Raw genomic sequence first — 71,706 nt, 5'->3', positions numbered from 1 at the left:
ACCAAGTGAAGGTATTTTTTGTAAGTGAAAAAAGAAAATACCTCATTTTCAAATACTCATTGTTTAAATTGAAGTCCTTTAATTATTCTAGTTTTTTCCATTTTATAGACAGCAGAAATGAACTGCAGAATGCCTATCTTTTTCACACGATCTAACTTCCGCATTTTTCTCAGGCTATGCCTTACTTTGACCATGAAGAATCTTGACTCCTAAGTTTGACATTCCACATCTTCTCTTATCTTGGTCTCTAAACCCCACGTTCGCTCTTCAGCTTGCTCTTCAAATTTTGTATCCATGTTCTCAACTCAGTTTGAAGATCGAGTAAGAAGTCTTGATGTTCAATAAAAAACAATAACTGCTTTTCAACCTGTTTTCTATGTGTTGAAAATCTTCGACTTCGGCGCTCTTGCATCATTTCTCTTCGACTTCAATTTATTCGTATCTGCATCTGTTGCTAATTCTAACTAATTCTTCAAATCGACACAATCTGTAGTGGAAACACCTTTCTAGTTGAGAAATTCTAATTTTTTATACTAACACAAATAACAATGAAAAAATATATTTCAACGCAATTTTGGAAAAATTATTCTTTTTTTGGTATAGAATTTTTTTTGGTTTAAATATATCTGACATGTGATAATTTTATTTTTATTTTTTATGGTATCCTTCAATCTGATAAATCAAAGACTAATTTGTCGCGGATAATTCTTCAACCAACCCAACTTGGTATTCACATTTCTCAATTATTGCAAATTTTGTTTTCTGCTGATTTTTTGTTGAATTTGATGAGAAAAAAGTTTTTGTTGAAAGTCAAAAAAGGAGTCATGATATGGGCCGGCCAATGGCAATAACAAGAGGAAGAAATTTCAAGTAATCCAAACCACATATTTATCACGACTTACATCCCATTATCACAAGTCTTGTTTTCTCACGTATATACAAAGAAAGAATAAGAAAGTTTTGCATTATTGACACCAAAAAAAAAAAAGCAAAATAGAAAAAGTATAGGTAACTAAAAGTTAGTATTACAGTAATGAGTTTCAAAGTCTATAATAAAAAAATAATGTGATATAAACTCATCCATTTCTATTGGAACCTTAAATTGTTAAACCAGCATCACCATTTTTTGAGTGTCTTTGTATATTTTAAGTGAAAATAAAAACAAAACAAAAAAGTCAAACTGGCCATCTATGTCCGATTGACTTAAACTTGTTTAACTTGCGAATTATCGAAATTAACTTAAATTAACCTACTTCTAAATGAACTATGTTTTTATTTATTCGATCTATCCGGTTAACTAAATTGAGTAGTAGAGTTGTGACTCGTATTGGTAGCCCTAAAATGTAAATCTACGGAATTTTATTTTTATATTTTGATATTTAAATGATTTTTTTTAACTTAATAAATATTATTTAAAATTTAATTTTAATAAATTATCCATATAAAAATAAAGATTAATTACTTTTTTTTGTCTTTAAGGTTAAAATCAAAATTGTCTTTAATCTATTTTTCTATTAAAATCATTCTTAACATTATAAAATTGTTCTTTTCTATTTTAATTTTATTTATTTTATCAAATTATTCTTAATAATTAATATAAATAATAAAAATAATATTAAAAAATAAAAACAAAACTCTCCCCCACCTGCACTCTCACTCCCGTACCTCATACCCCCCACCCCATCCCCTCCCCTTCCTCATAACCCCCCATCCCCTTCAAATTTTTTTTCCTTACAACTACCCATCCCCTTCAATTAAAAAAAAAATTACCTCACAATCAATCTTTTATGAAGTATTTTATTTTATTCTGATTCTGATGAATCATGTTAGGTATGCCAAATAAGTGTTTATGGGGATGGACAATAATCGTCACTGCACGTGGATGTCCATGTCTTTATCCATCTCCCAAACATTACCACCAGCTAGTTCATACTTCAACCTTACAACAAAACCCATATAATGTATCTGTGCATAGCATTACAAACAAAACACGTCAATTTACATTCTCTATTTGAGAATTCTCTCTGCAAATTTAGGCACAAAAAACTCGTGAAACAGTAAGTTGTCATATATATATGGTAACTACTAACTACCACTAATTAGTGTTTGAGTCAAATTGGGAAGAAAGGAAAGAATGTTACTGTGTTTGAGTTTGAAAGGGAAGAGGCGGGAGGGGGTATGAGGAAGGGGATGGGGAGAGAAAAAAAAAAGGAAGAAATACGGGAGTGGGGTGCAGGGGGAAGGGTTTTGGTTTTATTTTTTAATATTGTTTTTATTATTTATATTAATTATTAAGGATAATTTAGTAAAAAAAATAAAATTAAAGTAGAAAAGGACAAAACGTTGAGGATAGGGGTGGCAACGGGGCGGGTAGGGGCGGATTTTTGCTCTACCCAATTTCGTCCCGCCGTACAACAACTCACATAGAACCTGCCCCGCTTTTACCTGTGGGTAGTAAAACGTCGAATCCTAATCTGCTCCTGCAGGTACTCGCTCCGCTCCTATAATTATTAAAATTCAATAAATAAAATTAAATTTTAAAATTTATATAACTATCATCACATATATAATATAAATTAAAGTAAAAATTTAAATATAATACAATATTATTAATCATTTACTAATTATGTTACATATATTATACATATTATATATTAAAATTATATATATTATATATATAGCGGGGCGGGTATCACCTAAACCCGACCCCGTCCCGCCCCTCCCAAGAACCCGCCTCGCTAAAAATCCGTCCCGGTGCGGGGCGGGTAATACTCGCTCCGAGCGGATAGGGGCAGAGTGAGTACCCGCGGGTTTGGGTGGTATTGCCATCCCTAGTTGAGGATGCTTTTAATAACAAAAAACATCGGGACAATTTTGATTTCGGCCTCAAACCTTAGGGACGAAAAAAATACTTAACCCTAAAAATAATTATTATTTATATTGATTGTATAAATAATTATTTTAAAAAATGGACGTAATTGAGTGACTGTGAAAAATATTTACACTATTAATACATCAAAATTAAACTCTATGACTTAACTTTTACAAATTATATTTAATATATATATATATATACTCGTATTCAAGACTTGTGCTTAAATAATTTAAGTTATAATTATTTATCAATTTATCAATTAAAATGAAGAAAGCAATTATACTTGTCGAGATTACATCATTATACGTGTGCCCATGTTTCCTTGATGTCTTCAAAATCTAACTAACGTGATCTCCGCTACACCTAATTATCTCAAAGTTCATTTCATTTTCTTCAATCATTGGTGTGTTCTCTTAATTTTCTTTGATTATTCTAATTGTGGTGCATTCCCTCAGAATTATTCCTCCATACGTGTGTAATCTATTAAAGAATTAATGTTAACATTGTCAACTCTTGTTCATCAATCCAAAACCTTCATGATTCCCACGTTCATACAGAACTGGCCCCCCAACTAAGAAAATCGCGCATAAACAAACAAATAAATCATTAAATGTCCCTTTGAGAGGTTGAATCGTGACCAAAAAACAAATAAATAAATAAATATCAAAGTCAAGTGTCACATTGAATATTGAAGCTGGCATTGTTCAATTATGTTCTCAAATGAACACACTATATATTAGCTCATACTATATAGTATGTCACAGTTCCATTGTTCATAACTTCATATTGATTCCTTACAATTTGAAAAAAAAAAAATGGGGCTAGGAAGAAGCAGGCCACGACTGAGGTTGCGAGGTTTGTGCTTTGGTAACGCGACCCCTCACGTAAGAGCTTCTTCTGCTTCAAGAGCAGAGTTTTCGAGCAACGAGGTGCATGAATCTTGTAGAGACAAGGCTGATGAAAGTGGTGTTGAAACTGGTGGTAACAACCGGGTTATGGTGGTTGTGGATTCTAGCTTTGAAGCTAAGGGTGCTCTAGATTGGGCACTCTCTCACACTATTCAGAGACAAGACAATGTTATTCTTGTTCATGTAGCCAAACCCACTAATAGAGAAGGTGAGAATCACAAATGTTATTATTTACAAAGATTCCATTGTGTGTTATTGTGGATTATGAGTTTTCTTAAGTATGAAGTAATAAATGAAGGACACTTTGGATTGATTTTTAAGAGAAAAAAAAAATTTTAACAGACAAAAACTATTTTATATTTAGATAAGTTTTTTGAAAAGATTTTTTAAATATTAAAAACGTCTTTTGTTTCTTTTTTTTTTAAGCAATGTATGATTAGTTTTAAAAAAAATATATATTTTATAATAAAAGTACTTTTTTTAAAAAAGATGTATTCAAATAGATTTTAATTTGAATAAAAGTACTTTATTTTTTAAGAAAAATACTTTTTTAACTCAAAAAAATCAATTCAAACTAGCACTTATATCTATATTAATAATATAGCTAATTTTAACGTCCTGCAAACAACACTAACTAGATTTTATTTATTTATTTACAAATAATCAAATATTTAATTCAATAAAAAATACAACAATCCAAAATTATCCAATTATTTCAGCAATATTAAAGAATGTAAAATAAGATCATTTTAATATTTTTGAATTAATTTTTTATTTTCTTTTAAATATTTTTTTATTTAGTTATATGTTATCATATCAATAAAAATATTTGACCCAATCATCTAATATAATGAAATATTAAATTAATCTCTTATCTTAGACATACTTAAGATAATGAGTTTTCTTAAGTAGTTACAAGTAATAGATTTATAGCCATGCGAATATATAATATTATTACACTTTTTTGTTCACTTTTATTGATTTGGTGATTTGATAGACAGATTCTAATGAAAGAAAGTTCAATTTAAAGGCTTATCAACTTCTGCTTGAAATGAAAAACACATGCGAAACAAAGAAACCCGGAGTAAGTTTCAAATTAAGAAGTATTTCATTGATTTCTAGGAAATGGAACATTGTTCAGCTTATGTACCATGTTGTATTCCTCTGTTTCTTGAGGTGCAAGTAAGTGTAGTAATGCTTGAAGCAGATGAAAAGGGTGCTGCCATAGTGCAAGAAGCGAAGCAACAAAGCGTGTCGTTGTTGGTCGTTGGACAAAGGAAGCGATCACTAGTGCGGCGGCTGATAGCGAAGAGGTGGCCGCGGATGAGGACGAGATCTGAGGTTGTTGAGTATTGCATACAGAATTCACCTTGTATGACCATTGCTGTGAGAAGGAAGAATAAAAAGCTTGGAGGCTATTTAATTTCTACCAAACGCCATAAAAACTTTTGGCTTTTGGCTTAAATAAAATAGAATTTTTAATTTTGATGTACATTTAATTACATAATGTTATATAGTAATAATAATTACTTTTTATATTAACTATGTGAATATTTGAATGATCATTAAAAATACAGATGTAATTATATGACTGTATAAAATATTTTATATTGTCAGTGTAATAAAATTAAATCTAATAAAATAATATATATAGTTAATAAAATAGTTAATTAATGTGATCATTAATGAAACATGATACTTACTAACGAATTATAATTTAAATGACATAATCTCTCTATATTTATCTAAAAGTTACGAATTCGAGTCTCCCTATCTTTAAAGAAAAAAAAAAAGAAACATGTTACTTGATCTGTAAAGTTCAGGCATTAAATAAATGAAAAGGTGCCAGGGGAATTAACTTGGTATGCAAGTGAAAAACAGTTTTCACTTTTCAGTATTATTTGTGCTTTGTTTTATAAAATGGTGGGAAGGTTTTCACATGTACCACGGTATTTTTTTGGTACACTGCTATTTCATTCTTTTTTAGCATTAAGATATATAATAAAATAATTAGAAGGATAAGATTAAATAGAAATACATTGAGTGATTTTGCTTTTTTGGAGAACACCATGAAATAGAGACAAGTTGTTTCCTTAACCCATGGAAAGAATGAAGAAATTACTATCTTGCACTTGTGTTCATATGTTGTGTACTTGTGTTAGTTTTCTTTTAATACACCTTTTACTTTTCTTTTTTTTTAACCAATTTTTATTGATCATTTTATCTCTCTATTAGTTTTTCTTCCTTTTTTTCGTTTTTCTAAAATAGATGACTTCCTTTGGCACGATATACTTTATTTGTCTATTTAATTTACAGAAATATTATTATTATTATATAAAATAATACTATTTTATAATTTAGTTTTGTTTTTCTTGTACATATATAGTACTTACTTAATTCAATTTTTTTATTATATTAAATACATGTTATTTTACTAAATGCATATTATTTTCTAAAATTTTAAATATTAATTTTTTTAAATATTAATCTATTTTTATTAGGTTATTTAAAAAAGAGATAAAATTAAAAAATAATAAAAAAGGGTAAAAAGACCATTTTAATATTAGTATAAGTTAAATTTAATTGCTCAAGTAAGTATTACTATAATAATATTAATAAAAATTTGTGCAAGAATAATATTACTTATATTTTAATTTTATCAACTAAACTCATTTAATTTTAAAGTATAAGTATTAAATTTATTGTGCTAAATTTTTTAGGATAATATAGAATTTCACAATAAATTAATTTTATTTGATATTCGTCAATTAAAGAAATAAATTTATTAAAATATTTTTTAATTAATTAATTAATGATAAGTCTTAGGAAAAAAAACTAATCTCATCATTCTTGTTAATTAAATTATGATATAAGATAGTGGTATGGATAGTCTTATAGGTAGGACTTGTCAAGAAATAACTTAAAAATTGACAATAAATAAGTAATAAGAAATTGATAGAAAAATAAATAATAAATTTTGTGCATCATTAATACTATTGGTGAAAAATATTTATTAAAAAATTAAAATATTAAGTCATAAATGAACATCTTTAGGTGAAAGATATCTATAGTCAAATTAAAAAAAAGTTAGAATTATAGGCTCGTGAATTTTGTCAAGCTATAATAAATTAATTTTTTTTGTATATAAGAAACTATTTAATAAAAAAAATTTAAAATTAATATTAAATCTATTTTTGTTAAATTATATTAACTAATTGCTTACACTTGTAAGTTAAGGATATCTACTTATAATCAAGTATAACCAAGTTAGTTTAACATAACAAAAATCAGTTATAGCTAATATATTCTAAGTCTTATAATTTAATTTGGTTAGACTTGGTTCATAAAAAGATTTGAATATGTAGTATTACTCAAAAAAGTATTTATTTGGATTAGATTTTTTTGGGTGAAAAAACACTTTTTAAAATAATAAAATATATTAAATTTTAAACATATTTAGATGTATTTAAAAGAAAAAAATTCACTAAAAAATTAAATTATTTGATTTTTTAAAATATCAATAATACTTTGATTTTAAAAAAGTAGAAGTAAAATAAGTTTTAATTAATTTTTTTACTAGGCATATCATTGATCATAATTAATAATTACAATTTATACCTTTAAAAATAAAAAATAAATTACTCAAATTGAATAATTTTATTTTAGCAATGAAAAAGTAAATTATAGCAACATAATATTATTATATTTACAAATATTAAATTTAATAATTTGTCATGTATTATGTACAAGATAAGATTAAAGTTTATGATTTTTTTTTCAATTAAAATTAATGTGCCAATTCTATAAATCATAACTTCTTAAATTAAGAAATAATATATAAAATAAATACATAATTATTTAATCAATATAAAATAACATGATATATATAATTTTTGAAATATAAAAAAGTGTTATTTCTTTTAATAAATTGATTATTTTTATAAATTTACCTCACATTATTGCAAATAATTTTATTTTTAAACATTTTCTAAACAAAATTCTCTTTTTTTATGAGACTTCACCGACAATATAATTTATAATAAATAAAGAAATAAAATTTCTGTACATTATTTTAGTGTGTAGCAGTGCACTTATGTTTTTTCAAGCTAAATGTGTTATCTTTTGTTTTTTTATGATTGAAGGGTTATTTTTGTCTTTTTATAAATAACTACAAGACAAAAAATTAACTTACAACCTAATCATACATGAAACATTGAAGTTCTAATAAAGTAAATGGAACACTTGAAAACTTTTCAAAATGGTAAAATAAGAGGAATTTGTTTGTCAAAATAGGAGCTACACGCCTACACCAAAATCTAATATTCATAAACTAAATATTAATATAGTATAATAAATTAAATGTTCAAAAATTATTTTTTGTAATATAAGTTTGATGAAGATGTTATTCTGTTTGGCAGAAAATTAACTGTAATTGAGTTTGTGGTGTTTATTTTCTCTTTACTTTTATTTTATATAAAAATTATAAAGTAGTTTGTTAAGTTTAGTGAATTAAATTATGATTAAAATCATGATAAAATATTATTGAGTTAATTATTAATTATTTGTATAATGTTATTTAGTTTAATGTGCAGAAATTAAACTAAGTTGAAATCAAGAAGCATGAAGTTAAGTTCAAACTGAATTTAGCCTAAATATACATACATTTAAGGTCTAATATTTATTTACCTCCACTTCAAATGTTTCTCATCTAAAACAAAAATGAACCCTTAGTTAAAAAAAAATGAAAATACATGGGCTGAAACTAAGTTTAATCGGTGGCCTTACCTAAATCCACACACTCAACTTAGTTGTTAACTAAGTAATGAGATTCTATTTCATTTGAAATACACGTTCTTCACCTACTGAACTAAATTTTTTTTCTCTCTCTTCTCTTTCTTTAATATCACATCATCTCTGGAGCAAGAAGAAAGAAAAGAAAAATTTTGGAGTTAGAATACGGTCAAAAACAAAAATGTTATTTTTATTCTCAAGCAAGAAAAGAAAGAAAAAAGGTTACAACAAGAAGAAAGATCTCAACTGATCAGAGAATTATAAAAAGAAAAATTTTTTTTATTTGTGCTTCATCAAGGAACGTTGAAGAAATCAATTGGGCTACAAGCACCGAACCAAAAACTATGAAAAATTAAAGTTAATGGTGCTCTACTACTTATCAACGGTCAAGAAACAAACTTGAGGCTAAAGTAAAATGAATGACCCAAATTCAATATTCTTAAAGAAAAAGGATGAGAGAACGGTATGGTTGCATGTTATTGTTTTTACTCTCTTTTATTTTGTAATTCTTTTTCTCAATTTAGTCTATTTTAAATTTTATTGGAAAAAAGACAAATATGGTGAAATTTGGAAAAAAAGTCAATGTGAAGAAAAAGACAGAGAGCTAAGTTTGGGAAAAAAGTTTAAGTTATTTCAGTTATTCTTTGAATGTATTTCTATTTTATAGTCATGATTATGAGGAAATTTTTTTACAACTTAGGTTAGCACTTTGTAGTTGAAAGCTAGGGTGAGTTGTAGTCAAGTTCAGGTTAGGTTAGAATATGGATTTGTCCCAAATAGGATTGGGATAAATTCTAAGGAGAATTAGTGATTGTAATCTGTTGAAAAAATAGTGAAATTCTATCATTGTTGTGATGGAGACTGGATATAGGCTATATTGCATTGGGTAGCTGAACTAGAATACATCTGTATGTCATTCTCTACTCTCTTCTCTGATACTAATTCTGCAATATAAGAGACAAAAATAAAATATCTCCTGATTTTTCTATTAAGCAACATTTCACTATAATAATTTTTATAAATAACTCTGTTATGCTTTCTATCGTATAAAGAGATAAAATCAAAATATCTCCTGTATTTTTTTTACAGAAAGCATAGTTACAAACAAAGTTAAAAAGAAATCCAAGATTCAACCCCTTTCTCTTAACCACTTATAATCATCATAATTCATTTTTAAATACTCTTTATTAAATAAATAAAATATTTTTCATTAAATAAAAAAATGGGCAAAACACTAAAATAAGCCAATGGGAAGAAATTTTTACGTAAATCCGCCAAATCAAAATTTAGTTCATGAATCAACCAATGCATGTTTATATGTAGTTCGAATCAATTAGATTCGAACTCAATCTACACATAATTCGAATCATATTGATTCGAATTATACACAAAACTCACACACACACTAATTCGAATCAACTTGATTCGAATTACACACATACAATAATTCGAATCAAGTTGATTCGAATTACACCATGATTTATTAAAAAAATTAATAATTTATTAAAAAATAATAATTTAAAATTAAAAAAATATATATTTTATTTCATGCATTAAAAAAAATCTAACAAAATATTTAATTACGAGACTTTTTTTAAATATTAATGAGCTATCAATTCAAATTTCATAAAATACTCTTTTGTCCATTTTTAATAGCTCATGAATATTTTTTAATAAATTTTTTTAAATTATATGGTGAGATATTACATGATTCGAATTACGCATGGGAAGTTCAATCACTCTGATTCGGTGAGCAATTCGAATTCTATACAATACTCTTCTGCCCATTCTTGATAGCTCATGAATATTTTTTAATAAATTTATTTTAATTATATAAACCACAAAAAATAATACAAAATAATTTAAAAAATGACTTAAAAAATATTAGGAATACTATAAAAATTTGTAATGTTCTAATGATTTAGGTAAATACATGCATGTACACAAATTTTAAATAAAATACTCTAGATAGTCAATAATAATTTAAAAATTAAAGAAAATATTTTATTCCATCCAAAATAATTAAAAAATATATTTTATTCTATACAAAATAATTTAAAAAAATGGCTTAAAAATGTTACGAGTACTATAAAAGTTTGTAATATTCTAGTGATATAGGTAAATACATGATAAAAATATATTTTCTTTAATTTCTAAATTATTAATGTCCTAAGTCATTGCAAATTTTTATAGTACTCCTAACATCTTTTAAGCCATTTTTAAATTATTTTGCATAGAATAAAATATTTTTTGTGGTATAATTAAAATAAATTTATTAAAAAGTATTCATGAGCTATCAAGAATGGACAGAAGAGTATTGTATAGAATTCGAATTGCTCACCATATAATTCGAATCAGAGTGATTGAACTTTCCATGCGTAATTCGAATAATGTAATATCTCACCATATAATTTAAAAAAATTTATTAAAAAATATTCATGAGCTATTAAAAATGGACAAAAGAGTATTGTATGGAATTTGAATTGATAGCTCATTAATATTTAAAAAAAAGTCTCAAAATTAAATATTTTGTTAGATTTTTTTTAATACATGAAATAAAATATATATTTTTTTAATTTTAAATTATTATTTTTTAACAAATTTTTTAATAAATTATTAATTTTTTTAATAAATCAGGGTGTAATTCGAATCAACTTGATTCGAATTATTGTATGTGTGTAATTCGAATCAAGTTGATTCGAATTAGTGTGTGTGTGAGTTTTGTGTATAATTCGAATCAATATGATTCGAATTATGTGTAGATTGAGTTCGAATCTAATTGATTCGAACTACATATAAACATGCATTGGTTGATTCATGAAATAAATTTTGGTTTGGCGGATTTACGTAAAAATTTCTTCCCCTTGGTTTATTTTAGTGTTTTGCCCTAAAAAAATTATATTTTTATTAATTTATTTATTATCTTTAATAAAAAATAATATAACATTTATTAGAAAACACTACCTTCTTATTTTATCTTAAACATATTAGTATATACTATTATAAAATACTAGATAAATATTTAAATACTCTAATCTCCAACTGCATGAATAGATAGAATGCTAATGATTATGAGTTTTAATTTTTTCTAATTATTCTCTTAATTTAAATAATTAAAAATGTAATTTTTATGTTACTTTCTTAAAAATATTAAAAAGAAAAAAATTCAAAATTTTTTTAATTTAAAAATTAGAAGAATGAGTTTAAAAAAATATTGTACACGTCATTCAATTAAAATTTATTTTTTGATAATGATTTAAATAATTAAAATAAAAGATAATTTTTTTATTAACATAATATTTTGTAATTGAATTTTTTGTATAAATATATTTTACACTCATAATGTGTTAAAATTAAATTCTAAAGAAATAATTAAAAAAATGAATTAAGATTGTCAATTATTTTTTTAATTTACATTTTTAAAATTTTAAGTGAATAAAAATTGAAATATACATTTATATTTTATTAAACATAAATAAAATAAAAAATTTAAAATTTTCTTTATTAGAAAATCGAAACATAATTAAAATATGAGTTAACACTAAAATAATTATTTTTTATTTGTATTCTTATATCGAATAGATTGCATGTACTATAATACACTTTTCAGTTAAAAAAAAAAAATAAACAAAAAATTATTATCTAAATCAATCTCAAAAAATTTTTGTATTAGATATTTTAGTCAATCAAATTTTAAACCTAATTCGTAAATGAAATCCCAGGCATTGGCTCTCGGCCGGAAGTAAATTTCGGAATAAAAATTCCTCCATAAAGACGGAACCTGTATAATCAACGGGGCGGGTGCAAGGAATAAAGGATAGAGGTTCCGCCCCGTGAGAACTCATAATAATCCCCATTATTAGAAACCGGTGAACCGATTGGATTAAAAATCGGACCGGTTCGTTGCAAATTTTTTTGCCCCTCTCCCCAATGAAATGGCACGTTTTTGGCTTTCTGAAAGGGAAAAAAATGAAACCCTAAAAGCAACCCTCTCCCTGTTCGAGCAGCAGCAGCCCCCATCCCCCCTAACTCTCTCAGTCTCACTTAAGGAGTAGAGCCTCTGACTCTCACACTCCCAAAAAAGCACCGCCCACCGCCACCGCCACCGCCGGGTTATTCTGCTTCGTCTCGCGACTCTCGCGTCGACCCCTGTGCATCTCCTTCCTGGCTCGTCGCCTCCTCTGCGTGACTGCGTCTCGCGTTGTCGTCATTGTCATCGTCGTCGCGTCCTCGTCCGGCGTGGCTCACCGTCGCTGCTGCCTTCCCCTTGCCCGTCTCTGCTTCGCCGTGCTTGGTCTCCCTCTTCTCAGGTATGTTTTTTAATTTTTTTATTTATTCAGTTATTGACTTATTGCCTTATTGGGTTATAATTTTATTAACTGAGGAACTGTTTAATGATGTTGATTAACTGAATCTGTTGATTGATGCTTTTGTTTTTCTGATTAACTGAGGGACTTATGTAGGTTTAATGGTTGATTGATGCTTTTGTTTTTCTGATTGTTAGTGTTTAGGGTTGATTTGTTGCTGTTTTTATATCATTATGGTGAATTGAGAGGCTGTTTTTATATTGTTATGTGAATTTATATTGTTGGATAGTGGATAGATTTTGTGAATTGAGCTGATTTGTTTTTATTGTTTTGGATAGTAGATAGATTCTGTTAATTTATATTGTTCTGCTCATGTTTATTCTGTTGCATAATCTTTGATGGCTTGGTTTTGTTTGCAAGAGTTTAAACTAGGAAGTATTTGGCACTTCTCAGGTTCTAAGTTTTTACTGTAAAGGTTCAAATTTTGAAACTTTATTGCTTTCTTCTATCCCCTTTATCTGCAGCAGACGTCTTTGACAAATAATGATTTGGCAGAATTAGTTATTTTTAGAAATTGAGATGATTGTTGTTAAATGTTAGTGACAAACTGGCAATATGTATTTCAAATTTTAATTTTAAGTTTTTTACTATTTTATGTTTTTTTATTTATGTGAGACCGAGTCAACCCGTGATCCACCGATTGACCCAGTGATCTAGTAACCTGACCGGTTTGATCACCGGTTCGGTTCTGACAACTATGCTCTTTTCTCTTCAGACTTCAAGACCACTACACCCACCTTTCTTCTTCAATTTCTCACTACTGGCCGCTGCCCCCCCAAAACCCCCTCACCGTCGCACTCCCCCTAAACACTCTCACAGTCGCAGATTACCTTCCCAAAACAAATATTATCTCATAACTTAAAAGGAAGTCTGAGATGTATGGATATATTCATTTCATGTCAAAAAAACAGATGTTTTACTATATTTCTTTTTTTAATTAGAAACTAGAATTAATATTCTCAAAATTAGCATTCTATTTGTGTTAATATACAACTAACAAAAATCGAATTTCCAATTTCAGATCCCCAAAATCTCTAAATCTAATATCTCTTTTCTATATTGTATTCTATGAGAATAGTTCTAATATATATAAGAAAATTTGGAAATATTCGAAACAGAATTTCTATATTCATTCAATAATTTGAAATTTTCACATATTCAAAAATATTAATATATAATCAATATTACTATAAAATCATATCATATATAATAGAGAATATTATATAGTTTCTAAGTTTTCATGTAAAAAAAAGTTTGAATTTCAATATCTATATCTTTTTTTATTTTTTTTATTTGCGCACCCAGTCCTTTATAATTCAAAGCCCTCTCTTGTGGCTTTTGTGGAAATATTTATCCTTATCCTTATCTTTGTTTATGTCTTGGATTGGAACAAATTACTATAATTCTACCTCGTCTACAGATCGATCTACATATTTCACAAATTTTACGAACAGAGGCTCCTATTTTCATATTTATAATTCCTTCAACTTAATCTCGGATCCATTTTAATGGAAGAAAATAAGGTTTCCTTCAATTTTGAACTTCTATTCTAATCGTGCCCCTCAAAACCAATAATATTGAATTTAAATAAAAGTCTAAGTAAAGAATTTGTACTTGCATTTTTTATTTCTCTGTAGTAGAAATATATATAGAGTATGTCGAATGGAGCATCGCGCAGTCGCCGTCTTCCTGCGTCGTCGCCGTCTTCCCGTGTCAGTGAGGTCGCGCTGTTGCCATCTTCGTCACAGAAGTGAGAGTTCTCTCAACGCCATCTTCGTCGCAGCACTGCAGAAGGGAGGGTTCTCTCAACGCCATCTTCGTCGCAGCAGGGAGGGTTGCCGTCGCCGTCGCCGTCGCCATCTTCGTCACAGCAGTGAGGGTCGCTGTCAGCTGTCTTCGTCGTTCTTCATCGTCATCGTCAGCCTCCACCATTGGCTCCTCTTCCTTCCGTTAAGCCGGCTTCTGTAGTTTTCATTTACGTTGAAGCATTTGTTAATTTTTATCCTTTGTGCATTTCGGACACGGCACTCACCGACACTCGTTTGACACTTGTGTTTGCTGTGTCCAATCGTGTCTTAATAAAAAATAAAAAATTTTTCTCTGGACACATTTGGACACACTTAAATATCATTACCTGTCAGCGTGTCCAGTCTTATTCTTGAAATAAATTTAGATATAGTATATATTGTTATTTATTAAAACAAAAAATATTTTAAATACTTGATATAATTAAAAAAATTAATTTATATGTTATTATCGATAAAATATCAAAATATCATTATGATTTATCTAAAAAATACTTTATATTTTATATGTATGCGTGTCCTCGTATCTTATAAGATTAAAATTCATGTGTCGGCGTGTCCCGTGTCCGTGCATCATAGGGGACAGATAATTGGGGGGGGGGGGGGTTGGGCTCGCCTCCACCCCCATGGAGACCCGTTGCCATTCCTATTCTCCTTTGTCCGGTCTCCTCTGCCTCTTCTCCGGCCATCTTGTTCTTTGCTGTCGCTGTCTCCGTCGCCTTCCCGTGTTCCCGAGGTAGGTCCTCTACTCCTCTTTGATCCTTTGCTGTGTTGTGGGTGCTGAGTTGTTGGATTTTTTAATTTATTTGCTATGTTCATATTGCTCGTGTTATAATTTAAGATTTTGGCACAATGATATGTTACTACTTACTTTTAGCTAGAAATGCTACTAAATAATTGTTGCTGTGCTAGTTGTTCTTGTTGTTGGGTTTCTTGTGGTTGGTTATTAGAATTAGATTTAATTACGATTTTCTTTTTCAGTTATGGACAATATTAATAATCAAGAAGCACATGTGTATAGCAAGCCATCTTGTAATAATTCGGTTGATATTTCTCCGGATTCCAATATTGATAGTCAATCACAAGCTTCCTCTAAGTTGGCTATTTCCTTTCCAGAATATTCATCCCTCGTGCAGAGAGAGACGCACACTAGGATTAAGCTCTGATAATCTCATAGCTGTGTTCATTCCAGTCTTTGTGGGATGGCTCTGAGAGGAGTATGGCAACTTCAGAAGCTCATTGTTAGCTATTGCAATTGGGGCGGAAGCAGTAGAGGTATAAGGTACCCTCCATTTCATCCTCCTTCTTCTCTCTATACTGCATTTACTAACATGCTGCTTTCTTTCGTCGTTCCTAATCCAAAATCCCTGATTCCTATCACTTTATAACTGTTAGGTTACAGACTACTTGTGCTGCATCTTATTCTTCTTTTTCTTCTCATATTTTACTTTGTGTTGATGATCCGATTCTTACTTTTATTTTAAATAATAATAGGGCTTTTATGGAGTCGGAATTGCCTGTGTTTAAGGAGAAGAATCCTCAATTAGAGGTTGTTACTGAACTCATTCGTGGTCAGCATCCACATTTGAAGGCTTTTTATAGTAAGATTTCTTCTTTGTTAATTAATTAACAAAAGTTGGATTGTACAACTCACTCGGGGGATCTTTTCTTCGCTAATTACTAAAAGTTGAATGAGTGATTGTGATGGGAATTACAGAGAACAAAAACGAGCGAGTTATTTGCGTGAAGAACATGGATCCAGAAGATGTACTTCACCATGCAACGAGGCTAAGGAATGCATTGGGAAGAAAGGTGATCAAACTGAGGACAAGGCATGTAACCAAGCGCCCTAGTGTGCAAGGTAAATGGACAACCGCTCTTCGATTTTAAGAATAATAACAAGTCCAGAGTGTAGTGTTCCAAACTTGTTCTTTTCTTTCTGATGAATTTACCAATATTGTGTAAACCATATTTGAGTATAAGTTCTCATGCTGTTTGTGGCACAATTTTTATTTCCTTCTTCCTTGTTTGCTGCCTCATGATGAAGAGCAAAGTCATGTTCATAGTTAATAGTGGCAATGGCTCGCGTTATAGATACAGATACTGTTCGAGCTGCTATCTTTTTTTCTTCTTTATCTAAGAATAAGATAGGATTAATGATCAAAATAGCCTCTGAAAGATAACTATCAATTTGGTTATCGAAGAAATTGGTCAGATATAACAGTCAGTCTATGCAAAGACCAATACGGTGGTATCATTTTTTAGGGTTCAATTTGAGGTGCTTGATCTTTCCGTGAGAATCAAGACAATGCATGTGTGATTTTTGAGGGATTATTTTAACTATTAACGATCCAAATGCTATGAATTAGCGTTCTGTGTCATCATGGAAGAAAAATGGCATAGGTGCAATAATTTAATTATGTTTAGTGTCCTGTTTACAATTGAATACGAGATTGTTTCAAAGCATTGGTAAGAATATGCTACACTAAAGATCTTAGACGATGCAGAGAAATCTCTGTTAATACTAGTGTGTTGTAAACGTATTAGAAAAAAGAACAAGAAATGATAAAGGAAACGTTTTAAAAACTGAAGCAACATCTATGCTTATTTACTTCTAAACCACTCAAATTGAACTCATTATTTGTCAATTAAGTATTAGTAGGAAAATTAGGCTAACTCATGTATTATTGTAGGTGAATACTAAGTTAGATTCTGTTGTAAAATGAGAACCAGTCGTTGGGTGGAAAAAGAATTGATGAATGTTTGGTAAATATTTTTTTAACATATCTGTCACAGTGAAAATTTCAATACTATTATTGGCATTCATGTTTATTACTTACTTGAAGGAACTCATGGAATATTATTGCAGATGAACCTGAATCCACAATGTGAACTGATTTTATAGTCTTGTATGGATTCAATGAATATAATCATTTATTACTGGAAGGAATTTGATAAGAATAAAGCACTTTTGCAAAATAGAGTTTAAATTACATGAAAGTACTTTTATAAAATATAATTTTGCTTATTTCGGTGTTAATTGAACACCCATGCTCAAAATGAATATAATGTTTACATTTTATTACAAATATTTGAAGATACACATCATACATACTCTACTTCAATTACACTTTCTTAACTCAAAATAATTGTCTCCTTTACTTTTCAAATTCATTAATATATTTAAAACAACAAAAGTTATTCAAATATATATAAAAAATTTTGTCTAACAATAACAAAATTAGCTATATAGGTCAAACGATACTATTGTATTTTATCACATATCCATAATACCGGACTTGTTCTTAAATAAGTTAAGTTATAATTATTTATCAATTAAAAATTATACTTGTCGAGATTACATCAGTACGTGTGCCCATGTTTCCTTGATGTCTTCAAATTCTAATTAACGTCATCTCCGCTACACCTAATTATCTCAAAGTTCATTTCATTGGTGTGTTTTCTTAATTTTCTTTGATTATTCTAATTGTGGTGCATTCCCTCAAAATTATTCCTCTATACGTGTGTTAACATTGTCAACTCTTGTTCAGCAATCCAAGATCTTCATGACTCCCACCACGTTCATACAGAACTGGCCTCCCAACTAAGAAAATCACACATAAACCAACAAATAAATCATTAAATGTCCCTTTGAGAGGTTGGATCGTGACCAAAAGACAAATAAATAAATATCAAAGTCAAGTGTCACATTGAATATTGAAGCTGGCATTGTTCAATTTTATGCTCCCAAATGAACACATTATATATTATTAGCTCATACTATATAGTATAGTAACAGTTCCATTGTTCATAACTTCATATTAATTCCTTAGAATTTGAAAAAAAATGGGACTAGGAAGAAGCAGGCCACGACTGAGGTTGCGAGGTTTGTGCTTTGGTAACGCGACCCCTCACGTAAGAGCTTCTTCTGCTTCAAGAGCAGAGTTTTCGAGCAACGATGTGCATGAATCTTGTAGAGACAAGGCTGATGAAAGTGGTGTTGAAACTGGTGGCAACAACCGGGTTATGGTGGTTGTGGATTCTAGCTTTGAAGCTAAGGGTGCTCTAGATTGGGCACTCTCTCACACTATTCAGAGACAAGACATGTAGCCAAACCCACTAGTAGAGAAGGTGAGAATCACAAATGTTATTATTTACAAAGATTCCATTATGTGTTATTGTGAATTATGAGTTTTCTTAAGTATGTAATAGAAATGCAGAGCAATGAAAAAGATAAAGAAGGCTGAAGAAAATGTGTATATTTTCTTGAATTGAATGATTTTAGGGAGACAATATATATACATGGACAACTCTCATAACAAACCAAATCTTTCCGTATCATGATAGAAGATTCCTATTTCTAACAGAAAAGAAAAGGTCATCTAAATTCTAGAAACATTAAGAAGGTATAAAGAAAGAAAAGGACAAAAGTCAGAATTTACAAATAGAATAGAGAGAAAAAGACAAAAGTTGATCATTCTATTTGGTCTTGTCTATTGTTGGAATTTTGTGTGCCTTGGGCCTGAAGTATTGATGAATTTGATATGCTCCCACAAGGTGGAGGATGGTAGATGTCTAAAATCCCCAGCTTGAAAAGATTGGCATGAAAAGGATGCTTTGGGAGAGCTTTTGTAAACATATCGGCTAGCTGATCTGAGGATGGGACTGGAAGCAGTTTCATGATGCCGGCTTGGGCTTTTTGCCGAACAAGGTGGCAATCAACTTCAAGGTGCTTCGTTCGCTCATGGAAAACAGGATTTGCCGCAATGTGGAGGGCACTCTGGTTATCACAGAATAATACAGGTGGTCGATCGCAAGATATGTGAAGAAATTGCAATAAGTTCAGAATCCATAGAAGCTCACAGGTGGTGTTTGCAAGGGCGCGATACTCAACTTCTGTGGAGGATCGAGCCACTGTTGTCTGCTTCTTTGTTTTCCAAGAAACCAAAGATTTGCCTAAGAAGAAGCAATATCCAGTTAAGGAGCGTCTAGTGTCGGGACAGCCGGCCCAGTCAGAATCACTGAATCCAAAAATCTGGAAGTCAGAGTCTCTAGGATAGAATAAGCCTCGACCGGGATTGTTCTTCAAATACTTGAGCACCCGAATTGCAGCTGTGTAATGCATCTGAGTTGGAGAAGCCATGAATTGGCTTAATTGCTGGGTTGCATAGGTGATATCTGGCCTTGTAGTAGTGAGATATATCAGGCGTCCAACTAATCGGCGATACACCAAAGGATCAGGAAGAAGAGGGCTGTCATCTTGAAACAATTTAGTTGTGATGTCCATAGGAGAACTAACAGGTTTTGCACCTAGCAATCCAGAGTCAGATAACACGTCAATGCAGTATTTATGCTATGAGAGGGAAATTCCTTTTGAGGAATGGGCTACCTCAATTCCAAGAAAGTACTTCAAGGTACCAAGATCCTTAATTTTGAAATGTGCATCCAAAGTACGCTTGATAGCTGCTAATTCAGAAACTGAAGTGCCAGTGATCACAATGTCATCAACATAGACCAGTATAATAGAAATTTCATTGCCCAAAAATTTAACAAAAAGGCTATAATCAAAGACAGTCTGCTGATACCCACAAGACATCAAGAGTATAGAAAGCTTGTCATACCACATTCGGCTCGATTGTTTCAGTCCATATAAGGATTTGTGAAGACGACAGCAGATCTTTGGATTACTGAGAGTGAGGCCGAGAGGTGGATCCATATACACAACTTCAGTAAGATCGCCATGAAGAAAAGCGTTATTGACGTTGAGCTGATGGATTGGCCACTTTCGGATGGAAGCAATGGCTAAGACCAGTCTAATAGTGGTAGGTTTCACCACTGGGGAAAAGGTCTCCAGAAAATCTATGCCCTCTGTCTGCGTAAATCCTTTTGCTACTAACCGTGCTTTGTAACGCTCAATGGACCCATCTGGATGCCTTTTAATTTTGAAAACCCATTTGCAGCCTATGGGTTTCACGCGTGGAGGGCAATCCACCAGAGACCAAGTTTGGTTCAGATCCAAAGCAACAAGTTCCTCTTTCATGGCGGCACGCCACTGAGGGGATTGATTTGCTTCTTGAAAAGACCGAGGTTCATGGTCAGAGTATAAAGATGATAATAAGCTTTTGTAACTGGCTGAGAAATTTGAGAGAGAGAGGACAGAAGAAATTGGATATCGAGTTCTTGAGGGTGTTGACGTGGATGAATGAAGAGAGGCATTGCATACGTAGTCCTGAAGGTGTATGGGTGGCCTGGTGGCACAGGAACTTTGTCGCAGTGGTGGCATGGGAGGGGCGGTGGTCTTGGGTGAGGTAGAAGATGGGGTATCGGTCGATGTTGATGAGTTTGGGGTGGTAGAGGAGGACGGTAAAGGAGTGGGTGTGGAATTGGTAGGTTGTGTATGGTGGTTTTGGAGAGGGGTTGAGGGCACAGTGGAGGGGTCAGGAATGGCTGTTGGGGATTGAACATAAGGAGGGTAGTTAGGGCACGTTGTGGAGTCTTTTTTTTTTTTTTTTTTGGTCGGTAGATTGGACAACCCCCAATCCTAAGTACCCCAATGGATTGGACAACCCCCAATCCTAGGTACACAACACACCCACACACTCCTCACATATTTATCACATTTTTTCCTCAATTGCATCCTCTAGGGTTTGAACCCTAGACCTTGAGGTGGGGAGGGGGGGAGAAGTGCCACTAGAGCCAAGGCTCATTGGCCACGTTGTGGAGTCTGAGAGAGATAAGGGGGGAGTGATTGGATCATGGGTCAAGGGTTGTGGCCCAATAGGTAAGGAGGGATTTGTTGGAATTTTATGTGGGCCTATCTCATTTTGTGTATTGTTTAGGAATGGGGTGTTTTCAGCTGGTGGTGTTGGGCTGAGTATTTGTCTTTGTTTGTGATTTATAGAAAAGGGAAAAGTTTGCTCATAAAACACAACATTTCTGGACACCATAAATTTCTTTTGATCCAAAAGATAAACAATGAATCCCTTTGTACCTATTTGATAACCAAGAAAAATGGCTTTGTGAGCCCTTTGATCAAATTTGGAACGATGGTTGAGAAGGGTTGAAACAAAACAAAGACAACCAAAAACTTTGAGATCATTGTAGTTAAATGCTTTGTTAAGCAAAGTTTCAAAAGGAGTTTTAAAATCAAGAATAGAAGAGGGAACTCTATTTATTAAATAAACTGCATGGTTTATAGCATAAGACCAAAAATTAAGAGGTAAATTGGATTGAAACATTAAGGCCCTTGCTACATTTAATATATGTTGATGTTTACGTTCGACACGCCCATTTTGTTGGGGAGTCTCAACACAACTTCGTTGATGAAGAATCCCCTTTGACAAGTAAAAATTTGGGATTAAAAATTCCGGGCCATTGTCTGAACGAATTGTTTTAACTTTAGAGTCAAATTGTGTTTCAACAAGAGCAACAAAATTGATGACATGTTGAGAAACCTCATTCTTGGATTTTAGTAAAATAATCCAAGTGAATCGACTAAAATCATCCACAATAGTTAGAAAATATTTGTGGTTGTGGATTGAATTTTGTCTAAAAGGTCCCCATATATCAAGATGCAATAGATCAAAAGGAGCATGAGCACGATTATGACTAACAGAAAAAGAAGGTTTCTTTTGCTTTGAGAAATGGCATACATCACATGCTTCATTTTCATGATTCAAGGAAATAAAAGGATATTGTTTATGTAAAATGCTAAGACGGTGTCCAGAAAGATGTCCTAATCTAAAATGCCACAGGTTGAAAGTGTGGATTGAAGCAATATGTGTGGGATAGATGTCGTTTGATAAATTTGTAGTGGACTTATTGTCTAACACATACAACCCATCTCTTAATTCACCCAAACCAATCATCCTCGATTTGCTCGATTCCTGTATGAGACAATAAAATTGAGAGAAAATAAATTCACAAGGTAATGTAGAAGTGAGCTTAGACACTGAGATAAGATTAAAATGAAATTGAGGTAAATATAATGCATGAATAAGAGTCAAAGAAGATGAAAATTTAACTATTCCCCTATAATGTGCAATAGCATTTGAACCGTTAGGCATGTGGACAAGAATAGGTTTTATTTTTGTGTATGAGACAAAAAGAGATAAATTAGAACAAATATGATCACTAGCACCAGAATCTATGATCCAAGTATCACTAAAGGTTTTTGAAAAATCTTTGTTTAAAATAGAAAAGGTTTTTGCAGAACAAAAGATATGTGTACGTGGACTGGGGAGAAGCCCAGATTGGGAGGAGGAGGAACCCTTATCATCTTTAGTCTCTGGCACATGGGCCTCGGCCTGCTTCAAGTAAGCCATCAGAGTGTTATGTTGCTGTGGAGTAAGGCCCAAAAGAGGTTCTGGAGTGCTACCCGTCACTGCCCTATTTTCTTGCAACTGGGCATGTGAATGAGAGGAAGATGTCACGGTCATGGCGGCGCTACTGCTGGAGGAAGCTGCTCGGTCCGGGAGGCGTGGATGACCGGGGTATCGCGGGTGACCGGGTGGATACCCATGCTTTCCATAGCACACATCGACAGTGTGCCCCACCCGGCCGCAAAAGGAACACTGCTTGTTAGAGCCAACACCACGCCCTTGGGAGTAACCGCCGCGGCCTCGCCCTGGTGCAGGACGGCGAGTATTGACAACAGCAGCGAGTAGGCATTGATCATCTAGGATTCCAGAAGCGATTTGAAGATTTCGCTCCTGCTGGATCACCATTGCGAAGACTCGAGTAATCGGAGGCAGAGGGTCGAGCATCAGAACTTGTGAGCGAACAACAACGTATTTTTCATCCAGCCCTTTCAAAAAACGAATTACGAAATCTTGATTTCGATGCTTCTTAGCTGGACAGCTACACGGAGGTAGGGGTCTAGCATTCTCCAGCTCTTCCCAGAGGGTTTTCAGAGAGGTAAAGAAATCTGTGACTGATTGATTTCCTTACTTGAGTCCGTATACTTCTTCTTGTAGTTCTGCGATTCGCAACAAATCAATCTGTGAAAAACGTTCTCGTAGGTCTTCCCATACAGTGGAGGCGGTTGAGAAGTATATGACGCTTTGAGTGATGGAAGGGGAAAGAGAATGGAACAACCATGATAGAACGAGACTGTTACATCTCTCCCAGGCAGGAAAGGTGGGATCCTCAAAAGAGGGCATGGGGATGGTTCCTGTGAGGAATCCATGCTTGTTCTTCATGATGACGGCCATGGAGAAAGCACGACTCCATGAGTGGTAATTGTTGGCAGTGAGCAGTGGTGTTACCAGAACAGAAGTGGGACTCTCACTAGGATGTATGTAAAAAGGGTTGGATGTGTCTGTGGAGGAAGAAGAAATAGCTTCTGCATTTGTATTTGTAGAGCTAGAAGAAGAAGAAGAATGTGGTGTGTTTGGGTTAGTGGTCTTGGCCATTGGGTATCAGCAGAGCTTCTTTAAAGAAGCTCTGATACCATAATAGAAATGCAGAGCAATGAAAAAAGATAAAGAAGGCTGAAGAAAATGTGTATATTTTCTTGAATTGAATGATTTTAGGGAGACAATATATATACATGGACAACTCTCATAACAAACTAAATCTTTCCTTATCATGATAGAAGATTCCTATTTCTAACAGAAAAGAAAAGGTCATCTAAATTCTAGAAACATTAAGAAGGTATAAAGAAAGAAAAGGACAAAAGTCAGAATTTACAAATAGAATAGAGAGAAAAAGACAAAAGTTGATCATTCTATTTGGTCTTGTCTATTGTTGGAATTTTGTGTGCCTTGGGCCTGTAAATAATTATTTATCATGGATACTAGATGTTAAAATCTATCTTGATTCAATAGATCTTGGAGATACCATTAAGGCTGAAAATAATACATCCCAGAAGGATATAGCCAAAGCCATAATTCTCTTTCGTCGTCATCTTGAAGTATGATTGAAAATGAATATCCCACATTAAAATATCTTGCAGATCTGTGGAAAGACCTTGAAGAAAGGTACAATCATGTGATACTTCCTCAAATCCGATATGTTAGAGAAAATTTTCTCGACCTTCTATGTCTCGAATGTGCTCCTGCAGCAGCAGTATCGAGAAAAAGAAATTAAAAAGTATTTTGAATTAATTTCTTACTTTCTTGTTGCTGAATGCAACAATGAGTTACTTTTGATAAATCATGAAGCGCGTCCAGTTGGCGCCGCCCCATTTCCTGAAGTAAATGCGGCAAATTATAACCCCAGAAGAGGTAAATGGCAAGATTTTGATGACAAGAAAAATTATGGAAGGAAAATGAATTATGTTCACAAGAAAGGATCTCACCAGAAGTGGGATAAAGAAAGAAATAATGGGCAAAGTATATCAATTGAGGAGTAATGCTTCCGTTGTGGTGGAAAGGGCCATTGGTCACGTACCTGTCGTACCCCAAGGCACCTAGTTGATCTTTATCAAGCATCTTTGAAAAGGGATGACAAAGAAAAGGAAACAAATTTTGTTTCAAATGATGAAAATTTCACCACTCATTATGATGTATCTAATTTCTTTAAGGATTCTGAAGGAGATATTGGCTATTTGATCAATAATGGAATAATTTGATATATGTATGTGTTTGTTAAGTATTCATGTGAATAATTTTACTGTGCATGTACTTTTACTCATTTTATTATTATTATTATTTGTTTTTGAAGAAAAATGGTAAGGATATATTCTGAAGATATTTGCCTTGCGGATAGTGCAAGTTCGCACACTATTCTTAAAAGTGATATATTTTACCCATCTTGTGCCAAAAGAATAGTATGTTAATACTATTATTGGCTCAGGTAATGTGATTGAAGGCTCCGGAAGAGCTATAATTTTGTTTCCTGGAGGAACAAAATTTATAATAAATAATGCACTATTATCTACCAAGTCTATGAGGAACTTGTTGAGTTTCAAAGATATTCGCCAAAATGAATTTATAACTTGGCATAATAGATTGGGTCATCCGGGAACAACCATGATGAGGAGAATTATTGAAAACTCTCATGGACATTCACTAAAGAACCAGAAGATTCTTAAATCTAGTGAATTTTGTTGTGCTGCATGTTCTCAGGAAAAGTTAATTTTAAGGCCATCACCAGTAAAGATTGGATTTGAGTCCCCTGAATTCCTAGAAAGGATTCAAGGTGATATATGTGGACCTATTCATCCACCATGTGGATCTTTTAGATATTTTATGGTCCTAATAGACGCATCTTCGAGATGGTCACATGTGTGCTTATTATCTTCTCGCAACCTGGCGTTTGCGAGATTACTGGCTCAAATTATTCGATTAAAAGCACAATTTTCAGAAAATCCAATCAAAACAATTCGTCTTGATAATGCTGGTGAATTTACTTCCCAAGCATTTGATGCTTATTGTATGGCTAATGGAATAAGTGTTGAACATCCAGTAGCTTATGTTCACACACAAAATGGGTTAGCAGAATCACTTATTAAACGCCTCCAATTGATTGCTAGACCCTTATTTATGAGAACAAATCTCCCAACTTCGGTTTGGGGGCATGCTATTTTACATGCCGCAGCACTTATTCGTTTGAGGCCAACGAGTTACCATCGGTTCTCTTCTATGCAATTAGCTTTTGGCCAGCAGCCAAATGTCTCCCATTTAAGAATATTTGGGTGTGCGATATATGTTCCCATTGCACCACCTAATCGTACCAAAATGGGACCCCAAAGAAAATTGGGGATATATGTTGGATATGATTATCCCTCTATAGTGAGGTATCTTGAGATACAAACAGGAGATGTATTTAAAGCCCGTTTTGCGGATTGTCATTTTGATGAATCAAAATTTCCAACATTAGGGGGAGAGAATAAGCTTCCTGAAAAGGAACTTAATTAGAATGCATCATCGTTGATGCATTTAGATCCTCGATCAGGGCAATGTGAACTAGAAGTTCAAAAGATTATACATTTGCAAAGAATAGCAAATGAATTGCCTGATGCATTTTCCGATACAAAGAGGATAACCAAATCTTATATACCAGCGAAAAATGCCCCAATTCGAATTGATGTCCCAGTAGGACAAGTAGCCACTGAAGCAAATTCACGCCAGAAGCGTGGCAGGGCAGAAAATGCCCCAATTCGAATTGATGTCCCAGTAGGACAAATAGCCACTGAAGCAAATACACGCCAAAAGCGTGGCAGGCCTGTCGGTTCCAAAGATAAAAATCCTCGAAAGAGAAAAGAGGTAAATATTCCTATTGAAAAAGACATAGTAAAGACACATGCAGTTGTCCAAAATTCTGATATAACGCTAGAAGACGTTCAGGTACCTGAAAATTGTGAAAATGACGAGATCTCGATAAATTATGTCTTTACAGGAGGGAAATGGGACCGAAATAAGATAATTGTCAATGAAATATTTGCATATAATGTGGCATTGAATATCATGCATAAAAGTAAGGATCTTGAGCCAAGATCAGTCGAAGAATGTCGACAAAGGAATGATTGGCCAAAATGGAAAGAAGCCATGAAGGCTGAATTAGACTCACTTGCAAAACGTGAAGTCTTTGGACCTGTAGTCCGTACACCAGAAGATGTAAAACCTGTTGGATACCGGTGGGTATTTGTGAGAAAACGAAATGAGAAAAATGAAGTTGTGAGCTATAAAGCCCGACTTGTGGCACAAGGTTTTTCACAAAGGCCCGGTATAGATTATGAAGAAACGTATTCCCCTGTAGTGGATGCGATAACATTGCGTTATTTGGTCAGTTTATCTGCATATCATAAACTGCATATGCATTTAATGGATGTGGTAACAACCTATTTATACGGCTCATTAAATCGGGATATCTATATGAAAGTCCCTGAAAGACTAAAGATATCTAAATCATCCAATGAATATTCGCAAGGGTTATACTCAGTCAAATTGCAAAGATCTTTATATGGTCTAAAGCAATCTAGAAGAATGTGGTATAATCGTCTTACTGAGTATCTGGCCAAAAATGGATTCAAAAATGATGATATTTGTCCATGTGTTTTCATAAAGAAATCCGCATCTGGATTCATTATAATTGCTGTGTACGTTGATGATTTAAATATCATTGGAACTCCTGAAGAGATTCCAACAATTATAAAAACTCTAAAAGAAGAGTTTGACATGAAAGATCATTGAAGAACTAAATTTTGTCTCGGCCTGCAGATCGAGTATATAAAAAATGGGATCTTTATTCATCAAACAACATACACAGAGAAGATCTTGAAGAGATTTTATATGGATAAGTCACATCCATTAAGTACCCCAATGATCGTAAGATCTTTGGATGTGGAGAAGGATCAATTCTGTCCTAAAGAAGAGAATGAGGATATCCTTGGTCCTGAAGTACCATATCTTAGTGCCATTGGAGCGCTAATGTATCTTGCTAATAATACACGACCCGATATATCATTTGCTGTGAACTTACTAGCAAGGTATAGTTCCTCTCCAACCAGAAGACATTGGAGTGGAATCAAGCAGATCTTTCGATATCTTCATGGAACGGTTGATATGGGATTGTTTTATCCCTATGGATCCAAGTCACAACTAGTTGGCTATGCAGATGCTGGATACTTGTCTGATCCACATAAAGGGAGATCTCAAACAGGATACCTATTTACATATGGTGGAACAGCTATATCATGGAGGTCCACGAAACAGACGATAGCAGCAACCTCCTCTAATCATGCTGAAATACTAGCGATACATGAAGCAAGTCGCGAGTATTTTTGGCTAAGGAGTTTGATCCAATATATCATGTCATCATGTGGACTGATTGATCAGAAGATAGCTCCAACTATCCTGTTTGAAGATAATACAGCATGTATTGCTCAACTTAAAGGCGGATATATCAAAGGTGATAGAACAAAGCATATTTCTCCCAAATTCTTCTTCACTCATGATCTTCAAAATCAAGGGACAATTGATGTCCAACAGATCCGCTCAAGTGATAATCTGGCAGATTTATTCACAAAGTCACTCCCAAAATCTTCTTTTGAAAGATTGGTACATCAGATTGGGATGCGCCGATTTCGAGATATAAAATAATGTCGGCAAGAGGGGGAGACTGTACTCTTTTTTCCTTGGTCAGGTTTTTTTCCCATTGGATTTTTCTTGACAAGGTTTTTAATGAGGCAGTCCCCATCACAAAGGATATTGTACTCTTTTTCCTTCACTAAGGTTTTTTCCCACATGGTTTTTCTTTAGTAAGGTTTTAACGAGGCAATAATCCTAAATGGTCATCCAAGGGGGAGTGTTGTGATAAGAATGGGTTATCACATCTTATGTGGATGCCCATTTTCCATAAGATAGAGTTTTCCAAGGATGAATGAATTTAATGTAGTTTGAAAAAGAAAAGCCTTGCACATGTATAAATAGGAGTATAGGCTGAGGCCTTTGAACACACAAAAAAAGTAATAAAATAATTCTCTCTCTCTTTTATGTTGCAATACTTCTCTCACTCTCTTTATACTTCTTTATATTTTATGTTTGTTACATCTTCCTTATTTATTTATTTAGTTATTTTATAACAGTTTTTAGTATTATTTGTGCTTTGTTCTGTAAAATGGTGAAATAAGAGGAATTTGTTTGTCAAAATAGGAGCTACACGCCTACACCAAAATGTAATATTCATAAAGTAAATATTAATACAGTAGAACCCCATAAATTAAATGTTCAAAAATTATTTTTTGTAATATAAGTTTGATGAAGATGTTATTCTGTTTGGCAGAAAATTAACTTAAATTGGGTGTAGTGTTTATTTTCTCTCTACCTTTATTTTATATAGAAATTAGAAAATAATCCACCTTTAAATACTCTTTATTAAATAAATAAAATTATATTATATTTTTATTAATTTATTATATTCAATCAAATCTGTTTTTAAGATAAAAGATATTTTTTTACTGACACAACATTATATAATCGTATAAATATATTTTATACTCACAATGTATTAAAATTAAATTCTAAAAAGATAATTAAAAAATAAATTAAGATTGTCAATTACTTTTCTTAATTTATATTTTTGAATTTTTAAGTGAATAAAATTTTAAATGTACATTTATATTTTATAAACATGAATAAAATAAAAAATTTAAAATTTTATTTATTAGAAAATCAAAACATTATTAAAATATGAGTTAACACTAAAATAATTATTTTTCCTGTATTCTTACATCAAATAGATTGCATGTACTATAATACATGTTTTCGATAAAAAAAAATTAAAGAACAATTATCTAAATTAATCTCTGACATTTTTAATGTTAGATATTTTATTTTTTTTAAATTTAAAATATACAATATAAATTCATAATATTTATTTATTATTAGATAATATAATTTTTTTAATTTAATTCGAAGAATAATATAAAACAGCCTCTAAAACATTAAAAAAAAATTAAAATAATCTTAAAAAACTATATTATTTAACATAAGTAAATTTAAGAGACTATTTTATGTATTTTAAAACTTAAAATATTAAATGATTGTATTTTAACTTCAGAAAAGGAGTTTAGGAATATTTTTGAATTACAACGTATGTCCATTCCCTCTACTCTAAATGGTTTTTGGAATCCCCCATCCATTGGTGCTTTTAAGATTAATTGTGATACTAGTTATTTTGGTTCGGGTGATAGTGTTGGTTTTGCTTGTGTTATTAGAGATTGTAATGGGAGTTGGCAAATGGGGTGTTTGGGAATGATTGGGAGTAATAGTATTCTTCAAGGAGAATTGTTTACTATTTGGAGAGGATATCTCTTAGCTTGGGATGTGGGTCAACGAGATGTTATTTGTGAGACAAATTGTGTGGAAGTATTTAATCTTGTTACTCAAGATGGTTTTGGGTTTATTGATCCATTGGTGCTCAAAATAAGAGATATCATGCATTGGAATTGGCGTGTTGACTTTCGTTTGATTATGAGAGATGCAAATACGGTGGCAGATACTATGACAAAGATGGCGATGAAGTTTTCGCATGTGGAGCTTCTTTCACCTTGGGAAGAGTTTAAGAGTAGTCTTAAACGGGACTGCCCCTATTTAAGCAGTTCTTTGTTTTATTTGTTTTATTTTTCTTTGTTTAATTTATTTCAGTCACGAAAAAAAACTTAAAATACTAACTCTCTAACATTAAAAACTTCAAAATCCGATTTGAGTAATTATTAAAAAATAAACTTTTCCAAATCTCATTTATTGAACTAAACCAGTTAACCAGCATACACACTATTTTCTTTTCCTAAAAATTCAGTTGAGTTCATTTTTAGTTTCTTAATCTAAAATCTCACATTTTAATTTACCATTATTTGTCGGTCTTTAACTCTTATTCTCCGACTCCATCTTACTGTCACTAAAATCCTCATCATAGAAGAACAGATCAACATTTTCCAATCAGCTTTTTCAAAATCTCAGATTGCAACAATCCTCACTCACTCCGAATGCAGCAACTGCATGTTACGTAGATTCTTTTTGTCTTCACTTCACAAGCACTCAACAAAGGGGGCCCCTTTAATTATTGGCACCATCAATCACAAGCTCCCTTGCTATTAGTGCCTCAAAAGGATCGATTTTTATGGATTCTCGATCGAATCGAACACATGGGTCGCTCTGAATCCTCGATTCGGCTCTGAATTGTGGACGCAACCGCCGAAAGATGCGGCGACGGGCCGCCGATTTTCGGCGCCCGGTTCGACGGAGGTTCTCTTATTGGATCTGGGTTCTCCTTGGTTTGTCCTCTGTTGTAGGGTTAGTCTTGTTCGTTGTGCATCATAATCAGAATGAAGATCGGGACGAGTACCCCTTGCTGGTAAGAAAAATTACGATGCATATCTTCTGTTTGATCATTTGTCTCATTGTTTGTTGTGTTTTTGGTGATCAATTTTTTATCTTTTAGAGTTTGATTGTGATGGGATTTCTGCTTGGAGCTTAGTTTCAATGCTGTTTGAATCGGTTTTGTTAATCTGATGGGTAGTTATGTCGATGTGTTATTGTGTTGTTCTCTTTGCATTTCAACTACTGTAATTGAGTTCATCACATTTTTGCTCACTGTCAATGAACTGCGGTTTAGATCAATTCGTCTTAACGGTTTTTGTGTTTGTTAGCTGCCTCAATCTGATAGCTAGCATTGGAATAGGAAGAAAGCAATTGATATTTATTGAAAATATCCTAAAGTGAATTGAGTTGTCAGTTACTTTAAAATATACAGCTGAGATTGAAGTGTTTTCAATGTGGATCAGTGCTATCTTGAATCTCAATACTATCTTCCTCTCTTGTTTCACACGTGAAAGTTGTATCCTTGGACTGAACTGTTTTATCATGATGCTTGTATTTATCCGCCCTTCTCTTCTTCTAATTGCTCTTTTTCAATAACAATGAAGCCTTGACATGTTAGTTGTATTTTAATGAGCAGTATCGAATGTTGTTGTTTTGTGCACTATTTTCGAGCTTACAATTAGAAATTATAGTTTTTTCAATCTCATTTCATCCTAGATTCAATAGTAAATGTTTCAATACTTTTTTATTTTTTGAAGGACAATGCATTTCCTCATTATTTCTATATATCCGTATACTTGAAACTTCTCCAGTAGTGGGTTATCAATAGAACAGTTTTACATGGCTAATTGATTTGTGTGTTTCACCACAATTATTTAGCATACACAACTAAATAGCCAAAACTGAAATATCTTGGTTATTTGCTGTGATTACTGATGCAATTTAATCTCATGGTTGATGCTGAGGCAATAGTCTGGCATCCTGAGGGTTATCCTGCATAAACCAGAAAGAAGGCAACCGATGATTAGTTCCTTATTTTAATAATGCATTTTCCTTTTGGGCTGGCATCACAACATTACCATTACCTATACAATTTTTGCATGTTTGGTCAAGATTGTAATTTCTGTTGCTGGATGAACTATGGGAAATTATCTGAGACTGTACTCATATTGTTGGAATTTGTTTCCATGTTCCAAGGTGTCTTCGGTTATCATGTTATCAAACGTTTCATTTGTAATTTGGCTACATTGGACTGTGTTTGGGTCCTATTGAGGAAAAGGTGTTAGGTAGATAAAAAATGATTGAGTTAGATTGAAGAAGCTAATAAAGTAATAATAGATTTTGCATGGAAAAGGTCAGTGACAAGGACAGGAAACTTTTTTTTTTTCATTTTTTGAAAATATATTTAGTATCGGCCTGAAGGGAAAGAGTCCAAAGAACATATTTTGTTGACTGGTATCATTTGGTGATTAATATTAGAATCTAAAACATGAACTAATTATTAGGTTTGGAAACTGTTCTGTCTTTACTTGCACATCATTCCGCTTTCAATTGTTGATACATAAAATCCACTCTAAGCATCCAACACTTAGGAAAATATCTGAAACCATGATGTCAAAGCCTAAAGTGGCGGACTCAAGATTCTGGATGATATCAAAAGCTAAAGTTGACTGTCACCAATATGAACTAATAAACATGTTCAAAGTATGTGTGATAACACATGGAGTGAAAAAGTATGGGATGTGGAGGTTACATATTAGTGAATGACTGTTGTTAATGCTTAGTTGATAGTGGTACTTCTTCCAAGTAGTTTATTATTCTCCACCTTCTGGTACTTATAAGGCAGGTGATTTTCCTTTGCAGGAGAGAAATGCTAGACTTGAACATTTTGCTAAGGAGAGTTTGAATTTTACTGAAGAAATTTTAAGTGTAAAATCATTTTCACGACAGTTAACCCAACAAATGATTCTTGCCAAGGCTTATGTAGTTATTGCCAAAGAGCACAACAATCTTCACCTTGCTTGGCAGCTTAGCGCAAAGATCAGAGGCTGCCAGCTTTTGCTTTCGAAAGCTGCGATGACAGGGGAGCCTGTAACACTGGAGGAAGCAGAGCCAATTATTAAAAGCCTTTCTTCTCTAATTTTTAAGGCACAAGACATTCATTATGACATTGCAACCACAATAGTGACTATGAAATCGCATATTCAAGCTCTTGAAGAGCGTGCCAATGCAGCCACGGTTCAAAGTACCGTGTTTGGTCAAATAGCAGCCGAAGGGTTACCAAAGAGTCTTCATTGCTTAAATGTGAAACTCATGTCTGATTGGCTAAAGAAGCCATCTCTGAAAGCACTCTCAGATGAAAAGAAAAACTCGCAGCGGCTTGTGGACAACAATCTCTATCATTTCTGCATATTTTCAGATAATGTACTGGCAACCTCAGTAGTTGTTAATTCAACTGTCTCCAATGCTGACCATCCAAAGCAGTTAGTCTTTCACATAGTCACTGATGGAGTCAATTATGGAGCAATGCAAACATGGTTCCTCAGTAATGACTTTAAAGGGGCCACCATAGAGGTACAGAATATTGAGGAGTTTCACTGGTTGAATGCAAGTTATTCTCCTATTGTCAAGCAGCTCCTGAATCCAGACTCAAAAACCTTTTATTTTGGGCTATATCAGGATGCAAATGTCGAACCGAAAATGCGGAATCCCAAATTTTTGTCTTTATTGAATCATCTTCGGTTTTACATCCCCGAGATTTATCCACAACTTGAGAAGGTTGTTTTCTTGGATGATGATGTTGTTGTACAGAAGGACCTGACTCAGCTTTTCTCACTGGATCTGCATGGCAATGTAAATGGTGCAGTGGAAACTTGCCTTGAAGCATTTCATCGGTACTACAAATATCTCAACTTCTCAAACTCAATTATAAGCTCAAAGTTTGACCCTCAGGCATGTGCATGGGCATTCGGTATGAACATTTTTGACTTGGTTGCATGGAGGAAGGCGAATGCGACCGCCAAATATCATTACTGGCAAGAGCAGAACGCTGATGGGACACTCTGGAAGCTTGGGACTCTTCCTCCTGGTCTTCTATGTTTTTATGGTCTGACAGAGCCACTTGACAGAAGATGGCATGTTTTAGGATTGGGTTATGACCTTAATATTGATAACCGCCTGATTGAAAGTGCGGCGGTCATTCACTTCAACGGGAACATGAAGCCATGGCTGAAGTTTGCTATAGGCAGGTATAAGCCACTATGGGACAAGTACATAAATCAAAGTCACCCTTATCTGCAAGACTGTGCCACAAGTTGAAATGCACTACTTCTCTATGCTTATGGAATTCTGCAACCCCAGATATTTTGAACTCATTGATCTGTGGTTTCCTTACTGTAGAGCCAGAAGTAGGAAATTTTGACTTTGCTAGGATTTTTTCTTATTATTTTTTATTTTTCTTTACCTTCATCCCCCTGCTATCAGTCTTGACATTGAAAGAGAACAAAAATTATTTCTTATACACTAGAAAGTTCATATGTCATAGGGGAAGAGATGTGGGAGAATACATTTTTTTGGTTAGTGGGGGCTTTCTTTTCCCCTTCTGCAAGTAGTAGAATGATTGGTTCGTTAGTAATTCTTGTAATAATTTATTTTATCACCTCTTTCAAATGACAAATAGTGATGTAATTGAATTGAAACAATTTTTTTACTCATCTCCTCATGCTTTATGAGATCCTTACAGTAACTTGATGAATCCTGCAACCTATTGATGATGAGTATTTGACTCAATGCCGAGTTAATATTCAGATTGGTCTTTGAAATTATACTTATGTCTCAATTTGGTCGTTAAAGTTTTAGTTTATTCAATTTGGCATTCAAGACTCACGTTAGTCTCTAGCCTTGTTTTTATCACAGAATTATTAACAGCGTACTAAGAAGAACTGAAATTGTCACACTAGACTCTAATAACTATTTAATTTTGTTCCCTACGAAGTCTTTTAATTTTAATTTCACTTATTAAAGGCCTTTTAGAAACTACTAAAACTTGAAAATGTAGCCAAATTACATCATAGAATAGACACGTTGTGAATTTTATGATACAAAAAATAAATCTTGCTAACTAACCAATGCTATTGTTAAACCTTTATAAATGTAGAACTCTACTTGATTTTGAGTGCAAGAAACTACTAGTCAGATAGAATGAATCCTCAGGAATCAAGATACAACATGCCAACTCCATCCCTTTTATTTTTTGACACACGCACTTAACTCCTCTACTACCTATTGCACTTCTATAACAATGTAACTACTTTAACTAGCTCTAACACCATACAATTACTCCCTTCTAATCCTTTTGTGCCCTCTCTTATTCTATTTTGTGATGAAATAGCTATATGGTGATTCTAACCTGTAAGTACACAAAAGTTAAAACAATCTAACAAAAAATTATTGTGCTTTGTGACACATCGGAGGGGCAACCACAACAATCAATACATGGAACTCATCCTCCTCACTGATACGTGCTCAGGAGGTAAATAGAAAAATAACTATCCAACTATCCTTTTTAGAGTTAATAGTCAAATTAGTTCCGAATCAATGACTCGTTTTTCAAATTCATTCTTAAAAGATTTTATCAATTAAATTGATCCTTCAAAAATTATAAATTAATTATTTTTGTCCTTCAGTCACTCAATTAACAAGTTTCGTCAACGATTGATAATATGAAATGTTAACTCACATTATACATAATACCTATTATATTCAATTGGATGCTGAACAAATATATTTATAAAAATCTATTAATTTAATGTCGTTAGGTTATATTAGGATTACTTTATATAATTGAAAAAATAGACTAAATTAATAAATTTTCAAAAACATATTTGTTCAACGTCCAATCAAATATGCTATGTGTCATGTATACTGTCAGTTAACATTCTATATCATCAATCGTTGACGAAAACTATTAATTGAGTGACGGAAGAATAAAAATGATTAATTTGTAATCTTTGAAAGACTAATTTAATTGATACAATTTTTCAAAAATAAATTTGGAGAATCATCTCTCTTTCAAAGACTAATTTTACTGTTAACTCGTTCTTTTTATCTTTATCTTTTCGTTGCTGCTGTGTCTTTTATTCTTGGAATTTTTTTTCCTTATCACTCACATACTTTCTATTTGTCCCAATCATTGAAACTCCATACGCATTCGGATCCATCATTGAACCTGATACGAAAGAAATTTGATGATGCACTCAAATTTAACTTATTATTCTACTTCTGAATAACTGTACAAAAAGTCAAAAGCCTGATTGGTTAGTCATTAGTTCATCAATTGTATCGTTTTTTAATTACCTACAAAAGCATCTTGGTTGCAACTTGCAAGTCAACAAACCTAAACAGTTCAGGTTTACACAACTATGGATTTTAATAATGCAGGGTAATGTACACGTAGGTGGAGAAAATTTTGATCCTAATGTGGCATTCACCATTTAGGATCACTGGTCATTTTTCAGTTAAGAAGGTTCTTGATCATACAGCATAAGGAAAACCATCATTTACCATATATTACAATCAATAAAATTTGTATATTTCACATACAAATGAGGCCAAAGAAGTCGGCAATGGAACTTCATTTTCAAGGAACTTCATCATAAAGCTCAGGATTATAATAGAATATGATCATATTCAAGATGCGGGACAAACTATATCATAGATGACGTAACATAACTATAGTATTTCATTATGTAACTCGAGATAGAATTTCTTATGATATCAATCATGTAAGAAAGATTTACTGATGTCAGGATACATAAAGCTCTGAAACCAGGAAAGACATGAGGATTACTCAACTTGGGCATCAGACCAAATAGCAACCTCTGAGTAGCCATCTTCGGTAGCACATCCACGGAACATGCCTGTTGTGTTAAAAGACATCACAACTTCTCCTGCAGCAGACACAGCGATCAAACCAACGGTGCCCTTTGGTGTGCGCTCGTGCACAACACAATCAGCAGCTTCCTTGAGAGAGAGGCCTTTGAACTCCATCAGGGCAGCCACGTCTCTTGCAACCGTCCCACGTATTATTGATTCACCTTTGCCTGTTGCTGAAACTGCACAAAGCTCATTGGCATAAGTCCCGGCACCTATGACAGGTGTGTCACCGATTCTGCCAGCCATTTTGTTCACTAATCCTCCAGTAGATGTAGCAGAAGCTAGATTACCATGACTGTCAACAGCCACACACCCGACAGTCCCAATTTGGCTATCCCCATTAGCACACGGCTTTTCCTTCTTAGTATCATTTTGGATGGGTTGGGCGTTATAATCAATCTGAAGTTATCAATACAAACAATTGAAGTGATCTATGTGACATAAGATATGCTACTTTTCGACTTTAAATTCAGCATACTTAATAACCCCACCTAAAAAGCACAGAGCATAGGCAAATTCAAATACCTGGACCCTATTGGCTTCTTTTGCTAGCTTCAGTCTCTCAACATTTTCAGGAGTAATGAAATGGCTTGAATCTACTATCTCAACACCCTGAAATATTCGACAATGAAGATGTATCTACAAGCTACAAGTATTCATCTCAAAACAACAATTTACGAGCATATGCATTCAAATCTGAACTTCTAAATCATACAATTAGATGATGACATAGCAGGTTAATACCATGTGTCACAAATTAATTGGTTGACGTGTTCATGGTTATAATTAGTTGACCAATCATTGTGTGACACGTGATTACGTGGTAGCATTCTATGTCATCATGCCGCATGACACAGACACATCATCATCTAACTTATAAAAGCACCAATTTGACTTACAATTGTATTATGATTAACAAATCTTTAGGAAACTAATTTGGAGAATCTGAGTATTTTCCATGTATGAATTTGAGTATTAACTCAATAAAGTAATAATGTTGATGCAGAAAGAAAGAAAGAACAACGAAATGATGACCTAACTTGTTCTCTTGCAAATTGCTCTGCTCCATCAAATGCAAGATATATATGAGGAGTCTTCTCCATAACAAGACGAGCCAAAGAGACGGCGTTAACAACCGTGGTTAAACCAGAAACAGCACCACATCTCATAGTGTTGCCATCCATGATCGAAGCTTCCATTTCAACTGTGCCTTCGGAGGTCAACACAGAACCCCTACCAGCATTGAAGTGCGGAATATTCTCCAATTCACGAACCTATACAGAAGAGTAAAAGCATGAGATCACAGAATCTTTGAAGAAAGTGAAGAGAATACCGTTACGGTTATTACTGTACCACGAGCTCAACCACGTCCAAAGGAGGCGAATTGGATTGAAGAGCTTCGACGCCAATTTGAAGGCAGTGGCGGAGGGCTTCCTCACGGGGCTGGCGGCGGTCATGTGGCAGTGAACGGGAGATGTCGCCGGCGCCGCCATGCACAGCTATAGCCCAACCCATGGAGACTCCAGTCAAGCCAGATCTAGTTATGTGTGCCCGGTTGAGATCCCAAGCCAACAAATTTTTTAAAAAATATTTCTAATATCAACTCATTTTATATTTATTATTATATATTTTATAAATAAATAAAAAGATCTATAATGAATTAATTGTTGTAAATAAATAAATAAGGAAGAGGTACTAAATATAAAATAAAAATGTGTAAATAGAAGACATTAGTATTAATATTTACTAATATAATTATCTTATTATAATAAAAATAATTTATATATTTACTAGTATATTATAATGTATCAATGGCTATTTATTTCATTTGTTTTTATCACATTAATGATAAAATAAAAGATAAAATAAAAAAATTGGACGTGATAGTACATAGGTCAAGTTTGGATAAAGAACTTAATTAAGTTCTTTTTGAGAAAATAATTTAGACAATAAATAATTATATTAAAAATAGCTTATAAATAAGTTATTTTGTATTTGAATTTTTAATTCTAAAAATGCATTTTATAAAAATGTGATTAAAAACAGTGGTATTATTAGAAAAGTCATTTTTTTTAATATCTCTATAAACTCTTAAATAACTCTTTAAAAAGTTACAATTTAATTTAAAAAATTACACCAAACATTAACACTATTACTTTTCATAAATTAAAAGTTCAAAAAATTACTCTTAAAAATTCTCAAACGAACCCACAGTAGCATTTGTTATAATGTGAGGGAGAAAACATAAAAAATGTTATATAAAAAATTTAATTACTAAATTAATTATTATATATAACATTTATTAGATTTATCTACTTGGGTATTAAGATACATATTAAGATAATTAATTAAGATTTTTTTAAATATATACAAAAAATTTAGATTTAATACATTTATTTTTTATTTATTAAAAAAAATATTTAAAATACTTTATTAATAATAGTCTTATCATGTGCTTTTAGAGTAGATGTTTGCTAAATTCATATTTATTTAATTTACTTTTTAATATTCATTTTATATAAATAATTAATTTTTTTACACTCTTAACATAGTTGAAAAAACATTTGTAATATGATTTTCATTTTTTTAGTGGTAGTAATAGAAAAGAAATAAAATAAAAAAATGAAAATAAAATTAAAATATAGGATGATAATTTAGATCCAGAATCCATGTAATTATGACCAATTTCAAATTACATGAGAGCTAGCTGGTTTTGGTTTTATATGTTGATGGAAAATTATGGGCAGGATACCATTGTGAATTAATTAAATTAAATTAAATGGCCACTAATTTCTCACTTCTTTTTCCATAATTTACTACTACCATAACTGATGCACTACTGATTATTATTTAAATTTCAAACTGTGCTACTCATTTGACCTATTTCCACTTTTATATTCTAAATTCCAACTCAAAAAATGCCAATTTCTCTCATCATCGACGAAACAAATATTGCTGAATTCCTTCTTATCTTCATCTTGCTTTTACTTCCAAACAGCATCAAATAAACATCAACATGCAGTGGACACTAACATGTATAGTTAGCGGCAGAGTTTCATGTTTTTTCACTACAGGTAAACATACATCATCAAAATCTGCTACTTTCTTTGTTACCATAATGTTTATTATAATATTTAGTGACTATTTTCATCAACTTTTCATAGATGACTATAAAATGGCTTCATTACCGCACGTGTCAATGAGAAAAACTAGTATTCAACATAGAAATTTATTGCATGAAAGTGAAAATTTTAGTAAAACCGGACAACTAAACAATCCAATGGTGAAGGACAAAGATGGGATTCAGATTGGAAATCAGTATAATGATTCAAATTGGTCACTCTCAATGGATGAAGATTACATAGTATTTTGCTTCGGAGAAGATGGATCATTTGATGTTGTTAAAGAAGTCAAATCCAATAATTATGCCGATGACGAAGAACTACAAGAAGAAACTGATAAGCAGATGCATGGGAATAGATCAAATGATGATGAACAATATCAAAATTGTACAGAATTTTTTAAAGAGGTGCAATCTCATTACCCTTGATCTATTATTAGTTTCTTATTGATTTATATCTTCTTTTATTACTTTGTAGGAAGAGATAAAAGAGATGGAAAGAGAGCAAATCCGAGAAGGAATTGATGAGTTTGGAATATTGTACTCTGAATTAGGTGATTCTAACCGATCTGAAGGCAGTAATGGTTCTTTTGCATTCCCTGTGTAAGTAAAAGCATATGCTACCATATTTAAAAATGTTAACTATGCTCATTTTAAAATGTATTGTATAATGTAAATTGTAAAATAAGATAGTATCATAAAATATTATAGTAGTTAAAATATAAAAATGGGTGGGTTGTTTATCAATGATTCAAAAGTGATTTTCGAGTTATTCTCTTATTTGTTTTGGAAAATTTCAGGTTAAATTGGGAATGGATGGGAAGCCCTGTAAAGATGCCTAAGTCAGAAGATATTTGTCAAAAGAAGCAAAAGATCCGATTTATTCCATTTCAGTGCTGTCGATTCTGATCATGACTCCACATTTTCCCATTTTTTTTTTCACAAATGAATGCTTCTGTTTAGTGAATAATAAGCTAGAAATATAATTTACCATTTCTTCATCCTGTCAAAACATAAATAACGAATTAAGTTTATCAAATAGACCGAAGAGTTTGGTTGAGGTTTTTTTTTTTTACTTTTTTTTTTTTTTTACTTTAGCGTATCTATCATGCAGCTTGAATGATGAGATATATACATCTTTATAAAATATTGTTCATATTGTTATTGAATATAGAACTTCTTAGAATAAAAAAAAATTGTAAATGATAAAAATGATATGAGGAACTTATTATCTTTCCATTTATATGTTTCTTTACAAGTATGTTTCATAAAATAATCCAAAAACAATTAATTAGTAACAACTATATTTTTATTCGAGTACCAAAAATATTTGGTGTATGAATAACGTTTTTCTTTAAAAATGATTACCTCAAGTAGTGAATGAATGTCTTCATTATATAAAATATATTGGCCATTTATACAATTTAAAAGATTTAATTATTTTATTAGTCATTATAATTTCACTAAATTTTTAATTAAGTCTTTATAGTTTAAAAATTTGTAATTAAATTCTCATATTAAATATAAATTTTCAATTAAGTTCTTTCTAACTTTTTTAGTTAAAAAATACAACTGTTTTTCTGGAATAATCTTTTTTGTTTGATATAAGATGAAATTGTGAAATATTCTAAAAGCAAATATTCTAATATAATTGTTTTTTTTATGAAAAATAATAATAAAAATCTAATTACAAACTTTTATCTAAATATAGGAGCCTAACTATAACCTTTTTAAATTATAAAAAATTGATAAAACTATAAAAAGTTAAAAACTAATAACGTAATTAAACCAATTTAAAAATTAATTTATTTTTTGCTATCATGCGAGCTTTTAAAATAATTTAATAAGTTTTTCGTAATTCCTAATAGTCCTTTATTGACTTTTTATTGTTTTGTTAAATCATTTCTCTGAATAATCTAAATATAACTCTACTTATGTTAGTATTAAAGCAAGTTATTATTATCCTAAAAAATTATAATCCCTAAGGAATCTAGCTACATTCCTGTACCCAAAAATTCTAGCTACATTCCTTTCGTGAAGGCGTTATAGAGATCCAAAAATTGAAAATATAAATTGCTGTTCAAGTTACATAGGCAGACCAAAAAAGAAAAAGAGACTTTACAATTTACAAATATAAATTAGACACCAAAAAAGATATAGTAACAAAAACAAGATTGTAAAAAGAGAAAATGTCGATCATTTCCATTGGTAGTTAACCCAAATGAAAATAAAACAATATTTTCACAGACCTTAAAGCATCACCTCATTGAACCAGTTTCACTTTATGATATAAAATGACACAACTATATGTAGTTGAATGAATCAAAAAGGCATTTTATATAGACAAACCATTAACAAATGCCGCTGATACAGACGAAAGTGCATTAATCTATGTGACTACAGGGCCTAGCGTGTAAGCAATTAAAATGAAACTACATAGTGAAATTTTTGGATTTGAAAACAAATGACTGTAGATGTAACCTAGCTTTAGCGGCAGCAGCAACTGATTCTTCATCTCGTTTTTCCTTGGCAATGGCAAGTGCAGCAATGTAAGCTTTTCTTGCATCTTCCATTTTCTGCAATTCCACCTCATCCAAATCATCCTGTTCAACCAAGCAGATATTTTCACTTTAAAAGTTCATTACCAACTCGAGAATTCAATTGATAGAAACTCAGATGCAGTTGTCTTTATGTGAAGCTAATAATTAAGAACTATTAGATAACAATTTAGTCAAATATGTCAAATCATCTAACGGTTCTCGACTATCAACTTCACTTGCAAATAGACATGTGAGTCACTACCAATTCAATTATATACTTATGCATGTGAAATTGTGATCTTAAAACATAAGTGGTGCACATCAATCTCGTATATTTGCTTTAAGCAGCTCCCTCTCCACAGAAAAAGGAAGCCATAGGAAGGATGAACAGAATCAATAAACAAGTTTTCAGATATATGATGTGCATGTTGGTAATAAAGTATTGATAAACTCACAATACTGGAAACGTAATTTAAATCACAAGGCTTGGTGTCATAATCATCGGTGTAATCAGCAGTATCGGTTTTTGTTAAGCTCTCAAGGAACAATCTAAATGATGAAATGTCTCCTTGCACAGAATCTAGCTCTTCTTGGAGTTTCTCCACTCTCTTGTTCGATGTCATTGCTTCCCACTGTATCTTTTCAAGGGCAGCTTGCTTGTCTGCAAGCTTAATCTGCATAAAAAGCAGACATTGTTGATGTGTGAGAGACTGAGAGGAATGACTTTAAAACCTTCAAAAACCTACTCCGTCAATAGCAATGGGAGTATGAATATAGTCCAAAGGTATGGTTTGTAAAGGATGAACCCGGCTTGCAGTATGAACAACTTTGCTACTATTGGTGCCAAATTACTGATTAGAAAACACAAGTGGATTGGTACCTTAGCATCAGAGAGTTGTTGTTGAGTATACTTAAGCAAAGAGTCCTTTTCTGAAGCCTGGCGTTTCAGATCATCGAGATTTGCATTAAAAGCATTCAGTTGTTCGCTTGTGTTTTCAGCTGACCTTAGAAGGTCATCTTTCTCCTGCAATTTCCTCTGAAGTTCCTCTACTTGTTCCTTCAATATAACTAGCTCTTCGCTGTCCTTTTCTGATGTCGAAGCTCTTGAAGAAAACATAGAAAAACTGTCAGCATCAGAATTATTGTTACCATTTTTGCCTTGTTCTTTTTCAGCTTGGTCCTTTTTCTTTTTGACAGGAATAGATTGAGTGGCATTTTTCCCTCTTAAATCTGTTGCCTACAATGGATATGAACAATCAATTAGTTGATTATTTGAAAAAGGATGAAAATTGCACACATGAGCATGACCAATAGATAATTTATAAATGATGGTCTGTTGTAAAATAATTTGAATTTAGAATTTAGAAGAGGAAAAACTCATTTGCCCCAGATATATTTTACATGAATAATATCATTCACCAAAGCATCCAATTTCATTAAGTAAAATTTGGCAAGAAATAAGTTGATTGTTATAGACACATGCCAAACATGCAATCAAAGAGCAATATAAAGCAGTCCAATGGTATGAGAGCAATATTCATGTGGGCTGCAGCAGAACCATGCTCTCAGAGGAAAATAAGTTGGTTCAGTAAATTTTCATATTAAGCTTCAACTATAATTACCATTGATAAACCCAATGGCAACAAACAAATCCATACAATTGCAACAAAAGAATACTAAAATAAGTATAACAACCAAAATTAGGTGATTTGACTGATTTCAGATTTACATGTCCCAGTATATATGATATATATAGAAAGATGAGTTTGCATTATTTCAACTCTTAAGTCATCAATTAACGAAACCATTCAGAAGCGTGTCATATATTAATCAAAATTATATCAAATGGGAGGAAACCCTTAAATAGACAATGCTAGATGAGGAACCCAAAAAAATTAAAATAAAAATAAAAATAAGAAAAGGGAAATGTATTGCAGTCTTACACTATTACACACTTACTTTTTTAGACAACGTTTCTCTTGTAGGCGTTTTGGTGTAGATAATGGAACCACGACGGGTGAATGAGCTTCTTGCTTTACGATCCTATCCACATTCAAGAGTTCCACTCATCACTTCAAACTTCAAATCATCATTCATTCAATAAAGATATTTAAAAAATAAGTTTAATCAAATCAAATCAAAATAAGTTAAAGTTGCTTCCTTTTTCTTCCTCCACATGGCATAATTACATAAATCATAAGAATAATTCTAAAATTGCTCTAATTTCCCAAAAATTTCGTTCCTTTGCTCTCACATTGGTACAAAAAAGCGTTGAGAAACGGAAAAAAGATATTGAAAATTGAAAAACAGATAAGAGGGAAAAAGGAGGGTTTACGATGAGGGACTGAACGAGAGGAACAATCTCGACAAGGTCGTTGAAGAGGACGCGATGCAAGTTTCCAGCACCACCAGATGCGGCGGCAGCAGCGGCGGCGGAGCTAGCAAGTTCGGAAGAAGAGTTATCATGAGCTGAAAGCCACGAATTAGGGTCTCCGAAATCGGAATTTCCTTGCATATCCACGAATCGCTGCCCCTCGTACATTTTCTTTTTCTCCCACTGAAAAATTCGATGCTCGAGAATCAAGATCGAACAAAGAGAAATCAAAATAAACAAGGGCAAAAGAATTTGACTTGAGAGTGACACTACTGCGACGAGAGACCCTCGCTTTAGAAAAAAATTGTAGATTTTGATTTTCTATTCGAAGAGAAAGCAACGGATATTTTCGATTCAGTGTTAGGGATCAGGTTTGAAATGACGTAATTGCCCTTCATGGTTGCTTTCGTAAGCTGGTAGAGTAGCCATTTGGCAACACCCGCTGCCAATGTTTCAAAAAACTTCAACAACGACAAAATCATTGTTTCTCTTTTAACTAAATTATTTCGTTTTATTTTAAGGCCAATTTTTCCGTTGCACATTTATATGGAAATTGTCAAATTTTATTTGATATATGATTTTTGAGAAAAAAATTGTCAATAAAGTCTTTCTCCAATTGTAATTTGTAGAGCTTGCTATGTTTTTTTTTTTTAAGAGTTTATACCATTTTGGTCCTCAAAGAAATTTAGACTGGACACTTTAGTCTTCAACTAAAATTAATTATTCGATTGGTCCATAATAATTAATTCCGTCAGTCACTTAGGTCCTTTACTCCGTTAATTCTAACGGAGGACAAAATAGTCCCTGACAACTATAACAGGGGACAAAATGGTCCCTGATATCCTCTGTTCGGAAACGACACTGTTCTCTCCCAATTTCCATCATATCTCGCATAACACTAACAGTCTAACACTGTAACTTCAAACTACACAATGCACACTCTATAAATTTAATGTTAACAAGAAAAAAATCCTCAACTTGTTCTCAACCAATTCATACTCAAGAAACTAATGCCTGTGTCTCTTAATTAGATGTCGTCTTCGTTAGATCCCATGAATCTAAACAGCAAGTCTGATTTGTTAAGACTCGTTGTAGTCGTTGCCATCTCCCTCCTCCTCTGCCCTAACATTTCTATGACCACATTGTCCACTACTCCGATCGCTTCTTTCAGCTTCTTCTCCGAACCAATGTTCAGTAATCGCTTCACTTTCCATATGAGCGGCAACAGCGACATTACTCGTTGTAATAGCTTGGATGCGAGGTTGAAACTCTCTACCAACTTGGACTTCAGGAAAGAAGCAATGAAGCACTCGGTGTCTATTTCAAATGAGAATTTTTATATGATGTCAAAAGAGAATCTTCTCATGATGTCCTAATGTCCAATAATCTATATTGCTTGCCGGAAAGTGGAGAAAGGCGTGCCCTTGGAGTAGTTGTGGGATTTGGTCTTGAGGATGTCGTGGACGTTGTCGGGGTTGGAGGTGATGTTATCAAAGACGTGGAAGTGGATGCTTTTGGTGGGTGAAGTGCAGAGGAGGTGGATGTACCAGTCACAAAGATTTAGGAAGTGTGTGGTTCATGACATGTTGAGGTAGGTGCGACACGTGTGACAATTACACCATGGTTTAATCTTGGAGCTAAAGAGGAGGAAGGAAAAGATGGAAAAGAAGACTGTGAAGGTGAAGAAGGAGAGTATAAATGTTAGGGTTATGCGAGATATGATAAAAATTGGGGAAGAACAATGTCGTTTTCGAATAAAAGGGTCAGAGATCATTTTGTCCCTCGTTAGAGTTGTCAGGGATCATTTTGTCCCATGTTAGAATTTTCAGGGACCATTTTGTCTTCTATTAGAGTTGACGGAGTCAAGGACCTAAGTGACTGACGAAATTAATTGTTAAGGACCAATCGAGTAATTAATTTTAGTTGGAGACTAAAATGTCTGGTTTAAAATTCTTTGAGAACCAAAATGGGTATATACTCTTTTTTTAATAATTTTGCAACTCACATTTCGATATGATAGACAACGGCCTTATTTTAAATTGCATTTAAGAACGAACAATAGATACGATTAAAAGTAAAAACTTAATTAGATTCTTGTTTATTTTTATAAAAGATAATAAAATATTTTTTGTCTAAAAAAACACTTCAATCTTTAATTATTTTATTTGAGGACGATACAATTTTTTAATTAAAAATTTCGTTAAATAGTAATAAAAATTAATTTTGTAAGAATTTTATTTGTAGATTAGGAGTTTAAATTTTTACAAATTATTAATAAATTTATTTTAAAAAATTTTTTTTACTGATGATAGTTAAGTGGAGAAAGACATTACTAAAAATGATATTGCAGGAAAAAAAGTAATTATAGTATGAATATCTTTTAAAAAAATAGCATCAAACAAAAAATAAAATAAGTTAACATTAAATGTTAATAATATTTATATTGGTAATGACGACAGTAGAAGAGATAACGATAGTGATAAAGTATGGTTATACAATAAACATAGTAGAGATAAAAGTAATAATGATAAGAATGAAGAAGGTGGTAGACTCATAGTAGCAATGGTCATAGTTGGTCATATTATTGAGATCACAAATAAAACCCCGCAAAACTAATTTTAGTTACTATTTAACGAATTTTTCAATAGAGGATGGTATTGTTCAAAAATAAAAAAGTTGAGAATCGAAGTATCTTTTCTTTGGACAAAGAACACCTTGTCCTTCATAAAAATGAATAAGGATGGGGTTGAATCTTTATTCTTAGACTAGTTAAAAGCTTTTCAATATGCAAAAAAATAACTAGAATATAGTCTAAATAAAATAGTGTCAAAATTTAGTATTATCTGTTCTTTGTCATTTTTAATTGTATTAAATTTAGTAAAGCGATAATTAGATTTTCAAGATTTCGACTTCAGACTAATTAGTATTTAAAGAAAAAAAATACCAATTAGATCATTTACGATAGTAAATACTAAACATAGATGTTCTTCTGTCAATAAATAGTGCGAAACAAAATGAAATTGCACATGTATTTCATTATCTACAGTGATGTGTATCACATAAACATAAAAATGATGTAGTTTTAGACAATAAAACATTCATTATCTTTTGAATTTTTATATAACTTTTATAAACTACTCTTTATTTACTACAAATCTTACTAAAACATGTGAAGTTTCTCTCTAAAAATTATTATATACATTTAAATCTTTCATAAATAGACACATAATAATAGTTAACAATATATATAAGTATTATCCTTAAATTTTATATAATAAATTAATAAAAAATATAATGTGTCCATCATTATCATTTGATATTTTAAAAGATCAAATCAATTTTTTTTTAGAAATTAATTAATCTGAAGTTAAAATTTTTAGAAACCTAATTATCCTTTTATGATTAAATTCTTATTATACTTTTCTCTTACCATAATGTATTTAAATTTGACTAATTTGAATTAAATTAGACTAACTCTATGAAGGGATAAGATTTTTTTCCCTTTTATATATCCTTGAGTGATAAGGATATTATTCTTTCCTAATAAAATAGGAATATTGTACTTCTCTTAATCTAACATTTTTAAATAAAGTAAATTACCATTTGTACCTACGAAAGTTAAAAACGCTAACATATTTATCTATAGAAAAAAAATTATCATTTGTATTCATAAAAAATTATTTTTACAGGCAAAATTATCCAAACCCTAAAAAATTAAATAAAATTCCTAAATTACCCTTCTCTCCACACTATCATCTCCTTTCTCCCTCCTCTCTCTCTCAATATTCTCAGCCACCCAATCCCAGCATCAACCACAAACCACCGTCTCACCCTCCTCATCATCGTTCACCTTTCTCCGCTAGCAATGTCGCGGACCTCCGCCAGCCCAGGAGCACTGCGCCGACTTCTCCTCGCCACCATCACCATCGGCCTCAAACCAGAGCCTACCGCGTTAGAGACCCTCCTCTTTACGCTACTTTATCGCCGCCATAGCCAACCCTCTTTACTTCTTTCTGCATTGTAGAACCACCACCGCCACTGCCCTTCCAGTTGGGAGGAACAGCGCCGAGGTCGTGGTCGTTGAAACTCTCTCTGTCAAGACAGGTGTCAATGACTCCAATGACGAGATCTGAACTAAAATCCGTCTCCTTGAGGAGGCCAGCCCTGTCGGCAGTTTTGAGGCCCAAGAACTGCGGTGAGCGGGTAGTGTGGAGTTGGCGGACCTGCTCCGGGATCATTGCGACGACGTGGGACAGGGATTCTAGCTTCTGGGCCTCTAAAGGTGAGAGCTTTGCTGAGAAGCCGTGAAAGACAGTGTCGTAAGTGTGAAGGACGGCGGCGGGGTGGTTTCAACTGCAGTGGCATGGTTGATAATAGAAGCGAGAGAGGATTCGTACCCGTGCTTGTAGGTTGGGAAAATGGGGGGCTTGACTTCATTTCATGGTGGACTTGCACCGTGAAGGTGTTCTTCTTCTCCGGGGAAGCGGCAGCAAGTGTTGCTGTGACTGTGAGGATGAAAGAGAGGAGGGTGTGGCAAGGACCCATTGGAGCAGCGGTGGGGACTGAGTGGAAAGTAATGGTGAGAGTGTGTTAGAAAGAGAAAGAAGGGTGGTGGCTGGGTAAAGAGGTGGTGGTGGGATTTGAGATTAGAAAGGGAGAGAGGGATGGTGGCTGGGTGAAGAGGGTTAGAGTTAGAAAGGTGATTGGGTAAAGGAGGTGGTGTGATAGTAAAGATAAGGGTAATTTAGGGATTTTAGATAGTTTTTTAGGGTTTGAAAAAGTTTGCATGTAAAAACAATTTTTTATGAGTACAAATGGTAATTTCTTTTTTCTATGGGTAGATCTGTTAGCGTTTTTAACTTCCGTGGGTACAAATGATAGTTTACTCTTTTTAAATATTATTATTTTGTAATATTAGATTTGATTGGTATCAGAATTTGAGGCTCTGAACCAAGTCCACCATCATTAATCTATATGATGATGATGATGAATATTAAGGAATGAAAGGTGGACCCAAAAATGGCTTTTATTTTTCTTCTCTAACAAGAAACTTTGCTGGCAATAGGTGTGGATGATGATATGCATCTCAATCCAATATCTCATGGTATGAACTCATTGAAGGAAATGGAAATATATCAATCTTCTTAGGGAATATCAATTACTACATCTTTATTCCATACATGTGACTTAGCTTTTGATTCACTCCCCCACTTTATTTTTAATTCCCAATGAAATCTATGTACACACAAGAAGACACCATCTTCATGTTCAAAATTGTATGGTCTCTCTTCCTAGTGCACACAGAACAGAACCATTGGAACAATGAAAAAACATTTATCAGACATGAGAGAATGTTTTTGCTAAGCGCACTAGTACCGGGTAATTAATTAGAACCACAATTCATTTTCTTTCATTATTTTCTTGTTCTCTGTGTTTGTTTATAATTTCTCTTTTTATCATTTATTTTCAAAATAAGAGTTTTATTAATTTGTACCCTAAAAAGTAAAAACATATATTAAGTATACCATAAAAAAATAATTTTATAAATTTTTTTTTATATTTTTAATGCATTAAACATATCAAAAATATTAAAAATTTTCTATTATTATATTTTTAAAATGTGCCTTTAGGACACAAATTAGTTAAATATTTAAAATAATAATAATAATGAATAGTTTAACAAGTAGGACAACAACAAATCTCATCAAGTATACTAACATGGAAAGTTATTATACCATAAGTTCTGATAACACACTTCACTCTCCGAATCAATGAATTTTGGTAGAATCATTAATAAAAATCGAAACGAATCTCGGATGAGCCGTGTGCTAGGATTAAAGCTATCTAAATAATCTAGTGTTAATTTAAATTTAAGAAGATTGGATTTTTCTCTTTAAATTCAAAGGTTGATGCCAGCATGTAACTCTAAGATTTTGCTTTATTTGCACATGCGTGATTGTGACTGAGAAGTCCATTCAATCTGAAGTTCTTCATTTTGCTCCTATGATTCTTACTCACTACACTGTGATTGTGATTAGGTTCTAATAGAAGTTGATTGAACTGATCAAGGTAACAAAGTAATTGACAATTTTAACTTTCATGGGTAAGTAGTCATTTTCACCATGCAATTTTTTTTTTGTCTTTGATCACCAGTCTTTCATTTTCAAATCCAGTGACAAAAGAACAAATCTGAGAAAGATTATGGATTCAAAAGAGGGTCATGGATTTCTCATAAGGGAGTCTCCGGTACCGGGGCGGCGGGTATGTTCATTGAATGAAGCGAAAATTGTTAAGGATTATGATGTGCCAGAGCTTGTTGTTTTTCTGTATGAGGATCATAAAAAGTTTGTGAAGGATATTTGCATTGACAGAGGAGATTCAACAAAAGGAAAGTGTGTGTTAGGAGAATGTAGATTGGATCAAAACACACCATGTTTCTCTGGCTTCAGAAGTGATTCATCCAATTCAAGTAGATCAGAATTTACACCTTCATGCATTAAGGATGTGAATGTGAACACAACTTATGAGAGTTCAAGTGAACACCCCACAAGGAAGAAGACATCAGAGGCACTAGGAGAGGTTAGAAATGTTAATTCTTATGTTTGGACACTAAATCTCTTTGCTTAGGAAGAGTTTATTTTTAATGATATTGCCACCTAATAAGACTACAATTATTCTGATATTGGTATCTATGTCTAGTGTTCACTGATTTTGATGTTTTTGTCTTCTTTTTTTTCTTTAATCATATGCCAAATATAACAGTTAGATAATGAGATATCCATGTGAAGTAATATGTTAGCAGTTCAATTAGTCTATACTTAAGTCTGTTTATTCGTTCTGTTCTTATAATATTTTTTCAATTCAAGTTCTTGAATTTTAAAAATATGCAATTTGATACCATAATGTTGTTAAACAATGTAAAAAATACCTCTATTTTTCGTAAAAGAATAATTTTAGTAGAAATAGAAGATTTATGTGCTTAGAATTAAAAGGCAGTCTTCTAGTTTGGAATTATAACATATAAAATTCAAGTATTAAGTTCATATTCTTGTTAAAGGTTGGTGTGTTTTCAACTTGTACACGTGAACTGATGCATGTAAGTTTCTTAGGGAAAATGTTGAATAATGAGGAAAGAACAATATTCATCAGATGGTTGCTATATATCAGACACAGAGCAAATTGTGCATTTCAAAGTGTTTCACTTCAGCTAACAATATTTTTCACAATTTCACTTTCTGTAACATGATACTATAATTGAATAATATATTGATAAAGATAAATCATCCAAAGTTATAAACTTTGCAATAAGCTTCTGGCATAGATTTGTCATATGCCTGAAATTCACATATAAAAGAAATATTCTCCATCATCACACTCTACTTTTAAATCAAAACATTCAATGTTCAATGGTTTTGCTATTATCATATAGTAAATAGAAATTCAATATGGATTTGCCACCATTAAACAATCTAAAAATTCAGTTCATGAAGGACTAATAAAACAAACTCTACTTTAGTCATAAGAATTAATAAGGGTATCTCATGAACCAGTTGTTTTACATTGTTCTTCCCTCTGTCTTTCGAAATTCTTAGATTTTCCGAGACGACGAGTTTTCGAGATCTTTCAGTCTCAAGCATTGGCAGAAGAATGCATTCTCAAGAACAATTAGCAGCAGAAAGGAGTATCCACATTATGCAGAGTATCAACAATTTCCTAAAGCCAAAAACTTGTCTACTATTCCTCTTATAGGGAACTTACAAACTCTAACAAGTTCAGGAGAAAGCTTTGATCTACAAACAGATAATGATCCAGATGAAACTTCTCGTGATACTTCAAAATCTGAAATGGCTTCTCATCAATCTAATGACAGCAGCATAAGCAGTAACTCATTCAGTTTTCCCATGTAAATATGTTCATCTTTATCTTTTTTTTTTTTCAATGATTTAATTAGTTCCTCTTCTACAATGCAAATAACTTGATCATAGTTTTTGGCTTGTGCATGAAAACAGAATCTCCCCAGAATGGAAGGGAAGCCCTGTGAAGATGGTGAAAGCCGATAGAAGACTGCCGAGAAAGCGTCGATGGCGGAAGATATGCAACCCCTGCTGCAAATTCTGAGCACTAACATTTGCGGCTGAGTAAATTATATCAAATTGTGTGACATGCAGAAGATTTTGATTTGCCATGATATCATGGAATGCATGTGATAATGATAACAATTCCTTATGCCATATCATACTGATGAGTAAAATGACTCAATAGTCAAGTTTATTTTTTGAGATAATGACAACTCAAATCTTTTATCTACAAGATGTGGATTTGAGTTGGGAAGATTGTTGTTTACATTGAAGAAAATATAAAATAAATAATGAGTAAATGATCTTTTTAATACCTAATTATTTGTCCGAAAAATCGCTATCCTTCACGGTTCGAAAACTTTTAATTAGTCTCTATCAAGTAATTGATCTAAACAATCTCTGTACGATAACCTATTGATATATCAGGGACTGCTTAGACCAGTTACTTGGATGATTTGGAATCAATTAAGAATATTCAAATTGTGAAGAGGCACTATGTCCTTGGGACAAATGATCCCCACATATTTGCTGAACTACTTATGCATCCTTAGTCTGAAAACAATGTCGCTGCAATTATCTGAGCTGAATATTCATATTCTAAATTGTAAGACAATGTTGAAGAATGTATGCAGGACAATGAATATAATACAAGTAGAAGCTGGTCCAAATAAAATGCCAAAATAATAGTATTAGGCCGGTTTGGTTGACAAAAAAGGCACTTATTAGGATTACGGGTGTGGCACGAAAGTGAATATAAATGGCAAAGATCGTGGGAAATCTGATGGCACAATATCAAAGCATTTCTAAACATGCAACGTCATTACAATTCACAACCAATTATGATCATCATGCAATGCAATGCAAGTTGCAAGTTGCAAGTTGCAACAAACAACAAAACTCTTTTCTTGGCCACTCAAACCTACTCTGACCTCACACATCAATCACCATGTACATTACACTGTATACATATGTATCATCATAACAAAGTTTTAATGGTTCACTTCAGCATCATAAAACAACACAGTGGATTTGAAACTGAATTGGGTAAGGGGGTGGGCAAGCAAAGACATTAATGCTGCACAGGAGAACAAGTTCAGACGTCAGGGGTTTGAATAGGGCAAGTTAAGCATTGAAAACTACACGCCAAGAGGAAAGAAGGACCACAAAATAAGATAAGCTAGACATGATATATGATAGATTACAATGACATCGTTTGATCCATATAGCCGACCCTCGATCGGATAAGACTTGCGGGTCATGAAAAGTGGCCATGTGCCTGGTTTTGGGGGGGAGGTGTCACATTAAAAAAGAGTGACGATGTTGTTGTCCCTATGAGCTTAGCCTTAGTCCATGACCATGATCTCTTCTTCACCTCTTTTGGCAAATATTATGGGCTGCAACTTCAACTCAAGGGACCCCTCATCAACACAGTGGTGTAGGGTACCCTATGTTTATGTATGCTTTGCCCATTCCTTTGGACCACTTGGGTTCCAAATTTTTACAGCGTTGACGGCGGAATATTAATCTTTCAAAGATCCAAAAATAATTGTGATTCTTCGGATAAACCCAGATATTAAGAATTGACAGTTATTTAATTGGTCGGTGGCTGACTCGCTTGTATGGTGGTGCATCATTATCAAGGTGACTAGGCACGAATTGAAGATGGTTAATAAGCTCCACTTTTTGGTGTTGAGTTTCTTCATTATAATGAAAGAGCTAGTTATGTGGAAGTGGAAAAAACAGTGTGGTGGGGAATGGGCCGGGATGATATCATAAAATGTGCAGCAGCATGGTAGTTTCTTTGGTTGCTGTGTCAGAAGTGCATAGTGCATAACACAAGCTCAGAGGTTTCTGGGGGGACCCCACAACCCACCCACCTGCATCATGAATAACCGCTTCTTCTTCCTCCTTCTCCTCTCCTCTCCTCTCCTCTCCTTCCCACCCAGCACTCCATCATCTTATCCATCTACCCACTCCATCCATCATTCTAATTTGGAATTCGCTGCATGCCCCTCACACCAACACCTTAGTAATAACTTTAGCTAAAACCTACTACTACATGCTCTAATACAAGGAGGAGAATTTCATTACACACCAAACTATAACCGACTCTGATCTCATCTTAAACATCAAGGATTCTTCTCTTCTCACCCACTCCCACGTGTCCCTCTCTCTCTCACGCGCGCTCAAAACACTCATCATCGCGCATGCAATGCTAGCCCTGCCCCCACCAAAATACAAGAGTGCTAGTTCTCTGTTTGATACCAGATTATTAAACAAATCTCATTTAATTAACCGTGACCCGTAAGTATGTAACTCATCATATTCATATACCCACTCATACGTACGGAAAGATTCAAATCTCAAGCTCAAAACAAATGCCAAATAATGATAGATTACAAGCTAAATAAACAAAGAAACAACTACATAAGAAATAATCACTAAATCGCTATTAAAACACTGCTTCTATATATATATATATATATATATATATATTCTCTGTTTCTCTAGTCAATCAAATTCCACGTTACATACATATATATAAGCATAAACTCAAAATAAAATTATATTAAAAAAAACAGACAAAACTAACATGGAAGTTAGTTAAGCATGCACATCACTAACTAAAATCAAGCCCAATCACCTCCCAAATTAAAAAAGAAAAAAAAATATACATCAGATGATTAATTATACGAACCCCTTCCATCTTCTTTCATTCTTTTCAATTTCTTCTAACTTTAGTTTTGATTCCAAATTTACTTTGCACGTTATAAAAATAAGAGTTATATTTAAAAATAAAAATAATAAAAAAAAGAGGTGAGATTTTGAGAGGATATTTAATTTGTTTAGGCATTCTCAGGGGAGATGAAAGAGATTAGAATTATCGTGATCAGGCCATTGAGTGTGACTCCAGTAAGCATGATCAACGGAGTTGGGGAGATCAAACAAACCTTGATCCACACCAGCTTGCCAATCCAACGGTCCAAATCCACCGTTTCCTGTCTTGCTCTGAAGTGCCGACAAATCAACGGTTACAGTACTACCGTGTCCATGATGATCCAGCAAGCTCCCACCACTACCGTTCAGATTCTCCGGCAACTTCTGCTGCTGATGCCACTGAAACGACGTCGCATCAGGAACAACACCACCACCTCCAAATCCAAACGCCAATGCATCGTTGTTGGAAGAAGAAGAAGCCATCAAGCTCGTCAGCGTCCCTATCTCAGAGAAAATACCGCTCTCCAAATTAGGGTTCGAGGAAGCGTTGTTGTTGTTATTCTCGTGGATCAACAACTTGGAAGAATCAGAGTTAAGCTCCGTCGTGCCGATGGTCGCCGCCGCCGCCGCTGCGGTGAGGTTAGAGCTCTCGCTGCTGGAGTGAGAATTGGAGTTCTGGTCCGTCGGTGGAGCCTGAGACGACGTCGTTTGCGGCGGCGTTTCCGCGGAGGAAGTTGCGGTGGCGCTATTATTATTACTATTATTATTTTTGCTGGTTTTGGCGGTCTTGTTGTCGTTGGAACGCTTGGACTTGCGGCAACCGCCGCCGACAGGGACGTTGCGGAGGACGCCGCCTTTGGTCCAGTAGCGGCGGCAGTTCTTGCAGAAGTGGCGTGGCTGGGAGAGGTTGTAGTTGTTGTAGTAACAGAACTTGGTGTTGAGTGAGTCACAACGGGGACATTTAAGTGCTTGCTGCTGGTGGCAGTTGGTAGCGGTGTTCTGGTGAGGGTGGTGGTGGTGTGGCCTGAGCCTCCTGTCAGCAGCGGCGCCGAAGAACCTGGTGCCTCCCATTGAATGTATCTCCTGCATTTGGGCGTTGGAAAAAGAAGAAGAAGAAAGTAATAAATATAATAAGAGAATTGAAGAAGGAAGTGAGGTTTTGTTTGGGAGAAGAATTTGGAGTGTGTCAGTGGGTTAACTTGTGCATGTGGAACAGTGAGTGGAGATTGGAGAAGAAAATAAAAGAAAAGGAAGGAGTGGTTTGTGTTGTGATTTTGATTATGAGTCTGGTGACTGACAAATATCCATGTAATACTCTTTCATCTTCTACTTCTAAACTTTCTCTTTCGATTTTTATTTTTATTTTTTTTAATTTGAAGAGAAGAATTGACCAACGAACCCTTCAATGTTGGCTGAACTACCATTTCAGCCACTGGGACTGGGGACTAGTTTCTTAAATGCCGAAAATATCCTCTACTGTCGCAGGTGCCCGTAATGGACTGGCTGCCTTCTTGGAATTCGAGCTGCCAGCGTGGAACAGTTGCTGTAACAGATTTTACATGCAGCTCATGCACCTTCCGTACAGATTAATTTAATACAGTAAATGATCGATATTTTAGTGATGGATTTATTTAGAATTTTTTTTCAAATAAATAATTTAATTATTTTATTTATCGAAATAGGTAATTTGTAATATATTTATCAATTTGTATAATTTGACTTATTTCGTTTACAAATAAAATATTTAGAGTTTGAAAAAACACATATCTTATACCGTATAAATAAGATATATTCATAATTATTTCGTTTAAAATGTAAATGAGATATGCGTATTATTATAAAAAAATTACGATTAAAATAATATTAATAATCTAAATTTTTAATATACAATTAATACTTAAAAAGTTGGCGGAAGCATAGTTGTAAAAATTGAACCAGTGATCAAACTGTTCAATGTGGTTAACTGGTCAACCGATAAATTACTGGTTATTGAATCGGTAAAACCGATTTTACGTAAATAAAAAATATAAAATAGTAAAAATATTTTTAAAAAAAATTCAAAATACATATTTTCACCAACATTTTAAGAGCAACCAAGTCTCAAATTCTAAAGATAACTAATACAAAGATAGACATGAAATTAGTTAGTACTACTATAATAGTATCTTAATTAGACACAATAAGAATAACAATCCAAGAACTATATCCAAGGAGTGATTTCAAAGTCGGGGTATTATTCTTCATTTGACAAATATGGAGTTACATCCTGATTGATTTAATTTTGATTTGCATTTTTCACAGCATTATTAGTTCCATCATCATCTCCATCATCTTCCAAATCCAATTGATCTAGCATTATAGATAATGTTTCACAAATCAAGATAAAAAATAATATAAACATCTTATAAAGCATACCAAAATCTTAGTTGATCATAATTCATCAATAAATAAATAAAAACATACATAAATCATTTAAAGGTGATTGAAAAGACATATTTGCAAGATTATTTCATAAAGTATCAACTTCTTCAGAAATTAAAAATGGTGGTGAATCTTCCAACCGAATGATCCTCAAATACATCAAGACAAATTGGATCATAAATTTTCTTTCTCATTCGGTTCTGTGTTATCAATATACTCCGTTACTCTTATGATGATTAAAATTTTAAAATAATACTTTCAACTTAAAATAATTAAGAAAGTACCTTTGTTATAACCATAAGCTGTAATGAACATAAACAAGATCATTAAGTTTTTGATGCTTTAATCGATTCCTCATCTTTGAGTGAATGTGTTCAAAAATACTCTAGTTACGCTCACAACCTGAAAAACTACACGTTTGGTTTAAAATACGAATCGCCAACTTTTACAAATTTGACGCTTCACAACCGTAAGATTTTCACCATTGATCCTAACATAAAAAAAAAGAATAATATATCATAATCATAAATATCAAATCATAAATACATCACAATCATAAAAGACTAATTTTATGAAGAAATTCACCTGGCATAACAGTGCTTTATTCACGTATTGCACACAGTCTTTCAAAATCTTGTTCAGTATTCTTAAATATCCTCATCTCACTTGTCAGCTTAGAATTCAAATCTGAATCACCATAAGCATATTTCTTAATGACATCTAGCAAGCCAGAAGTCGTTTGCCTATGCTTTTCAAATTATTCAGCATTAAATCGAAAAGTTGGATTTAACCAATAACCAACGGCATGAAAATTTTTTCGAAGTTGTGAATCCCAACGTGTATCTAAAATCTTCAAATAAGGATCAGCAACCTTCTTTCTTTTTTGAAACCTCTTCACCATTTCTCCTCTAACCTTATAAATAGCGTGATAAGAAAAATCCATTGCAACTTTGTCTTCACTATCCACAAACCTTTTAGCTTTGGCTTCTTTGGAGTAAGCTGAGCTTGTCCATTTTTTAGAGGTCACCATAGCTCTCAAAGGATCCTTTTGACCTAAAATACTTTGCAAAGCAATGAAATTAGTGGCAAACCGAGTTAGAGAAGGACAAAGTATTTTTTGCCCACCTGTAAATTTTCTCATCAAGAACAGCAGATAGCAATGATTATAGATATACTTGGTGATCATTAAAGCTTGTGACACAGTTTCACTTACTTCTTGTAACTTTTTAATATCTTGAAACATCATATTAACACAATAAGCTGCACAAGGGGACTAATACAATTTAGGAAACTCAGACTCTAACAATCTTCCAGCAGCAACATAATTTGCAGCATTATTTGTTACAATATGCACAACATTCTCAGGACCAACAAACAATACAACATCCCTAAACAACTTAAACAAAGCATCAGCAGTTTTTGAGACATTGGAAGCATCAACTGACTTTAGAAAAATAATTTTTTAGGACAATAAACCAAAAAATTGATTAAAGTACGCCTACAATGATTAGTCTATCCATTGGCCATAATAGTACATCCAGTTTGTTTCCAAATCTCATGATAACCACAATCATTTTCCTCACATCCTCAACAATTTTCTCAACAACTAAATTAACAACATTAAATGGCACAAAGGCATCCATAATCCATTTCGTAATAGCCATATCACACTTCTCTATAATTTTTTTTTGCTTTGGAGAACACTTTTGATAGTTGGTTGAGCTCCGGGTGTTGTTGCCGATGAAAAAAAGGATTGTAATCCTTTGACTTATTTTCCTTTTCTAAAGCTAGGTGCTGGAACTCTAGATTTTTGTTGTTATTGCATCTCATTAAGTTCGATCTTTTCAAATTCTCTTTCAACTTCATCACAAGCATTATAACTTTCTGTATATTGTTCTTGAGTTTTTCTTTTCTTGCTTCGAAGCTCTTCAATGCTTTGATCGAATTGGTATCTCACTGCAGTTGGCACCTTTCGACATGACTCAATATCTCCTCTTTTTCTAGCCAAATAAAGCTTAAACCAATGAATTCTTCCACCCTAATAAACTTCTCACAATATATACATAATAGAATAGTTTTACCAGATTCCACAACTTGTTTACAATAGCCCCATACAAGATCAGTTTTTGCTCTATTGTTGTTTTTTTTGTTCCAATTAATGCATCAGGAGTTAATCCTTGTTCTTGCGAGGATGGTGTTTTTGATGGTGTATTCGCTGAAGCCATTCTAAAATAATATGGAATAGCAAAGGTATAAAATAACAGCTAGCTATTACAAATTCACATCACCTATTCCCTATTCCTTATTCAGCAGCCCTAAATTCGTAGCAACATCAACAAAAACAACTATAAATACTAATAATCATAAAAAAGACATCAATCTGCCATTAACTTAAACAGATTCATAATAAAAAATTTAACAAATTCATAATCAATAATCAACAAACTCATAATCAATAATAAATAAATATAACATAAACAGAAATAATTAAAACAGAATCAACAAATATAACATAAAGTCATAAACAGAAATTCATAATTAACAATATAACATACACATAATAACTAAAAATAGAGAAAATGGAAAACACAGAGACCACTAACCTGTCCGAGAGAGGACGCAGAGGACGGAGAATATGCGACGATGGCGATGAAGACGCAGAGCAAGGAGTCGCGACGAAGAAGACGATTTGCAACCCAAAACGCGATGGTGCAAGGGACGTTGTCGGAGATGCATTGTGTCCAGCGAGATGAAGAAGACGACACGGCCGACGATGAGGTGACGTGAGGTTGAGAGAGACTATGGTATGATGAGGTGAGGAAGACTGGAAGAGACTTCAAGGAGGGTTACTGGGAATGGGGGTATTCGAGTGTTTTTTTTTAAAGATCTAAAAGGACATCGTTTTGGCAAACAAAAAAAAGAGAGTTTCAAACTGGCCGGGTTACGCAAAATTGTCGGTTCTTCGATTTTCATCAAAATCAAACGGTTCAACTCGATTTTCTTCGGTTCTGTTCTTTATCCGGTCAGATTGCTCAACCAGATCGACTAGATACCGATTCACCGGTTTTTGGTTGAACTAGTCAGTTCAGTCCGATTCTTACAACTATGGGTGGAATAGATTAAAACAAAGGATAAATAAATGTTGTAATTATGCCAACCCAATTGAAAGATGGGAAGCATGAAGTTGATGTACGATAAATAAAACAGAACAATATTGAAAAAATAATTGAAATGATTATCTCTCCTAACAATTGACACACAATTGAAATATTATCTTTCCTATACAGATAAATAAAACCGAAAAAAGAGTGGGAGATAATTGGCACACAATTTAAACGATTATCTCCCACTCTTCCTCTGGTTTATTTATCCCCTATCAACCTCTCCTAACAATTTGTCACACAATTGAAATGGTTATCTCCCTATTCTTTTTCTATTTTATTTATCCCCATCAACTTCACACTTCTCATCTTTCAATTTTTAAGGAGTTGGCATTTATTCTCATCATGGAACTTGAACACGTAGGAGTTTTTTATTTTTCAAATTTAAATCAATCCAATTCGATCTGTAATTTAATCTAAAATTTTTTATGTACTCTTTTTGAGTTCTAATTGATCAAACATATCCATTTTAATCTCTTCTACCAACCTCTCTGAGTATTAATTGCACGCTAAAATTTGAATTATTGATATTATTTTAATCGTAATTTTTTTATAATAATACACATATCTCGTTTTCACTCTAAACGAGATATGTATTTTTTTTTCAAACTCCAAATATATCGTTTGCAAACGAGATACATGCAAAGCAAAATTTGGCTTATCTCGTTAAACGAGATATATTCATAATGATCTCGTCTACAGGGTAAACGAGATCATCCAAATTATACAAATTGGTAAATACGTTACAAATTACATATTTTAGTAAATAAAATAATTAAATTATTTATTTGAAAAAAATCTGATTTATTTATCTTGTATTTTAATAGCACATATTGAGTATATAAATTAAGAAAGTTTTTATTAAAAATATAAAAAAATTTAAATTTTTAATATATTTATTTTATATTCATTAGATAAAAATATTCAAAATTTTTTAACAATAATAAACTTATTATGTGTCATTAAGACACATGTTAGCTTACCCTTCAGTAATAATATCTTCATGTAAAGATTATATTTTAAATAGTTAAATATATTCAATCAAACATATCAATTCATTTAATAATTTATCATATAATCTTCATATAATAAATTTGTACATCCAATAATTCTTTAGTTTTTTTAATTAGGTAATATAAAATAAAAATATATTCTAAGTTTTATGTATTATTTATTTTATTTTTATTAAAATTATTAATAGATAATGAGGAAACAATATTTTTTATTATAAAAAATATGTAAAAAAATTAAAAAATTGATATAAATATTACTTATCATCATAAATAATACAATAATTTATATCAATAATTTGATTGTAGATCAAATGTGCACATATGTCCTTAATAAAAACTAGTTATAAAGTCTATCCTAAATAGATTTATATAAATCGAATCAGGTTAACTCGATTTAAATATTTACACGTAAATCGAATTAACTCAATTTAATTTAGCAAGCATCTAAGTAAATTGAATTAAACCAATTCAATTTACTAGAACAATAGAGAGAGAAATCTTGTTCCATAGTAAATCGAACTAGGTAATTTCAATTTATAAAAAGAGAGTTGAAACAGAAATTGAATCACCCAAATTCGATTTACTTAGAGAGTTTCTCAACATAATTTGAGTGCCTCTTATTTGATTTATTCTTGGTTTTCTATATAAGGATCGAATTATCTTCATACAATTTATATTCATTCACTCCCTCTTCCCCAACCTTTGCCAAAGAAAAAATCTAGAGAGTACAAAGTGACAAAGTTTAAAACTGTGGTTATAAAGAACAACTCAAATCATATTTACCAACTAGATAGAGTTTCTTATGTTGCTGGTAACATCAATGAAGAAGAAAGTATACAAAATTTATTTTCTTTATGTTAGATTATAAATTTAGCGATACTTCGTAACTTACAATTATTAAATTATAAATGTTAGTTAGAGTAGTGATTTAGAACGATTGATTAGAATTTTTGAAGTGATAGTAATGATTTAGAATTATTGATTATAACTAAATTTAGATAGGTAGTAATTGTAGTTGAATGTAGATTTGTGAAAAATTGATTTAGTTAGAGTAACATATATGGTGGGAACACCAAAATTGACTTTTGCATATATGATATGACTGGACTTTGACCTTTTAGGATGAGATTGTCATTACTTTTCATAAATATACTTAATAAATTATAAGATTATGATTTGGGCTATTATTTAATTTATTTTTAATGAGTTATGAATAATATGAAATTTTTTTAATTAAGTTATTTGTTGATTGTGTAAAGTTTATTATGAATTCTTAATAAATATTTTTTATTGTTTTATAGCCAACCCGATTTATTAGCAACATGAGAAGTTAGCATGGTATGCTTCAGGAAGGTTCCTTATGCCCGAATCTGCGACCCTTATCCCGATGCAAGGTCCACTTCTCATATTCAATCCTATTAGCCCACTCACACATGGCTAGATCTTCACTTCAAAAAATGTCAAATTAGTAGTCAAACTTAACCTCAGTCTTAGCATAAGTAGCATTCATGAAAAACCTCCTTACATCCTTACTCTTGAAACTCAGAACAAAATTTGCTGCAACTTGTCAAATACAAAATGCACGATAAGCACTACGCGGGAGTCATCTACCATTAGGCGCCTTCAAAGTAGCCTTGATTCCATTGTTTTTATTCAATATAACTAGAATACCTGGTTGAGGCATGACATGCTACCGAAGGTGAAATAGAAAATATGACCATGACTTCACATTCTTACCTTCAACAAGTATAAAAGACACAAGGATGATATTAGAATTCATGTCTTGTGCAATTGTCACCATGAAGGTACCCCCATATTTGTCATACAAGTGAGTCTCATCAATACTATCCAGCCTGTGACTTGCAACTTGAAAGCCTTGATACATTGTGGGAATGTCCAGAAAAGCTGGTAGAAATAAGCTAATCACTCTCAACTTGGTCTCAACTCGGACCCGTTATTATTTGCAATACTATCTAACATTGTTATCTGCACACCTAGAACCCATCTTAGTAACTCATTGTATGACTCATCCCAATCCTATGAATTTGTGCAATAGTCTTCTGCTTGGCCAATAACGTAACCAAACCTTTCTATAGCTCGGTCTAAAATCATAATTTGCCTCTGTCGTATTTTGCAATACATTAATCGATAAAGCAACATCAGCTCATACTATAGAAAAAATGAAAGCACATATGACATGGTAATCAAGCTTTTTGTGATCACTAGAAATCTCTGTAGACAGATATGTGTAAGGTCCATTAAACCTTCTGACTTCCTAAGTACCCTTTCGCTGGTGAAGAGTGATCTAAGTTAACCAACTGCAATCTTTTTCAGTTTCTTACACTTTTTATGGTACTTGATATGATCTAACTCGAACACTCTATACCCAATCCCATAATGGATGCTATAAGTCTTGACACTTAGCACGTCTTCCTCTTTACTCTGAAACTGTTGACCAACTTGAAACTCAGTTGGAGCTGATGGATCTTGTGAATCTCTGCCCCTCAAATCCAAATTTGTGCGTTTGAAAAATCTTGCTATGCCATGGCCTCCAAGTTTAAAGTAAAAAAGTACAGCATATATTGTTAAGTTTCAGAACTCGAGGGGTCACCCTAACCAACTAGAATACTTTTTTTCTAAATCCTGATTGCTATCCTCAACTATCATGGTAGGCTCCACATCATCATCATCTTGCACGCAGTACATCTTTCATAGGATCTGGTTCTCCACCTCTCGTTAAAGCTGGTATCATCCTAGGAGAAGTAGCCTTCATAATCGCAAGATCACCAAAAGAACAATTATCACCAATTTTTCCATCATTAATTCAATTAATTTAGATCAACTTCAAAGAATGGATATGCCACCAACACTACTTGAGGTGCAACTGAAGCTACAGATGTAGAGATAACAATAGGCATTAAGCTAGAAACTCTTGGAAGTGTCACAAATTGATGATTCTAATTCAACCCTCCTGAACTAGCAATCACATCTCCAAGCTTAGCCAACAAATCTTGGGTTCTTACCACGAAAAACTGACAATGACAGTGAAACAAAAGTTGCAAATCTTCATCACTATCTATTACAAAAGAGCCGTACTTCACAAAATCTCGCACAATAGAAATCAAAATCCTAACAAAAAATTTCTCCACATGTTTGATGCCATAGACTCCAACTTTCTGTATTACAGTACTTTGCAGCTCAATAAAACTCGTCTGACTATCTGATAAAGACACTTATTGGATCCTTATCGGTTAATTTTATTCCCTCACGTATTTTTTTCTTAGTAGTTTTCCTATAGTGCACAAAAATTTAAAAATAATAATCATTAGTCATTGTAAGTGCCACTCTTATGAGGAGCAAATATTCTAGTTGTATTTATAAGACATACCCCTACTAAATTGATTTAACTTATTTTGAAATATATACTACATTAAATTGAGTTAACCTGATTTGATTTACTATGACTTTCTTGTACAAGTAAATTGAATTAGGCTGATTAGATTTACTAAGGAATTTCAAAAATGATGCAATCTCTTTCCTCCTATAGTAAATGAAATTGATCTAATTCGATTTACTTGAATGCTTGCTAAATCAAATTTCTCTAATTTGATTTATATAAAACTATTTATGATAGGCATGTAACCAATTTCTATTAAGAACATATACGTAAATTTGATCTCCAATTAATTTAGAATGTAAATTACCCTAAATAATGTATTTGAGAAAGGAAGATGCAAATAAATGAGACACTTGAAAAAACCATAAAAAATAAAATAGAAGTATTATATGTATATATAAAATTAATCATTAAATTAGTTATTATATAGTTGTATATAAATACATGTGATGTTTAATATATTTTAATATATATTTTATATTTCAACATGTATTTTTTATAGGTGATTGATTTAGTAATTGATTTTTTGTATATAAATAACATGTTTGAAAAACAAAAGATAGAATGTGACTCTAAACTTAAAAACTATGAAGCATAGATACTTTGTTGAATTACCGTATCCATGTATCGGATACATTTTAGATACGACATTCATCGACACTCGTCCAACACACGTGTCTTAGTAAAAAATATAAAAATTCTTCTTTGGACAAGCTTGGACAAACATAAATATTACAATACTGCTATATGTACAAGTCTTTTGGGTAATCAAGCCCAACCAAGTTGGCCCAGCAACAACTGAAAACACTTTCAAGAAAAAATGTGTGCACACGCGCTACATGAATGCCAATTCAAAGTATGCATGTTTCATTCTTTTTCCACTCTCATTACAAAACCCTTTCTTCCACTCTCATTCCAAAATTGTTTAACAGTCAGAAACTTCTCAAATCAAATCACTAAAACTCGAATAAAGATTAAGAAGCAAAAAAAGTGACGATTATTCAAGGTATTAAGTTCAATTCATCCTCATTTTATTACTGTCAGTATATATGCATGCAATCACTTCGCATTCTTTTCGTTCTCCTGTGTAATAAGATTCTCGTCACTCATTCAAGTTGTTTGAATCTTGTCTACTTTATCGCACTCAAATTAGGGCACTTTATTTCTTTCTGTACACTACAAGAAAAATACCCATTCAGGTACACTTGAAAAGTATAGCCAAAAGTAAAAAAAAAAATGATGCCTTAGGCTAGGGCTACGCTTTTCGGGCTACAGAGATGCTTTTGGTGGGGATGCCTATTCGGCCGTTGCCTATTCTCAAAGGCTACGCTTTTCTGCACCAAGGGGTACGCTTTTGGGGTTTGGGAATAGGGTGCGCTTTTCAAGTGATGCTCATCATAAGCAAAGGCTACACTTTTCAGCTTCCATTTTTACCAGAATAAGCTACACTTTTCAATGCTACAACATCACCTGCAAAGGGTAGCCACATTGTATAACATGGCTACCGTTTATAAGTGTAGCCTTAGGTCCCTCATTTTTTTTTTGTATACCATAGCTATTGTATATAAGTGTAGCCTTAGGTCTCTTATTATTTTTTTATTTTCTGTATATATATAATATTCTAATAATTATTAATACAACATAATATTTAGTAATTTGATTACATGTATAATAATTCTACATTTTTAATTAAATGAGCTAAATATTATAAAATAAAAATAAAAACATAATTATACTAAATAATTTCTTTAAATAATAAAAATTATCTCTAACCAAAATATATTTATAATAATGATCCAAAAGTACTAAAATGAAGTTAATTGTGAATATTCATACATCTCACACTAAAGTAAGCATAGGCATATCAAAATAACCATAATACCACTTAAAATTTACTACTAATACTCTACAAAAAACATATCCTACATAAGTATTTTCTAATAAAAGTGATTAGTCAACCATACACATGTATCCATTCTCAACACTACTCTATCGTAGCCAGAAAACCACAATAATAATCAGTTTAATCTTCATTATTACCCTGCATAATTATATAGAAAAGTAGTTAGAAAAATACTCATAATGACATTCGCAATTATAAAAATTAAAAAATCAAACTCAAAGATTTAATTCATTTTTAATATATATTATATATTCTGTCATGTATTCTATACAAATAATTAATTGTCCACCACCCTCTTTATTTTTGCATTCAAATTCCGGTTTCAATAGAAGCCTCATTATATGGTGCAAATCTAAATGCTAGAAATTGAACTTTTGGTGACTTAATAGAAATGCACCAGCAACACAGCTTTAAGAAGTTAATAGAACTTTTGGTCACAGCAAACAACATATAATTTCTAGCCATAGCAATTAATAGAACTTTTGATCACAGCAAACAGAAATGCACCAACCCAGAAATACGACAACCAGAATTGCACAAACAAAATTCAGCCATAGCAATACAACTTTGTTAAAATGTTAATAAAGATAACAACATATGATTTTCAGCTGTAGCAATTAATGTAAATGCAAGCAAAAAACTATGGAAAAAGGAACAGAAGGACCAAGCAAAAAATGCGGTGATGGCGTCCTTCCTCTAAGGTAAGAAAGAAATGCATGAAAAGAATACCTTGGTTCTTGTGACAAGAATCTGTTGCTCAGTGGCTTGCTCAACAAAAGCAGGAGCTTCTCTATGAATGGGCAAGTAATGCTCAATGTCTACAATTGTTCACAAAAGAACCATCAATTGTAAACATCCCAAGGAAACAATGGATAAAAGATTTTCTCTACCACTAAGGTGTGAAAAGGCTTTATTATGTTCTTACTTAGATCACCTTTCTCATCAATATGCCCTCCAATGACATTGATAATATGTCCAAGGGTTGCCCTGCCAACAAGAACCTGAAAGGCAGGCGGCGGTATAAGACGTCAGTAAATAGGATTAATAAAAGTCATTGAAAAGATCAACAAATATGAAAGATCAGAAGGTGCATAGAAAGGGACCGGACTAGCAACTAAATCGAAGAACAACAAACAATGTCCCATATATGGCTTAATAATCATATTAGATAACTGTACAAGTGTATTTTGACAAATCAAATTCATGAATTTCACAACACCTATCAACCTAAAAAACAAACTTTGGTTCCATTTACTCAGTAATTGTCTGATTTGTCCAGATTTCTAATAATCATCAAAAGGATTTTTAACTTTTAAGCAACGAGAAATAAATCTTTACACAAAGAATCAGAGCATCAGATCCACAGTATACACAATCCACAAAACCTATATATAAACGGTATCATTTATCGAAATTAGACATTTAAATCTGTACACCGACACATCAAAATTTGAATGATGTGATGGTTGGCAGGCTTATCTTTGGGATTGCAATGATCTTATTGATAACTGCCACAAGCATGAGTAAGAGGCAGCCTTATAGGATAGGTTGGTTAAATGGTGAATGCTACCTAGTCAAAATGGGTGTTTATGCCAACTCAACCATATTGATCCTAGTAACCGTAAGTTCGGTAATTGGTTCGGTTTTGTTAACAATAAAGGCCAATCAAACAGAACAAGATCGCAAAACACATACACAAACAGGGTGAGGAAGAATTGATCATCTAATTATTATACTTAGAAAGATGCCTTACAAGTTGCTGAGGTAAAAATCCAAGTTCACATTCCAAAGACATGCTTTCAAAGGAATACTAATATTATAATAATAGTTATTATTCATTAAAAAGGGTTGCCACATCCAATTAAGATGAGTAAACATGCTTGTATAAAAATTTAAGTGCTACATAAATTTAAGTATAAAAATATTATAATAATAGTTGTTATTATCACAAAAAGGAATTGATTCCCGTAACTAGTCAAATGCCTAGTCCCCCCAAAGATGCATAAAGTGCTGCAGCTAAATTTAAGTATGAAAATATGCATACAAACACACAAGGTATAATAATAGTAACTGAGCATTGTCATATGAATTGCAATTACAAAAATGCACAAGCCGAGTTCAATATTTAGTAAATGATTAAATTAAATGAATGTGACCATATCCTTAGCCCGCGTGTAATCTATTCACCATTATATTGATCTATAGTTGCAGCCACAACCTCTGAAGATTTTTTTCTTTTTTCTTTTGGGCTTGAAACACATGCGTAGCTTCCTCAATCACATATTCCATCAAAGGAATAATGCAATGCGCGTTGCAAGAAAATTAAAATGATCGTGCTTTGATTCTGTATTTTTGTGTTGAGTTTTATACTGTGTTTTGTGTTTTAATGTTTATATTATGTGCTTTGATTTTGTATTTCAGTGCTGAGTTTCATAGTATGTGTGATGTGTTTGAATGTTTGTGTGCTGAGATCTATTATTTGTATGTTATGGTTTATTCTTTGTATGCTTTGGTTTATTGTATGGTTTTAGTCATGAAATGCAACACATCTCTATTCTTGGCGATCACAAATGAGCGTACATTCTGTTGCTACATGTCTCTATTTAGTTTGCTTTCATTTAACCCACAAAAAAACTCTAATATCATATTTTGGATATTGGTAGGATAAGGAAAGCACTTATCAAGAAAGATGGCTCTAGACAGAAAAATGAGGAAGAGAAAGAAACAAAAAAATATTCTGTGAGTATATTTATGTGATTTAACATTCAACTTCATCTAAGCAATATGATCTAACATGAATACATGAATTTTTGTAGAGAACTTATAACATTTGACGTTTTCTGCCATATATATGTTGCAAAGATTTTCAAAGCAATGTCTGATGGTAAAATACATATTGTGAATGAAATGGGGTTTAGGGATTTAAGGAATATCCCAGTATTGAACCTGAGTCACGCTCTTCAAATGGAGCTTGTTAGACGTTATGATCCTGAAAGCGATTGCTTAGGATCTTCAATCACATCAATAAAGATTGGGAAAGATCTAGGTCTAACTTCAATAGGTATTTTTGGGTGCTATTTTCTAACATCTTTGTGCTTTGTCTTTAAATTAGTGTATTGTTTTTCATTTTCTTTTATTTTTTAAATATATATTTTTAGGTGAACTTATACCTTCAAAGATTAAAGAATCTAAAATGACTGAAGATATAAAGAATATAATAAGGCCATTCCAGAACAAGTCCTTCTCAGATTTGAGGGATATGATTGTCTAAACCACAATTGATACTAGTGAGAACAAAACAAAGTTTAAAGGAGCATTTGTTCTGTCCATTCAAAAAAGCTTTTTGTGCCTAACAACAGCCCTAAAGATATCTTCAGTTCACTTTTCTGCAATTCTAGATATAGAAAACATAATTGAGAAGAACCGGGCTAGTCATGTTCACGAATGTCTCATAGTAGGTGTCAAAACCTTCAGGGGAAGGAACAAAAAATCGGTGGATGGGTGTACATATGCTCTGATCATCATATACTTCCA

General features: G+C 32.6%; 7 protein-coding genes across 10 annotated transcripts; 4 read left to right on the top strand and 3 right to left on the bottom strand.

Annotated features, from left to right (window-relative positions):
• The first annotated feature begins 3,645 nt into the window (after positions 1 to 3,645).
• On the top strand, positions 3,646 to 5,354 carry LOC130944304 (uncharacterized). Its single transcript, XM_057872577.1, has 3 exons — positions 3,646 to 3,991; positions 4,785 to 4,867; positions 4,960 to 5,354. The coding sequence occupies exons 1-3, from the start codon at positions 3,691 to 3,693 to the stop codon at positions 5,245 to 5,247; spliced, it is 672 nt and encodes a 223-aa protein (XP_057728560.1). The 5' UTR covers positions 3,646 to 3,690; the 3' UTR covers positions 5,248 to 5,354.
• A 7,076-nt stretch (positions 5,355 to 12,430) lies between these two features.
• On the top strand, positions 12,431 to 17,379 carry LOC130935156 (54S ribosomal protein L51, mitochondrial-like). 4 transcript variants are annotated; one of them, XM_057864950.1, is made up of 5 exons: positions 12,431 to 12,884; positions 15,728 to 15,778; positions 15,863 to 16,028; positions 16,241 to 16,347; positions 16,464 to 17,379. In XM_057864950.1, the coding sequence occupies exons 3-5, from the start codon at positions 15,949 to 15,951 to the stop codon at positions 16,634 to 16,636; spliced, it is 360 nt and encodes a 119-aa protein (XP_057720933.1). In that variant the 5' UTR covers positions 12,431 to 12,884; positions 15,728 to 15,778; positions 15,863 to 15,948; the 3' UTR covers positions 16,637 to 17,379. The 4 variants fall into 4 exon arrangements, with proteins under 4 accessions (XP_057720933.1, XP_057720766.1, XP_057720850.1 ...); XM_057864783.1 differs by having other exon boundaries at positions 12,433 to 12,884; positions 15,728 to 16,028; XM_057864867.1 differs by lacking the exon at positions 15,728 to 15,778 and having other exon boundaries at positions 12,434 to 12,884.
• Positions 17,380 to 31,009: 13,630 nt separating this feature from the next.
• LOC130944799 (hexosyltransferase GAUT11-like) lies at positions 31,010 to 35,315 on the top strand. Its single transcript, XM_057873338.1, has 2 exons — positions 31,010 to 31,546; positions 33,376 to 35,315. Exons 1-2 carry the CDS (start codon positions 31,394 to 31,396, stop codon positions 34,828 to 34,830), a joined length of 1,608 nt encoding a protein of 535 aa, XP_057729321.1. The 5' UTR covers positions 31,010 to 31,393; the 3' UTR covers positions 34,831 to 35,315.
• Positions 35,316 to 37,054: 1,739 nt separating this feature from the next.
• Positions 37,055 to 39,031, bottom strand: LOC130946126 (isoaspartyl peptidase/L-asparaginase-like). The gene is made up of 4 exons (XM_057874810.1): positions 38,800 to 39,031; positions 38,487 to 38,720; positions 37,972 to 38,058; positions 37,055 to 37,845 (listed from the first exon to the last, which is right to left on the bottom strand). Exons 1-4 carry the CDS (start codon positions 38,959 to 38,961, stop codon positions 37,357 to 37,359), a joined length of 972 nt encoding a protein of 323 aa, XP_057730793.1. The 5' UTR covers positions 38,962 to 39,031; the 3' UTR covers positions 37,055 to 37,356.
• A 1,695-nt stretch (positions 39,032 to 40,726) lies between these two features.
• On the top strand, positions 40,727 to 41,476 carry LOC130935107 (protein BREAKING OF ASYMMETRY IN THE STOMATAL LINEAGE). The gene is made up of 3 exons (XM_057864683.1): positions 40,727 to 40,975; positions 41,046 to 41,170; positions 41,368 to 41,476. Exons 1-3 carry the CDS (start codon positions 40,727 to 40,729, stop codon positions 41,474 to 41,476), a joined length of 483 nt encoding a protein of 160 aa, XP_057720666.1.
• A 1,237-nt stretch (positions 41,477 to 42,713) lies between these two features.
• On the bottom strand, positions 42,714 to 45,772 carry LOC130961055 (protein MICROTUBULE BINDING PROTEIN 2C). The gene is made up of 6 exons (XM_057886702.1): positions 45,755 to 45,772; positions 45,443 to 45,664; positions 45,067 to 45,150; positions 43,988 to 44,344; positions 43,563 to 43,781; positions 42,714 to 43,170 (listed from the first exon to the last, which is right to left on the bottom strand). The coding sequence occupies exons 2-6, from the start codon at positions 45,647 to 45,649 to the stop codon at positions 43,000 to 43,002; spliced, it is 1,038 nt and encodes a 345-aa protein (XP_057742685.1). The 5' UTR covers positions 45,650 to 45,664; positions 45,755 to 45,772; the 3' UTR covers positions 42,714 to 42,999.
• Positions 45,773 to 55,863: 10,091 nt separating this feature from the next.
• Positions 55,864 to 57,591, bottom strand: LOC130954708 (dof zinc finger protein DOF5.4-like). Its single transcript, XM_057881502.1, has one exon. It carries the CDS (start codon positions 57,364 to 57,366, stop codon positions 56,416 to 56,418), a length of 951 nt encoding a protein of 316 aa, XP_057737485.1. The 5' UTR covers positions 57,367 to 57,591; the 3' UTR covers positions 55,864 to 56,415.
• Positions 57,592 to 71,706: the final 14,115 nt, after the last annotated feature.

This window comes from Arachis stenosperma, chromosome 1 (assembly GCF_014773155.1).
Source record: "Arachis stenosperma cultivar V10309 chromosome 1, arast.V10309.gnm1.PFL2, whole genome shotgun sequence".
NCBI classification, from domain to species: domain Eukaryota; kingdom Viridiplantae; phylum Streptophyta; class Magnoliopsida; order Fabales; family Fabaceae; genus Arachis; species Arachis stenosperma.
The sequence above is the reverse complement of the archived record's forward strand: the minus strand, read 5'-3'. Positions and strand labels throughout refer to the sequence as shown.

Excerpts from the sequence above, each read along its gene's own strand:
- LOC130944304 (XM_057872577.1), top strand. The coding sequence starts at position 3,691 with ATGGGGCTAGGAAGAAGCAGGCCACGACTGAGGTTGCGAGGTTTGTGC. Across the intron at positions 3,992-4,784 it reads CAAACCCACTAATAGAGAAG|ATTCTAATGAAAGAAAGTTC; the intron begins GTGAGAATCACA and ends TTTGATAGACAG. Across the intron at positions 4,868-4,959 it reads GCGAAACAAAGAAACCCGGA|GTGCAAGTAAGTGTAGTAAT; the intron begins GTAAGTTTCAAA and ends CTGTTTCTTGAG.
- LOC130935156 (XM_057864950.1), top strand. The coding sequence starts at position 15,949 with ATGGCTCTGAGAGGAGTATGGCAACTTCAGAAGCTCATTGTTAGCTAT. Across the intron at positions 16,029-16,240 it reads GGAAGCAGTAGAGGTATAAG|GGCTTTTATGGAGTCGGAAT; the intron begins GTACCCTCCATT and ends AAATAATAATAG. Across the intron at positions 16,348-16,463 it reads ACATTTGAAGGCTTTTTATA|AGAACAAAAACGAGCGAGTT; the intron begins GTAAGATTTCTT and ends TGGGAATTACAG.
- LOC130944799 (XM_057873338.1), top strand. The coding sequence starts at position 31,394 with ATGCGGCGACGGGCCGCCGATTTTCGGCGCCCGGTTCGACGGAGGTTC. Across the intron at positions 31,547-33,375 it reads GGGACGAGTACCCCTTGCTG|GAGAGAAATGCTAGACTTGA; the intron begins GTAAGAAAAATT and ends TTTCCTTTGCAG.
- LOC130946126 (XM_057874810.1), bottom strand. The coding sequence starts at position 38,961 with ATGGGTTGGGCTATAGCTGTGCATGGCGGCGCCGGCGACATCTCCCGT. Across the intron at positions 38,721-38,799 it reads TGGACGTGGTTGAGCTCGTG|GTTCGTGAATTGGAGAATAT; the intron begins GTACAGTAATAA and ends TCTTCTGTATAG. Across the intron at positions 37,846-37,971 it reads AAGAAGCCAATAGGGTCCAG|ATTGATTATAACGCCCAACC; the intron begins GTATTTGAATTT and ends TGATAACTTCAG.
- LOC130935107 (XM_057864683.1), top strand. The coding sequence starts at position 40,727 with ATGGTGAAGGACAAAGATGGGATTCAGATTGGAAATCAGTATAATGAT. Across the intron at positions 40,976-41,045 it reads GTACAGAATTTTTTAAAGAG|GAAGAGATAAAAGAGATGGA; the intron begins GTGCAATCTCAT and ends ATTACTTTGTAG. Across the intron at positions 41,171-41,367 it reads GGTTCTTTTGCATTCCCTGT|GTTAAATTGGGAATGGATGG; the intron begins GTAAGTAAAAGC and ends GGAAAATTTCAG.
- LOC130961055 (XM_057886702.1), bottom strand. The coding sequence starts at position 45,649 with ATGTACGAGGGGCAGCGATTCGTGGATATGCAAGGAAATTCCGATTTC. Across the intron at positions 44,345-45,066 it reads GAGAAACGTTGTCTAAAAAA|GCAACAGATTTAAGAGGGAA; the intron begins GTAAGTGTGTAA and ends TATCCATTGTAG. Across the intron at positions 43,171-43,562 it reads TAAATTACGTTTCCAGTATT|GATGATTTGGATGAGGTGGA; the intron begins GTGAGTTTATCA and ends TTGGTTGAACAG.
- LOC130954708 (XM_057881502.1), bottom strand. The coding sequence starts at position 57,366 with ATGCAGGAGATACATTCAATGGGAGGCACCAGGTTCTTCGGCGCCGCT.